At 36.7% G+C, this 72,089-nt stretch overlaps 2 protein-coding genes across 2 annotated transcripts; both read left to right on the top strand.

The window, feature by feature from the left end:
* Positions 1-16,444: 16,444 nt before the first annotated feature.
* Positions 16,445-19,685, top strand: LOC134852801 (zinc finger protein 782-like). The gene is made up of 2 exons (XM_063868588.1): positions 16,445-16,631; positions 18,433-19,685. The coding sequence occupies exons 1-2, from the start codon at positions 16,565-16,567 to the stop codon at positions 19,593-19,595; spliced, it is 1,230 nt and encodes a 409-aa protein (XP_063724658.1). The 5' UTR covers positions 16,445-16,564; the 3' UTR covers positions 19,596-19,685.
* A 1,239-nt stretch (positions 19,686-20,924) lies between these two features.
* LOC134852802 (zinc finger protein ZFP2-like) lies at positions 20,925-25,982 on the top strand. Its single transcript, XM_063868589.1, has 2 exons — positions 20,925-21,113; positions 24,953-25,982. The coding sequence occupies exons 1-2, from the start codon at positions 21,047-21,049 to the stop codon at positions 25,573-25,575; spliced, it is 690 nt and encodes a 229-aa protein (XP_063724659.1). The 5' UTR covers positions 20,925-21,046; the 3' UTR covers positions 25,576-25,982.
* The last annotated feature ends 46,107 nt before the right edge of the window (positions 25,983-72,089 follow it).

Raw genomic sequence — 72,089 nt, 5'->3', positions numbered from 1 at the left:
TTTCAATTGTGGGCTCCACCTGTTTGTCTTTAGCACCTTCTCTCGCCTTGTTCTCGGCACTACTCCTCGTGCTGACCATGCTAACTGAAAAGTTATCTTTTGTTTTCCTTGGGCCCATTGATGTCGTTCCGCGCAGCGACGAGTTATATTTCGTGTTTGATCCACTTGACCTTTTTTCGAGCACCGGTACCCTACTCCGTCTCATTATTTATATTTACAATTGCTCTTATTTACAATATTATTATATACACAATTCTATTCTAAGAATAAAATCTATTATGAAAAAATTCTTAAAAGGAAATATACAACGTGATAAAAACCTTGTTCCCAGTTCTCTTTCACAACCTTTCGAGTAACTTTCTTTATTTGTGGTTTCAACCGTACCGGGTTCCGACTAGTATTGATCTGTCTCAAAACACTTATTGTAATTTTACTTCAATTTTGATACCGTCCCAAGACTTCCAGTTACTGTCCCTACTCTTCTTTGTACCGTCCCAGGCTTTCTTTCTACTGTCCCAAGACTGTTCGGTACTGTCCCAGTACTTTTTGTCAGTGTCCCAAGACCCCTTTCCCAAGCCTAGTGTCCCAAGACTACTGTCCCAAGACTACTGTCCCAAGACTAGTGTCCCAAGGCTAGTGTCCCAAGACTACTGTCCCAAGACTAGTGTCCCAAGGCTACTATCCCAGGACTAGTGTCCCAAGGCCACTGTCCCAAGACTACTGTCCCAAGGCTAGTGTCCCAAGGCTACTATCCCAAGACTAGTGTCCCAAGGCTAGTGTCCCAAGACCACTGTCCCAAGACCACTATCCCAAGACCACTGTCCCAAGACCACTGTCCCAAGACCACTGTCCCAAGACCACTGTCCCAAGACCACTGTCCCAAGACCACTGTCCCAAGACCTGTCCCAAGGCTAGTGTCCCAAGACCACTGTCCCAAGACCACTATCCCAAGACCACTGTCCCAAGACCACTGTCCCAAGACTAGTGTCCCAAGACCACTGTCCCAAGACCACTATCCCAAAACCACTGTCCCAATACCACTGTCCCAAGACCACTGTCCCAAGACTAGTCTCCCAAGACCACTGTCCCAAGACCACTATCCCAAGAACACTGTCCCAAGACCGTAGCGTCCCAAGACTGTATTGTCTCAAGGCTGTACTGTCCCAAGACTGTACCAAGACTGCTCTGGTCCAAGACTATCCCAGGACTGCACTGTCCCAAGACTGTCCCCAGACTGCACTGTCCCAAGACTTCTTTGGCACTGTCCCAAGACTATTAACAAGTGTTTGAGCGGTGGGACCTCTTTCTTCTTCGTTTTAGGGACTTCTTGATTCACTGTACCTTGCACCACCACTCAAGCTCTAGTAAAAATTTTCACAAAAACCCTCTCTTAGTGGCCAAATGCTGACCCCCCTTTTTTAGTTACCTCTTTTTCAATGTTCCAAGCAACTTGAAACCAAAACCTGTGCGCAGGTATCTTGTGATTACCTGTTCATATAAAAACCAAACACAAATCCTTACCAAAATGCAACAAAAATCTAAGCAAGAAAAAATAATAAAAACAAAGAGATGAACCCACCTAAAATTCAAAGGTGACAAATGTCTACCTTCTATCGAAAAAATGTCTGATACTTAATTGCCACGCGTTTTCCTCCCCCCTGCTAGCGATCTTATGGGGTATCACAAAAACTGTCTATGTCCGTTCCCCCCTACCGATCCGACCAGGGTACCTACCCTAACCTGATTCTAATTTTGGATATCCGCTTCCTATAACCAACGCGTGTAAATATCTAATGTAACTAAGTCGACGATGCCGACCAATTAGTTACTCTAATGTGTCCCCCCTTTTTACAAATTATAACCGCCAACCTCTAACATAACCAGCCCCCCTTCTAACCTACCCCTTTTTAGCCCCCCTTCTTAAGCCTAAAATTACCTTAAGCGCCGGGTGCTAAACCTCTCAAGAGAAAACCGTAGACCTGTCTCCAGGCCTGCTCAAGTAAAAACGTTCCTCAAAACCGGGGGATTTCGCTTATCCAATTTTACACTTATCTCCTATAATGTAATGTGGATTTTAACGATACCCGTTCTGCCCAACTTGAGAACTCGAGAACTGCCAAATCCTTCTTGGCTACTTTCCCACTCGACTGGTCACCTCTTCCAGTCCAGTCTCCTATTGGTTCAGCTCAAGTGCTCCTGAACCACTTTCCCACTCGGCTGGTCACCTCTTCCAGTCAAGTCTCCTTGTTGTCCAGCTAAGTTCCAAGCTATCTGAAAACACTCGGGCACTTTATTGAGGTTACTGGGTTAAATTGCTAGGTTGATCGAAACGATCGAACTTGTAAAACAGTATGGGTATACTAATTAATTAATATAAAGGTTTGATCCAACTAATCTGGTGTCAAAGTCACTGTCTTTTTTCGTTTTATGGTTTTTGTTCCTTTTTCTATTCTTTTTTGGTTTTTGTTTTGCTTTTTGTCTTTTTGCTCGTGTTTTTGTCCCCCTAGTTGCCCCCCTTTACTCGGTTAGCTAAGCCTCGTTCGGAGAGCGTGCCAGGAAGTTTTCTCGCGTTTTCTTAAAAAGCTATCACGGTACAACCGGAAGGTTCGCACGTTCCTGCCGAACCGTACCACCGGTACTCTAGAATGGGCATGCAGCCCGAAGCTGTCTCAAGTGGGTTCGACTCCGTAGTCTTGATGTCGTAAACACCCAGGAGCGCCATAAAAACACTATGTAACATTCGTCTACTGTAGTCACACATGAGGCTTAAGAAAAATAGGCCCTATAACCATTGGCTCAAGAGTCAGGGACACTATCTCTTGTGTTTTTCTACCTAAAATCAGTCGGAGCCAATTCGGTTCGCTTGTGACATGAGACTACGACCCGTTACAGCTTAAAGGCTACTACCAAAATATCCCCCCACTCTAGAAATAAGAACGTCCCCATAATTAGGTCTCTAGATACCCAAAATACATGAACGCCGTTAAAAACCGGGTCAGAACAATCCGTTAAGTTACTTTTTTATCAGACAGTGGAACTTTGATCCATTTCAGATGGATCAACCTAAAACTCGCCTTACCTCAACATAACAATCTTAAAACACACTCTAGAAATTTAAATTGAGTACTCACATCGTAGCACGCTCAAGAACTGGGAGTAATTAAGTCGGTAATCAACTCGAGAATTAAACAATGTAACTAAATGAGTTTAATGTTTATCAGTTTCAATAACAGGGACAAGTTTGAACTCTAGAGTATGGTTTCTCGTGAACCATTGGGACACTCAAGCTGTCCACCTTTCCATCGAAGGTTCACTCTAGTCCAGTTTGAATAATAATCCAGTCGAGCAATAATAGTCCAGTTCTCGGGAATACGCTTCCTTCTGTTTCAGATAGGACAGCTCTACTCTAGTTTTATTGTGATGGAAATTGCGAATGGCAATTTCCTACTGCTTTATCTGGCAACTTTCCCGCGATTGTTACTCGATCGTTCTGATTTCTCTTTTTCGGTTTTCAGTTATCGCGAGAAAATCGTGCATGACAGGCTCCATTCGAATTTTTGAAAAATCCAATTTCACTCCAAAATTAAGCGTTCTTGTTTTTCTCAAGGTCAAACTTCCAAATATGACCGACTGGCATAGTTAAATGTAGATTTGCACTGAACCCACACTGACTCATACTTTTCTTTATCAAATAAATTTAAATCAGGCCTCAAATTTGGAGCCAATTTGACTGGTATATATAACAAAACGCCACCGCCTTTCTTTTTTTACCGCTGATTGCCTATCATATCTGAACATCGCATGCGTTCTAGGGTGGAGATTCCATAAATTGTCACTATCATCTTTTTTAAGCCACGTTTCGGAAATTCCTATAATTGTATTTTCGCCCATATCATCAAGAAATTTTTTCAATTGCATCCGTTTTCTAATAATACTTTGAAAATTCAAATGAACAAATTTAAGAGTTGCACAATTTTTTGAGCAGATGCCGTAGACTGTTTCAATGGTTTCAATAGAACCAGGGTTTTTTTCAACATCCCCACTTTGGGTCAGTAACAACGCAAAAAGGAAAAGATGAGTCAGTGTGGTCGCTCTCCGCTCATTTATCCCACATTTCGATGATAATATCTTTTGATGGCAGCTTAGATAGCCCCAGTAAACAATGGTTTTTTCTATATTTTCTATCTGAGCCTTGGAAATTAGAAAAATTGCACAAAACAACCAGAATTTAATATTCAGCATAATAAATTAAATTAAACTAAGCTCGGTAAGAACTTGAGCAAATGTACCCAGGAACCCAGGGAACGTTGTGGAATTTCTTTTATTTTTAGAGCTAAGAGAAAGAAAGCGCGGCTTAGTTTAGGTATCTGATAGACCCGTAGCCTTATATCACGTCAATCTTTAAGAGTTTCTTTCTAAGTTTCTAAATAAATTAGCGGTTTATTCTGGAGGTATTAGTTTTTTCAATTTATTGGCTTGATTCCCAACCATCTGTATTTATTCTAGTTCGTGTCATAGTTTTTCCCCCTAGTTCATAAAATTCCAATGGTGTTTCACTGGGCGAAATGATGTAGGACTTACTTGTGAAGTAACTTCGGTTACTACGATCGTTTCTGACCTGCTGATTTTTAAAAAATCCTCCATGTTAAACTTCAAAAAAATAGGTTCCTTTTAAAAATTAGTAATGTCTTTTCCACTACTTTTCATTTTGAAATTCAAAGATTTTGACAATGAATTGATAAAAAACTAATTTAATAACTTCGGTTTTCATGATAGTTTCTGGTTTTCTTGTGATTATTGGCAAATATCATCAAATCAAAATGAAATAAAGGCTTTTTCGGGTTAACAATGCCTCTAACAGAATCTTGTAACAATGCCTTTAACTTGGTTCATGATGTATTCAAACTTCTATAATGTATTCAAACCGGCAATAATACTCCTGGAACGGCAAAATTTGTTGTTTAAAATCAGACCAGAAACAGTTTTTTTTTTCAAACTGGAAATAATATTTTTCTCCGAAAAAAAATGTCAGGTACAGTTTGTCTGCGCATGTTTTACGTCTCAGTTGCCACATCGTGGAATTGATTTTTTAAACGCAATTTTCAAATTAATTGCTTTTAGTGTTTCAAATTACTCCTGTCATTTTTTTAGCCTTAAGTCCTATATTTTGCCGTTTTTGAATGAAAAAAAAAATTAACTACGTTTTCGCTCATTTGTGCGTAATTAGTTTTTAAAAAAATATACTTTTACAAAAGCATAATCGATCAAAAAATATCCTAAAACTTTTGACTAAACAAAACAATGAAAAAATCAATCAAACACGTTTCCAAATTTGAATTTGGCGTCAAAATTGCACAATGTCAAGTCATAAGTCATTTAACTTGATTTTTTGAGATGTTTTAATAATTACATTTTTTCATTTTATCAGTTTTAACTTTTTTTTTATTCGTCTCATTTTTTGGTTTCGAAACTAGTCATTTTTTAAATTTTGATTTGTATTTACTTCTTTTTGCTTGAGCCGAAATTTCAATTTCAGAAATTTAATCTAGCAGTCAATTCCCTGGTCCTGAACTCATCGCGCGTGTTAATTCTCGGTCTCTCAGTCCAATTGTGAAGGGCCTGTAATCTGAGTAGCTCGACATTGGTGTAAGCTCGGTCTATTACCTCTCATGGCATTCCCGCAATCGCGCCCTCCTTTCCTAACTGCTTTAAATGTTGTTTTACATGGCAGACTTATTTTTGGTGTTCGTCCATTCTAGTGGTTAGATGTCGAACCTTCTGCCCAACATAACTGGAGTGAGATCAGCACAATGATTTCTTGTAAGCCACGTTTGTTTGTAGATCACTCAAAAATCAAGGTTCTACGGATGTTAGGAAGCTTTTCAGGTTTATGGTGTTGATTACACTTGATGCCTTCACAATGTTCCGCCCCTTATTTGCAAATATTAGACTCACATTACCTCGGGACTCCACAACCATTAAGAGTGGTGTGTCTCTAGAATCAATACCCCTTGACGTTGGCCATTGCCATGGCTCCTGTGTAGCTTTTCTTTGCCGATTGACGATTCTGTCGAGGGTCCTCAAGGCAATCTTATCAGCCCATGATTTTGGGTATTGGTTGTCAACCCATTTTTTTTCAGTTCAACTTCTTGGCCTCTTGAAACTTATTCCAATTTGATGCTCTTCTAAAAACTCTTTGAACTGCGCCTTTAATTTGTTTTTCTGATAGTGGAATGGTCAACTCCTAAATTCAAGAAATGTTCCTGTATCAGAAATGTTCCTGTTTTTGATACCATCCTTAGATTACGTTCCTAAGTGAGTCCATGTTAATATTGTTGTCCAGAAAGACTGAATTAGCTTTCTCGATAGAAGTTCCCAAAAAAACTGTGGTCTAGGATATAGTATCTTTACAGCGGTTAACATTTCCTCCGGATCTGCTTTCACAGTTATCACGTTATCATTCACATAGCTCAGGATTTTTTTTCTCAGGATAAGTTTTTTCTTTTTTGTCAACTCACAGCATGACGAGTGAAACCAAACAAAATTAGCAATAATCCTAAATCAATTTATCGAAGATCACTAGATTTTTGATGAAATCAAAAAATACAGTTCCACGTTCAACACTTTTCTGTCCATACGTAACTTTTTTTCTAAATTGTGGAAAGGCGCATTTTAGATCTACCATGGGCTTGAAAATTTTGGAAAGTTCCGTCCTTAAAACGGATTCGAACCCTCTCATCACAAATTTGCCAGACTGCAAGTGTGGCTCCCTTAGCCAAACCATCCTTCTGTAAAAACCACATATCTTTGCACTTAAATTGAAGTTAGCAAACATCAAGGCTAACAATCTCTTCATAGTGTTGCCTGAACGTCCGGAGATTTATTTTGCTGTAAAAGTTTTCTGAGTGCTATGTCGATTGATTCGTCGATTGGAACTTTAGTTTATAAATTTTAAACATCTAAAGAAACTATGTTCTCACCATAGTCCAGCTCAATTTTTCTTTATAATCTCCCGTGTTTCTCGTATTGTTATTTTTATGTCCGCTCCCTCAGTTTTTTAAAATAAAAACACGGCCAATGATTTTGTAAGTAAATATAAATACTTCCTGGTAGAGATTTGACTGGGCCGAGTGCTACGTCCTTCTTACTTTCGTTAAACCGTTCAAACGAGCCGTTTGAATACCTGTTGAACTTCATTTATTTTAAATAAGTTCACTTATATTGTTGCTCTTTTTCAGATTCAATAGCTCCAGGCTGCCCACTTGGCCTCTTTTTTAGAGACTAGTCTTTACTGGTCTCCAATTGGTCTCTATTTGTTCAGAAGTATCTAATGGTCACTGTTTTTTATTTATTGTATATAGTTGTCGTATATAGTGTATAAAAATTATCTTTTCTTTCAGCATTTTTCAAGGTGTCTCAAAATAAAAATTTTCAGATTTGAATGAGATGCCGTGCCGCTACAGTTCTGATCAAAAAAACAAACCTATGCACGGGATCAACAAGTGGGCCGCTTGGCTGTTAGATTTTCTGTCACCTGTTGTTTGAAACTGCTCCTGTGTTTATGTGAAAATGGCTGATTTCAGTGTTACCAATTATTCGGGTTTTTGGCGCTCAACAGTTAAATTCTGCCAAATGCTTGGATGAACTCAGGCTCATCAAAAAAGATACAGAGTTTGTGCAGAAAACCGTCAGTGAGCTATGTCGAGAACGCAAACTGTCCTCAGATTTGGCCAAAGTAGTTCAATGCATTGAAATTATCTTGCCTCACAATATGAAAGTTATATCGAGATTCTCGCGAAAGAAGTCAGTCGAGGACCACCATCAAGCTTTTTTATCAACTGTCACGTACAGTTATCTGCGTTAAGTTCATTTAGTTTCCAAAATCTTTTTTAAATGTCGCTTTTTGTTCAAATAATTTTTCTGAATTTTTTCACAGGCTAGTCCACAATTTTTTCGATCGAAATGCCTTGGAGACTTTTATATCACCAAGCTCACTGCTGAAGTCATTATCCGAGGTCAGTGCAAACTGTAACCAAGATGAAAGAGAAAGACGGCCGCTCAAAGTCTGCTGAAATTTCTCTGAAAGTACGCATTTACAAGCGTCCAACTCAGAATGAACTGGTTAAAGCAGACGCCGAAATTCGTAAAGCTGAAGAGGCATCAAAATTCGCACAGGCGAAAAAACTACGATTGATTGCGGAAATCAGTGCTGAAAGGGCACACAGATGTTCAATCTAGTGCGAATATTGATGCGTTTTCAGTAGCTGACATTTTTCAGCTCCTAATTTTTACTCAGAGTAGCATTTAACGTGTCATCAGTGTTAGTCTCTTAATTTTTTGAACGAAATGGGCAGCCTGAAGAGCTCTTTGTTAAGGTTTTTTTTCAATTTTAAACACCATCGAACCATCAGTGTTATTCATTACTTTCAATTGGTCTTAAAGTAAAAGCTCTAGTAGCTTGGATACGTATTTTTTTATGATACAAAACCCAACCCCTTTATCGAATGGTATTGCTGAAAAAGCGTTGACTTTTATGTATTTTCCAGATTTTTCCAACCCTTTAAGATAATGGTTGTTTCACTCGCTCTGCATAGGCTTTTGCTGCTGCTTCGATCTCACACAACGACTCTTCAGTTACGTTTCGACGTTTCAGTTGGGACAAAAATTATCCACGTCTGCCAAAAAAAATCATTGAGTTTATTCAGAACCGGCTGTTTGCTCCCTTGGAAAGAACTTGGATCCCAAACGTAGTCCTCTCAAGCTATTACTGACCTGTCAGTTTGTTCGCTCAACAATCTGTCTTGTCTTTCTGAGAGTTTATTGATTTTGTTTTCGTGTTCTTCACAGTACCTGTTTTCCTTCTGTTCGCATGTTTTAGGAGCTGCAGAACTGATGGCCGAAACGTTTCATCAGCCCCTCGCTGCACTGCCACTCTTGTTTTTCCTAAAATGTGTCGCTAACGTGTTTCTCGCCAATCTTAGCTTCATTCATTTCAGTTCTGAGCCATTCAAGTTAGCTGAAAACTTTGAATTTTTCTGAACTTTTTCTTAGAAATTTGAATCTATGAAAACAATTAATTGGTTTACGTCATCAAGCCAAATAGTCTAGCACTAGCTTCCTTGATGATTTACTCCTAATTATTTAATGTAAAAAAATACTGGAGGGACAAATGTTGAGTTTAATACTCTGCAGGTCACAAGGAACGAACTTCACGAGTCACAAAGCAAAGAACAAACAAAACATCACTAACTGTTTGATCAAGTACCACTAAGTTTCTCCCTCTCCTTCCTATCTGCTAGTGCCTTACTCATTGTTTGTGATTGTCTGCTCTTTGATGAGCATGTCTTTCCGATCAATTCTAGTAGGTTGCTCTGGTTCTCCACTATCAGCCTGAGCCATTTCTACTCTAACTGTTGTGATGGAGCTCCAGATTTTCTTTCACCAGTTCTGGATCGTGACTTCCCTGCGTCTTCATCAGGAGGTATTTTTTCACCGAAGTGATCAAAATTCCAGTTCGTATTAGCGTTTCTTTGATATCTGACAGGCTTTTTTCTCCTACAATATACTACATCCCTGATTTGCGCACTTTTCGTCTTCGGATAGATAGGAAAATCATCAGGGCTGCCGATGTTGAAATACTCGTCTGTGATTGATCAATTTTCAGACATGGTTGTTTAGAACCAAAAGACTCTAACCGAAACTGTAATTGCTATATTCGAGAAAGGAGTGAAACAATATTGACTTTTGACTTTTAACTTTTTAATGACATCAAAAATAATGCGGTTAAACAAAGGTTGTTGATTTTGACTTAAACTACTTTAATGGAAAATAAATCATAAGAAATTAATTTTATTTTTAAACATCAAGACGTACTATTATAAGAGGTTATGGGCGATTGAAGCTTCCAAGCACCAAAATTTTGATGGATTCAGAACAAAAGAAACTGCTCATTTTCAATGGAAAACCCAAAAATTTTCCTGTATGGTGTGTGAACGATTCCTAGCTTAGATAAAAACCTAAATGTAGAATCTGAAAAAATAGCGAAGCCAAAAGAGATGCTGTTCAGAGGAAGTTGTATTAGGAAATCATTATGCACCTCATTGATGCTACTTTGCAGATGATCGCTGCTCAGAACAACATGAATGGATTCGAAATATTCAAATACTTGCAAAAAAAACTTGGGCAGATTCTAACCAACCAAATCATTGTTTCTGGAACTCAGGAAGAACAGTGGGTCGATGATAGGTTTACTAAACAAAGTGGACAACGTTGTGTTTAAAGTACAATCTGCAGATGAAAAGATCAGCGACATTATGAAAATAGGTATAGTTCTTAAAGCATTGACACAAGAATACGACTCATTTATAGCTGCAATACATTTCCAGCAGATATGGTATCTACAGTTGAGAAAGCGACTGATTGAACGATCACTTGGGGGGAGCTCAAACAAACAAGATACGAGTTCTACGTCCTTTGTGGCTCCAGCGATTTATAGAACTGGCCGAGGACGATGCAATGGAGTAACTTGACAAGGAAACAAGAAAACCTGGTACTGTACAAAGTGTGGAAGTAAAAATCACACTGCTGACAGGTGCTATGCAAAGCAGCTTGTAAACAAGCAAAGTTCGAGCAACCGTCAAGTTGTTTTCTCTGGGTTTGCAGTAACTGCAACTTCAAATGGATCGATGGATATTGTCTGGATGCACGAACCATATCATATCAAACAAATCAATGTGCCAGACGCTTTCTATGCTGGAAGGGGACGGAAGTGCGATATTTTTTACTAATGGGGATGGGACGCAACAGCGAGTACATGGTGTTGGAGAAGTTTGCCTCCCACTCTACGATCGTAAAAAAGCGTAATTGCCTTCCACTCTTTGATCGTAGTTGTATGTGCCGAGCTTCAAATTTCATTTAATATCCGTTTCACTTCTAATTAAGCAAGGAAACACAGTGCTTTTTAACCAAAGTCGGCATTCACGTGTGGGACAACAAAAAGCTTATGGATGGAAAGAGATGGTCTTTTTTTGTTTAAATATAGTGCAGAAGAGCCGAATATGTCGGCGTTGTCTATTGCTGAGTGGCATTCAGGGTTTTTACATGCAAATTGTGAAACATTGAAGAAAACTGCAAATCAAGCAGTAAAAGGCATGGTTATTTCCGGTTCATTGGCAACCAATAAGTGTTATACGTGTTCAGAATGTAAGATATCTACGTCTGACATATCTAAAAACACTCAAGTTAGGGCAACACGAAAATGTGAACTAATCCACAGTGAAAGTTGTGGACCTTTTCCGAAATCATTGCATGGAAACAAATACTACAGATTTTTCTTAAAACGGTGGTCGAACCATGTAATGTAACTGAATTTACACTCGGGTCAGATAATGGTGGGGAATGAATTTCACGCAAATTTCAAAAGTTTTGCAAAAATAACAGCATTGCACAGCAATCTACAAGTTCTTATTCTCCTCATCAAACTGGTATAGCCGTACGCTATTGGCGAACTATTTTTGACAATGCACGGGCTCTTTAATGATTGTCAAAACTACCAGAATCTTTTTGGTAAGGGCATTTGATGCTGTAGTATACACAAGAAATCGTGTACTAACATCTGCTATTAATGATGATATAACAACCTAAGAAATGTTTTTTGGAAAGCAACCCAGTGTTCATCATTTAAAATTTTTGGTTGCTTATTTATATCAAAAATTGAAACCCACCAGCAAAAATTATTACCCAAAGGTAAAAAGGCAGTTTTAACTGGTTCTGACGGTTCAAGGCTTGCATATTCTTTATATGATTTTGTGAAAAATTAATTTTAACGCTCTCGGATTGTGACATTTCACGAAGAACAATTCCCACTCTCGATAACGGATCAAGGCCTGCTATTGTGCTGCCTTTTCTGGGCAATGATCCACTGCGGTACTGGCACAGATTCAGTGGGGGTCAATAAGGCACAAACAAGTGCAACTGATGCAAATGAAGTTTTGCCTACTCTTGAACAGCCGTTATCACCGACAGGGGGAGCTCTTTCTACAAATATTGATAGTTATTAAAGAGTATATTCAGCATCTAGTCCTCATAATGTGCAAATGGAGGTTCAAGATACTTCAATCTACTTCGATACATGTGAAAATTACACAACTCACGATTATTTTGATATATTTGATGCCATTGAGTCTTCTCCTCACACTCCAACTGCAGAAAATCTGCAAAATACTCCATCCCCCACTCCTGACGGTTCGATATTTTTGATGAGAACAATCTGTGAATCTAAATGAAGAGAACAATCTGTGAGTGATGAAGAACATTCTACTGCTTTGAGACTTGACATTCTTACAACTAATAGGACTGGTCGGATGATTCGAAGACCTGCATGGCAGTAAGATTATGATTTTTCTACTGATGAAAACTGTAATTTTGCAAGGGCTGTTGGCGTGAATGGTAATGTTCCGCTTATTTATGAGGAAGCAATTTTGTCAGCTAATGCTGAAAAACGGCAAGCTGCAATGCAAAATGAATTCAAAAATCTTGTAGAAAATAAAACATGGGATCTTGTGGATTTACCTTCCGGAAAATCATTAACGAAAGGCAAATGGGTTTTTGATAAAAAGCGTTAAAGCGATGGTTCAGTTGAACGATATAAGGCAAGTTTTGTGGCTATAGGATTTAGTCAAATTTATGGACAAAGTTATACTGATACTCTTTCTTCTACTATTAGTATGACAGTTATTCGCTCATTATTTGCCATTGCAGCACGACATGGTTTAAAAAAGCGACAAATTGATGTCAAAACAGCTTTTTTGATTTCTACTTTAGAAATTGAAATTTTCATTGAGCAACCTCGTGGTTTTGAGTCTGGTGAACGTGATCTATGCAAGCTCAATAAATGTATTTACTGTTTAAAACAAGCGAGTCGAGCTTGGAATTAGTTTCTAACAAAACGTTCTGTTGGAACTTGGTTACTTTAGAATCTCTGTAGACACCTGTTTGTTTTATCGTCCTAAGAAAATGAGTTTCATTGCTGTGTATGTTGATGACATAATAATTTTTGATGTTGACGAAATTTCAATACAAGAGCTGATTTCCAATCTTGGTAAGCGGATTATTATTGACAATGAGGGCGCTCCCGAATGGTTCTTTAGAATAAAAATTCACGTTGGTGAAAAAGTAATACTTTCTCAAGAAAAATACGTCAAAAATTTAATCGAAAAATGGAATATGCAAAACTGCCTACCGGTTTATGAACCTGTGGTTACATCTAAATATGCAACTGATAATAAAAGTCTAACAGATCGTTCTCTTTTTCAGCAGTTCGTGGTGGCGTTGTTGTATTTAGCTGTAAAAACTAGGCGGAATATTGCTTTTGCAGTCACTTACTCTCAAGCGTGCAAAAGTTCAACAGTGCAAGATTTTATTGCAGCAAAAAGAGTAATACGCTATATAAAGGGCACGAATTATTTCTTTTCTTATTCACGACATGATAATGGTCTAGGTATTTTTGCGTACAGTGATGCCGATTGGGCAAGCGACGTAAAGACCAGAAAATCTGTATCTGGCATGGTTATTAAATTAAATGAGTCAGACTCTCCGGTATTTTGGCGAACTGGTGAACAATTTTCGGTATAAATACCTACAAGTGAATCGGAATATATGGCTCTATCGGCCTTGGCTCAGAAAGTTTTGTTTCTGAAGCATGTATTCGAGAGTGTTAACTATAAAACTACCCTATTTTGTTTAGTGAAAACCAAGGAGCAATCTGTGTAGCTTCTGAAACAGCTTCAAGATCTTTGGCCAAACATATCGACATTGAAGTACACTTTGTTCGAGAAAAAATACGCATTGGTAAGATGACGTTAAAATATCTTCCAACTACAATTATGGTTGCGGATGTTCTGACAAAAGGACTTCCACGTTTTAGTTTGGCGCAGATATGCAAGCTACTATTTGGAAGCTTCTTTTGAGGCGGAGTGTTGAAGTACTTGTCTGTGATTGATCAATTTTCAGACATAGTTGTTTGAAACCAAAAGACTCTGAACGAAACTGTAATTGCTATATCCGAGAAAGGGGTGAAACAATTTTGACTTATGACTTTCAACTTTTTAAATGACATCAAAAATAATGCGGTTAAAAAAAGGTTGTTTTTGGCTTAAACCACTTTAACGGAAAATAAATGATAAGAAATTCTTTCTATTTTTAAACATCGAGACGTACTATTATAGGAGCCTAGTCGATAGTTGTATGATCTGTAGCGCATTGTTGAGTTAAGGATGTCACGACACATCACGTTTTTTTTTACTGCAATGGTACAATGTCCTGAAGAATTGCAAGTTTTTATCCCTTTTGATCGGGTTTGCCTTGAGAGAGTCCGGAAATGGGTGTCACGATTGTGGAAGAAGTCTTCCCATCTTCGGTTTCTAGATCCTTCCAACTGGTGTAGAGAACGCGACAATATAAACACTTCTTGCTCTGACATTTTGAAACACTACATTAACAAGGAGAGAAAACGAGTGAAGAAGATAAAAAAAACTGACAGTATTAAAAAATGAAAATTAAGAGTAGAATTGCTGTTTTTTTTTCGCTGGAGAAGTTTTCTGGATAAAAATGATTTTGTATGATTTTTTATTGGTTTAATGATTTATTTTGAGGTTATTCCGTATGAAGCAGAACTTTTATACACTCATCCTTGGTTGTACGAAAGCTAAATTTTTTAGAATAGATTGAGAATGCGTTAAAATCGTAATTTCAAACAAACGTTTTCGCACATTTTTATGCATCTTCAGGTTCTAAAAATCTAAACTATCTTTACAAAAAGGTCTAAGATCATAAAAAGTGTCATCCACATCACTTCTCAAAAATAAAGTTTTCAACCAGTCACTAATTTTTGAGTTTTCACCTTTTTGTTTTTACAATTTCGTTTTGTCGCTAATGCTATTTTCATGCTAACTGTGCCAGTCGGTCATATTTGGAAGTTTGACCTTGAGCAACGTTTAGCCTTGATTTTGAGGTGAAATGCAATTTTTCAAAAATTCGAATTGAGCCTGTCATGCTCAAGTTTCTCGCGATAACTGAAAATACGAGAGAATAAGATCAGAAGAATCTCGAACGAGAGTAGAGCTGTCTTATTCTTGGCAAAGGATCGAGAGTAACCAAGAACAAATAGAGAAGGAGATCGAGTGGACGAGAGTGAACCTTCTGTGCAAAAGTGGACTGCTGAAGCTGCCCAATGGTCCAAATAGAAAACTTGTGTCTTGAGTTAAAACTTGTTCATTTGAAATTTCTTGAGTTAAACTTGATTACCGGATTAATTTTAGAGTTGCTTTATAATTTAGTTACTCAATTCTAGAGTTCGTGTGGGTATTTTAGTACCCAATTTGAAGCTCTTGAGTGTGTTTTACATTGTTAAGTTGCGTTAGGGAGAGTTTCAGATTGATCCATCTGGAATGGGTCAAAGGTCCACTGTCTAACAAAAAATAACTATACGTAAGGCTCCGACCCTATTTTCGACGGCGTTCGCGTGTTTTAGGTATTTTGAGATCTGAGCATGGGGGCGTTCGTATTTCTAGAGTGGGGGTATTTTGGTAGAAGTCTTTAAGCTGTAACATGGTTTGTAGTCTCATGTCAGAAGTGAACCGAATTGGCTCCGACCGCTTGAGGTAGAAAAACACAAGAGGTAGTGTCCCTGACTCTTGAGCAAATGGATATATGGCCGATTTTTCTTTAACCTCCTATGTGACTTAAGTAGGCGACTGTTACAAACATGTAAGTTATTTCATTATTGTTTGTTTTAGTAAACTTGCATCTGTAAACTTTGCGACAATCCGATCTTCGGGAAATTTCACCTACTCACTAGTTATGCCATACAACCTGGAACGGAACTGGACAAAGTGCTACAGCTCTACTATAACCCTCACATGATACTCCAAACTCAGTGAACTATGTGTGCTCTAATGTCTATTCTATGCATTGCTTTTGCTTTATAGATATGTTTGTTTAATACTGTCTGTCAAGACGTAATTCAATTTCTCTCATTTTTTCTTTTAGTCAGAGTTTTTCGATTCTGGAACTATATCGTTTTCCATGACAACAATTTTGTTTTCGGTTCTAAGGGAATTTATTTAAGCTCCGCTCACTCAGTTGTCGCTTGTTAATTGTTTTGAAAGTTTTCTTTAATTGCCGTCGATTGTGCTTCTGGACCTGTTTTCCGGAAAAAGAACATGATTCCTAGATAATGGTTTCTGAAGTGGTTTTTCTTTTTTTAAACTCATTGCCTTTCTTTACTTGTCTGCTAGCTTGCACTGCTATTATTATCTTGTATCGCAAGTAGTGCGAAGCTCTGCTTCGCCTCTGTGTATCTAATAATACTTATTATTGAAAACTTGATAAAAATCAAATAACACCATTAGAACATCTGCAGCAAGTGGTTGATTGTTTCAGACCATATGAAAATCTAGACGCCTTTTTGTGCTACTTATTTGAAATATCATTTCCGAATAAGTTTACCTGGAAGTTTACCGAGAATAACTACTGTAATCAAATCAATTATTTGTATGAGGTGACAATGGAGTTCGGAGAGTTGGAACGGAACGAGGATTTGGAGCGTGTTGCGTTCGAAAAGGATCTTGAAGGTCAGTATTTCAGATTAAAATCAGTACCATTTAATTTTTGCTTTACAGTTATTGTTTTGCAGCCCAAAAATTTACTCAATATCCGTGAATTTGCTTTAAGAACCTTTTTGCAAAAGGAAAATTAAAAGAACCTCGATGCGGTATAGAGCATGCAAATTGTATTAAAAACTTAAAATTTTTGAGTTATTACCGGCAAGAATTGAACATAGTTCTTTTAAGGAAATATCCTTTTGTTATCATAGTTTCAAAACCTCATTATTAAATCAAAATTTCGAAATAGTAAGATACATTATAGGGTTATAAATATTTAAAAGTTGAACCCTTTGGTTAGAGGCTGCTACACAACCCTCTAAGAGTCAGGATTTCTGTGCAAAAATTACCCTCTTAAACCTTCTAGTTTTCGAGATTACTTTTCTGAGGTAATCATTGTAAGAAACACTTGGAAAAAATACCGAATTTTTTTTCGGTGTTTGTTGTTTTTCTATCTCAACACAATGTAGCCCATTCACCTCAAGTGGGCAATATGTGGGTAATAAGGCTGTGCGATGCAGCCTTTTATTTAAATTGATGCGATGACGATGCGTTGCGGAAAAATTCATCGAAATTCGATGAATTTTCGATGCGACGCAAAATTTGAAACAGGGAAATTTTTTTTTATAGCTGTAGCGCATTTCTTAGAAAAACTAAGTTAGAAGGCTATTTCCAATCACTCAAGTGTTAGCTATTCACTTTAGATAAGTTATTAATGACGTAATTAATGTGTAAACGCGTTATAGCTGTAGCGCATTTCTCAGAAAAACGCAGCTGCCAATCATCAATCATCGAGTAATTTTTGCATCGACGTTCGATTCGATGACGATGAATGCCCTTGCATCGATATTCGATGCAAAATCGATGCATCGCACAGCATTAGTGGGGAACCTGTAATTTGTGTTGTTTCTTCGTGGTTTTTTCAAACTTTGATTTATTGGGTTGAAAAACATTTTTTTTCTTTAATATGTGTTAAATGATATTATTGTGGCAGCTAATTAGTGTGGTCATGCTACGGATTAATAATAATTTTTGTATCTGCTCGTCGATTGATGTTTTGTTTTGTTGTTGCTCTTTGTTAATTTAATCTTTTGTTATTAAAGCTATATTCCCTTACAGTATAAGAGCAGACGCCTGGTGGATCCCATGATCCTGTTGTTTATCTTTTCCAGATTTTGTTGCATGATGTATTATTTGGTTCATTTTTTCAGGAGAAATAAATTCTTTCTTTACTGTATTGCGAGTTCAACTTTGTATTCTGGTGTTTTTTTTTTCCACGCGAAATGAAGTACCATAAATAATCATCGGAATGGGTCGAAAAAAACCGGTTCGAAATTTTTGACTTTTGGTCTAATTTCGAGCTAATAAGGTCAGTGTGCAGGCATAATAAGCTTGAAAAATTAGACTTCTTTTCGAGCAAAGTTAGTTTTAGAACTTTTTAGCGCCATTGTAGGAACAAGAATTTTCAAAAATTCGAAAAAATTGTAAAGAAGATTTTTTTAACGTTTTGTCGTTTTCTACAAAAACTGTTTTCCAATTGGCCTATTTGATTATGAATGTCAATTGTGCCTAATTTCTATTTTTCGTTCAGATTTTTTATCACACAGCACAGAAAAAGTGGGCACCAGTGGACGTAGAGAGGGAAGGGCTGTAATGGTAAAGATCTCAAAATTTAATCTCTTGCGAAAGTCAATATTGCATTGCGTATTGCGTATGGTTGTTGCATTGCGTATGGTCTCAACTCAATTGATTAATTTTTTGTTGCCTCCAGAAATTGGATCTACAAGCAGGAAAGCGCAGATGAATGCTGGTACTAATGAATGCAACGTGTGCGGCAAGTTGTTTAAAAGAATGGCAGAATTGGAAAGACACATGCGAAGTCACACAGGAGAGAAACCATTTAAGTGTGAGATCTGCGAGAAGAAATTTAGCCAAGAAAGTGTTCTTCGATTGCACAGAACAATCCACACCCACAGTGGAGAGCGTCCCCATGTGTGTGATATATGCGGAGAATCATTTAACCTTCTACAATATCTCCAAAGACACAGGGATACCCACATCAGAGAAAAGCAATTCGTATGCGATGATTGTGGTAAAAGATTCTTAAGAAGAAGTGACGTTGAAAGGCATAAGCGAACACACACAGGAGAGAAACCCTTTGCTTGTGTTTTATGCGAGAAGAAATTCAATCAAGAAGGTAGTCTTAGAATGCATTTAAGAGTTCACACTGGCGAGCGACCTTATACGTGTGATATATGCGGGGGAAGATATACATCAAATTCAAGTTTCAGAAAACACAGGAAAGATCTTCACTCGGAAAATCACGGCGGAGAGAAACCAGAGAAATTCGAATGTGATGAATGTGGGCGAAAGTTCGCTCGGAGAAGTTCCGTTGAGAGACATCAGCGCACACACACTGCGGAGAGGCCTTACTCGTGTGAAAAATGTGGCAAGAAGTTCGCACAATCTGGTAATCTTAATGTACACATGAATATACACACTGGATTGAAGCCATACCAATGCCACATCTGCCAGCGAACATTTGGTCAATACTCAACTCTACGAAACCACATGTTAGGCATTCACAAAGAAAGTCTCAAAACCGAGAAGGAATTATTGAAGATGAGTCATCGCGACGGAGCAGGTCTAACACAGGATAAACAGAGCAGCATAACGCAAGTTCCATGCTCCTCGCAGGAGGCGGCGTTGAACGTTGAATCTTTTGACGAAACAGAGTCGTCATTGCACATTCCAAAGGTAGAACCGGGTTTCCAAATCGAATCGATAAGATCAATCGGGCAAAGTGAACTCCAAAACAACCAATCTTGTTCAATAGTTACTACAGAAGCAGAAAATCATCACGATATAGAAGTTGACTCCGTCAATTTGGTTACCGAGAAAGAATATCCAGTGAAATCTGAATTATCGAAGTAATAGCCGAAAGTATTCATTAATTCATTGCGAGCTGTTTGATCTATAAATCTATAAACTAGCATCTTTTTCCAATATAGTTTCAGCAATGGATCTTTTTCCAATAAAGTTTCAGCAACTGCTTCTGGGTTGTGTTTTTGTTGTTAAGTTCGAGATTGAAAACTGAATATCTGACGTTGATAGTTCTGTACTAAGGCAATTTTGCTATCAAGGAAACTTTATTATCAGTCTTTTTACTATCAGGTCTGACATCGAAATGAATATCGAAACATGATCATGAGCGTTTTCACTATATCCAATTTTAGACTTGCAATTGTAAACAATCCTTTTTTTTAGTTTTGCTTATGGGCTATAAAAGAATTGCACATTCTACTTTGCGTCTATTGTTCCGGCCATTGAAAATCGGGAGGAACTTTGTATTCGGATGTGTTAGTTTGTTGTGTTAGCTGAGAAATTTTAGTTCAATATCGAACGAAAAACTCAATCATCGAGGTTCACAAAACTTGATTTTACTATCAAGAAAACTAGGTTTAGATGTTTTTTTCAGCGCTTTTTTGACAATAGAGATTTAAAAAATATATTGTACAATAAGAAACAATTTTAAAAAAGCACGTCCAGCAAAAAAGTTCAAGCTGGACGTGTTCCAAAATTGAACATCATTCGAGGCAAAATAATGAAATTCATGTAAAGGTGGTTCTTTTGATAATTTTTCGACAAATGGCTTTCGTTGAAGCGCATGTGATGAGAATCACCGCTTGGTTTCTAAGTACAATAGACATTTTAATGGCTTTTTTAAAAAAAAAGACAAATGTTTTTTGTTCAGCTATGATCAATGGCTGATTAAGGCAATGTTGGAATTGCGTGAAGTTTTTGAATTCTTCTAGGAAACTAGCAGTCCATTTAGCAATATGTCCAGGATATCCGCAACATTACTTTATTGGATAATTAAATTGCTCTCATAAAAATTATTGACAGCATCAGACCGCGCTTTGTTGCGAGCTTGTAAAAAGAGCTAAACTTTCTGTAAGAAAAAAATACGAGACGAATATCGCGTTGAAGTGCGCTAATCGGCAACCTTAAATCGTAAGTTAACCATAGGAAAGTTTTTGGCAGTTTAAATGATTTTCGTCTAACAGTCGATTCTGTGGCTCGCCACCTTGTCAACAATGATGTGTTGATGCAATTTCAGCTCTCTCAAATTAAAGTTGATTTATTAGAAATGGTTCAATTGTTCGATGACCGTTTTATAGTGAAAATTTCTGGCGAATCTATAAAAATCAACTTACGACTGTCACAAGATCTGAAACGCGAGGGCTTGATTGTTTCAGAACGGATGATGAAGATCTAGATGCCTTTTTGGGCTAACTTCTCGAAAGATCTTCGAAAAAGTTTGGCTCGAGCTTTGCCAAGATTCGCCTCTGATATCAAAAAATACTGTTTTCTATGAGCTGACAATGGAGTTTGAAGAGTTCGAACGGAGCGAAGATCTTGAGTGTATTTGGTCTGAAAGGGAACTTGAAGGTTAGCATTTCAGATTGAAACACTTCAGCTGTTTCCGATTTTATTTGCTAAACTAAAAGAATGACAATTACTCGAAATGCTCAGTTTTGGTCTGCCTTCCTTAGAATAAGTTTATTGAGCTAGAGTAGTTGATTTTACCCATGTTTTCAAAATAATATGATATGTATTTTCTGTCCTCTCACATCTTTTTTGTTCTCTCAATTTTTTCAAAATAATATTTTTTTGTCCAATGTTTTATTTTTGTTCCCACTATTGTAAATGTGGAGGAACTTGGTATTCAGGTGTTTTAGTTTTTTCTTTTTTTTTGTTTTCCACGCAACAGCAGGTACAAATAATCATCGGAAAGTGTCGAGTGATATATCATATTAAAACCATTTTAGTCGTGATTCGAACGACATTTGAATATTTAGAGAAAAACGTTTGAAATTTTTGCATTTGTCTTTTTTCGAGCGAGCAGGCCAAAAATAAGTTTATTTACGCTTAGTTTAAGCCGTGAAAACTTAGTTTTACTGGATTTAAGTTAGCTTTTGTTTGTTTGCGTAATTTTGAGAATCAAATCCTTTCAAATTTTTTATTTAAAATTCCTAAAATCTTCGATTTAAAATTTTTCTAACGATTTTTTTTTTTTCGTTTTTCTTTTTCTACAATAACCTTTTACAATTTTCCTATTTTGTTAGAAAAAACTTTTTTTTTTGTATTTTTAAGCTGTGGTCGTATCATTTTGTGCTACTTGCACAGTAACTGGCTATCCTTGTTCTGCTATATCTTTTGTATTGCAACGAGTTAGGAGACTTTTTTCATATAATTAACTTAGTTCAAAGAATTAGCAAAGTTAGAAATGGGAATTCAAGGTTCAATTCATAATGAAGTTCAAATTTCATCTGTCCCCGGCTCACTTGGTCTGGAGTTAACGAGTAAGCCTGGGACGGCAAAGGTATTGGTTTCGTTTCGAATCTGACAGGACCTGTTTTTTTCATACACGAAATATTCCGTTTAAAAAAAATGCCGAGCTTATGTTTTATCTGCTTACTTGCCACTTTGTAGAATTTTTTTGCACTGCGAAATTTATATTGTAGTTGTTTATAGTGTTTTGATTTACTGTTGCTGTTTGTAATTTTACTAGCCTTGATTTCGTACTTTTTTTTGCTATAAATATTCTGCCCAAATGATTTCTGTCTGTATTTTATCGGCTTAGTAGCCATGTGCTGGTGTGGGTGTGAGACTCGAATATTTTGATTTTTTTTTCTCTTTTTGTGTTTTTTTTCGGCTTGAACGGTTTCTGCTAAGGTACTTATGGCTTTTTTGCCACTAGGAAAGTTTTCTTCCGCTGCCAAGTTCTCGTTCTTTTGTATTGGCACGTTTTTTTCTTCAAAACTAGCGTTGTTAATTTTGATAAATCTAATTTTTTTAAATTATTTTTCTGATTTTTTTTTCTCAATTGTATCGCCAGTGGAGTGACGCTCCTCTTCGCCTGTGTGTTGATAATAACACATGTAATCGGCACTTGGAATTTTTCCCCGTAAAAAACTTTTCTTACAAATATGTAAAAAAAATGAACTTCACTTTAATTATGAACGAATTTTTAGTATGTTACGAATTTTCAATGGCCTTCCCACTTGACCTGGCGGTATGTAGTCATTTTTACTGCCGAAGGTCATTTTTACTGTGTTGATAATAACACTTGTAATCGGGACTTGGAATTGTTCCACGAAAAAAACTTTTCTTATAAATATGTTAAAAAAAATGAACTTCACTTTGATAATGAACGAATTTTTAGTATGTTAAGAATTTTCAATGGCCTTCCCACTTGACCTGGAGGTATGTGGTCATTTTTGCTGCCGAATATTGTCAGCTTTATTATCTGTTGTGGGAGTCCTGGCCGGGCCTTTTTTTTCAGTATGTATGAAGCTGAAATGTTTTTTTTTTCCTGTAAAATTCAATTTGTCGGACATTGATTTGTCTGCTCACGTTGTCGCCTGCGTCGTGACACCGCGGATTTTTTTTGCTGTAAGCAATTTCATTGTAATTGTAAGTGTTGTTCATTGTAATTTCAAGGGGAATTGAAAATTTTTTTAAATCAAATTATTTTCGGCTCAACTGGTGTCTGCTCAAAGATTGGCGGCTTTGTTTGTTTCCTCTTCGTAAGTTGTGTTCTGTTGCCAATTTAATATTCAAATATCTGGCATGTTTGCGTAGAATGAAATTTTATTGGGACAGACGAAATTTTTGGTAGACTTCGTGTTTTTCTATTATTTGATTTTTTTTTTCCGATTTATGTTTTACTACGATTGTGTTTTATCGCAAGTGGTGCAATTTTTCTTATCTCAGCTTCTTCTCGGTAGATTTTTCTCAGCAAATTTTGTTGAAGCAATGAAAAAATAATTGCTCGCATGTTGAAAGTTTTCTGGAAAATGTTTATTTTAATCTTTTTTAGTTTCTTGTCGTTAGAATCATTTTCAACTGAACACAATTTCCAGATTGATTCGTTTGCATATTCAGTAAGTTTTTTTTCCGTTTTTTTAACTTTCTGAGTTTTTCCTATTTTGTCATTCTCCGACACAATTCCTCCTACGGTAATATTGTCGCTAACATCGTTTTTTGTTGCAAGTTATCGTGAGACCTGCATAATGTTGGCAAAGTGAGTAGTCTGGCTAAACCGGTTTCGTATACACATATTTTAAAACTGATTTTTAAGCTTTTCATCGCTGGTGTTATAGTATGAACTTTTTTTTCCAAGCTAAGTCGCAAATATTGTTGCGATGCAATTGTTGCGACAAAATGTGTTAATTTTGATCCAGCTATTAAGTACAGCCAATGCTAAGGATATTAACACAGACTGTTATATTACAAATAGCACGTAAGCTTATAGGTATCATGGATCTGTAGCGTAGAGGTAGGGAAAAGGCCAGCAAAAAAAGAGGGTTCGAACCTGGGCTGGGTCGGATGTTTTTAACGAACTTTTTCGTATACTAGTTCAAATGCGTCCGCTCTGTAAATTGAGGTATGTTTGTTGGTAAATTTTTTTTTCCAAATTGACTTGTACTGCTAATGCGTCTTAATTGACTTGCGTCACTTAGCAATTATGTAGACTCATAATTGGCGTGTGTCACTTAAGAAATTTTGTAAACTCAAAGTTTTACTCATTCGGTTCTTCCCAGTAGCGCTGTCGGTCCTACATAGCGTCATACATAGCGTTTTTCCCAGTAGCGTCATACAGTTGTTCCGACCATTCGAAAAATGGGGAGAAATTTTTTTATGTGGGGGTGTTCGAAATTTTTTTTTAGTTTTCGACGCAAAATCGGGTAGCACAAATAATCATCGGATTGGGTCGAGTGATATACCATATAAAAGCCCTTTCAGTCGTGATTCAAACGGCATAAAAAATTTTAAAATTGTCCAAGTGTCGACAACGCAATTAAGTAGCGTTCGTAATATGAAAATTGAGGCTCAGAAAACTTGATTTTTCAAATTCTCGTCTAAAATTCATTTTGCGCTAGCTTGGCCATAAAATGTTCCATGAAAAAATGTGAAAAAATATTGTGCGAAAAAACAAGATTTTTTTTTGAATTTTTAAGTACATTTTTTTGTTATTCATGTAACGAAGCCAACTGTTCACGATTATGCCCAATTGGCTACCTTTCTACGCGTTTGTGTTTTCTCTCTTCACACTATGCACAGAAAAACTACACTAAAATGAAAAAAAGTGTAAAATGAAAAAAGTTTTTTTTTGTTTTTTTTTTAAATGAATTTGGTCGGAACATTATGTGCTACTTCCACATCAACCGGCTATCCGTGTTTTTGCGTTGCATATAATTTTTTATGTTAGTTCTTGACTGTAGAGGCTGAAATTATCAGAAGCCGGGGGAGTCCAAAGAAGAGATCTTCACAAGCGCAGAGCAGGTGTAATAAAGAATGCAATGTGTGTGGCAAGATGTTTAGGAGTACTTCAGAATTGGTAAGACACATGCGAACCCACACAGGAGAAAGACCATTCAAATGTGAGATCTGTGAGAAGAAGTTCACTCAAGAAGGTGGTCTTCGAATACACTTAAGAGTTCACACTGGTGAGCGGCCTTATACGTGTGATATTTGCGGAGAGAGATATACAATACTTCCTAATCTTAGAAGACACCAGATGAATCACAGCGGAGAAAAACCCTTCGCTTGTGAGTATTGTGGGCAAACATTTGCACGGAGAAGTGATGTTGAAAGACATGAACGTATTCACACTTCAGAAAGGCCTCATTTGTGCAATGTTTGTGGCAGGACTTTCACACAGTCAGGTAATCTTAATGTTCACATGAGGACACACACTGGTTCGAAGCCATACCAATGCCACATCTGCCAGCAACCATTCAGTCATGCAACCAGTCTTAAAAACCACGTTTTTGCGATTCACAAAGAGAATACAAACTCGCTAAATAGTAACAAACGCTTCCCTGTCTCTCCAAAAATGCGGTAGCCCCTGGATCTTCATACGTGGAAGTCTTCATCGTACATTCAAAAGCTGAAGAAGGGTTCCCAAATCGAATCTATCCGATCACATGAAAGAAACAAAAGAAGCCTAGAAAACAACTAAATATCGTGTTGAATAACGAAATAAAAAAGCATCACAGGAAAGAATCTGATTTGATCAGCTCGACTGCAGAAGAATACAGGACGTGTTGAATATGTACGATTTGTATCATCTTTATTCGTCATTTCAATTGACGTTTCAAACTGTTTGATCAATGAACTGTTTGAGCAACTGTTTCAAATATGGTTTCAGCAACTGCGTTTGTTCTGTTTTTTTGTTGTCAAGTTTTTGTTTTAAAACTGAATTTCTGGTGTGGATAATTATTTACCGCCGCAATAAATCGAATTTATTTATTTTTTTAAAAAACTTTTATCAGATATTTTGTCAGGTAGGGCCAAAAATCAAAATCAATGCAGCTGATCGAAAGCAGTTCAGCAATATCCCATTTTAGACTTGCAGTTAGAAATGATCTGATTTTTCAGTCTCGATTTGGCAAATAAATCTAAAGCATATCGGCGAATTTATAAGTTGGTTTTAAAGGAGACACCGGTACTTGTTCTGTAGGGTGGAATTGTTGTTGATATCAGATCTGACATATACATCTTTAACGAATGCAGCTAGCTTGAATTTGTTTAACTGTTTTTGAAGACGCTGTGACGCTGAGATCTAAAATTTTACTGGATCTCCTCGAGTAGCTGGATTCGGATCACTCACTGTTGAATATTCAGCATTATGAAAGTCCTAGGAAACAAACGTCGAATTTGAGGTTGGCTTGTAATTTTTTCAATATGAAGATTTTTCAAGCTAGTGTCTATCGGAGCTGTTTTTTTCCGCTTTGTTTGCTGTTCGCATCGTCTGAACTTTTTTTTTGCAGTTTATTGCTGATATTGTTGTGCGAGTCCTCAGATTTTTAATGCGTTTTTTTTTCTAATTTGCTCTAGCATTCTTGCTCGCAGAATCGGCTCTTGTTTTAGTGCCAGAGTTATCTGGACTTTGTTTACAGTACAAACTAGTTAGACCGAACATGAAGAATATTTACTACCCTATTTTTTCTAATGAATCTTTTCAACAACACAGCATCTTTTCTTGTACATAACTGAAAATGACTTCTCAAAGCTTTCTCAGTTGCTGTACTTTGGCCGAAAAGTCTTGTTTTGGCTTCAGTTTTGGCAAGTTCTTGTAGTTCCACCGGGTCTAATTGTCCCTTTTTATCAGGTGCTTCCGCATTAACCTTTAATCATTCTATCAAGTTTCAACAGACATCACAAGTAATCTTTATTTATCTTATCGAATTACAAATTCTGAGCGAATGAAAGTTGGTAAAGGGACTGACGGTATTTATCTGGGACTGGCCAAACTTCATAAATGTTTTTTGAGACAACCGTTTATATTTTTCTACTATAGGCAGTTTTGGCTGTGTGCGATTTAGACTTGGCTTTCACATTCACTGTTACTACTTTGTACTTACTGTACTTTGTCACTGTACTTTGTCATTAAGCAGACAAATACTATATTAACTAATCAGAATCGAGATGAGAAAGCAAACCGACATTCGAAATGAGTAATTTGAGTTTTTTAAATTTTGTTTGCATAACGAAAGAATTTTTGCACGTTTAAGCTGTATCGCATATTGCAATGCTGAAGAATTTTTTCGATTCTCTGTTTATGAAAGCTCGGCTTTTTGAAAGACCCAATAGTAATGCTGCGGCAAAGCATGGGAGGGGAGGAGAGCAGTGCAGTGTAGTGTAGTGTAATGAAAAGATTGGATTCATTCATCTACACATGTAACGGGCGTTTTTTAGTGCTAGCGATTATTTCAGCAAGCTTGAACTTAGTTACTTAATGATGCGGTGTTGTCCCAGGGCCGCAAAATTGGCCTACAAATATGAATTTCCTAATCTTTTAAGTTTCCGAACTATGCCGTTATTTCTGATTTTTCTCAAAAATTTTCAAAAATGTTGATTTCAAAAGCTTCTTAAAAATGAAAATCCTAACCCTATAGTCGGGTGCTGTCAGGGTATTCTCAACAGTTGGAATTTTGGCCTCTAAATATGCCTGCTTCTATCCTTTAAATTCCCGAGATATGACGTCTTCTCAGTTTTCTTACGCTTGCGATTAGCAAGCGTTATCAAACAGGAGTATCGACTTTTTTGTTTGGGTTAACAATTACTTTAACAGAATCACTTGAATAGGCAATTGAACCCTGAATAGTCACTTGAACCAGAATCCTTTGCACCTTTGATTTATATTAAATCTAAAGACATGTTGAATCGCGCATGTGGCGAAGATGTAACGCCCCTGCCTATGAAGACAAAAGTCAATGGTTTGAATCCGGCCAGGACTTGTTTTTTTTGTAAGCGCAAAAGTGTCTGCGCGTCAAAAAAATTTTGTCGGACTTGTTGGTCTGCATTTTGTGTGGTTAGTGAAGTGGGCACAACCATGCTTGAGACGACAAATCCCAGAAGTTCGGTCGCAGCCGGGACCTGCTGTTTTTGTCGCAAACAGAAAATTTTCGAATATACTGTACTTTCGTGTCTGCTACTCTGTCGGTTTAGATCCCGCAGAAAGCTTAGGCTTCAAACTAGCGGTTTTATGTTCTTTGAAAATTTTCTAATGATGCAGGTAATTTTGTTACAGGATTCTTCAATCCGTTTTTGTAATTTATATACTTTTTTGGCAAAAAATGATGTGTTTGAATTTTTTTCAAATTTTGATCTGACTTTACATTTGATGGTAATCATAGTCATACATTTTTGTTTCTCAAAGGATGCGAAGCTATGCTTTGCCTGTGTTTGAATTTTTTTAAATTCTTATATTTAAAATATCTGACAAAATTTGAGATTCCGAACCCTATAGTGGTGTTCTGTCAAAGTAATATCAGGGGTTGCAAATCTTGCCTCCAAATATGTCCGATTGAATTCTTTAAATTTCCGAGTTTTGAAGTTTTTTTTTTAATTTTTTTTCAATATTTTTAAAACTTTTGCTTTAAAACACTTGACAAAGTTTGAAATGCTGAATCTTTTTGTGAAGCTTTGTAAGGGTACTCTCAGGGGTTGGAAGTCTTGCCTCCAAATTTGAATGCTCAAAAAATAATGCTAAAAAATCCGAGTTATAACGTTTTCTATAATTTAAATGAAAAGTTTTCGCAAGAATCATATAGTTGAGGCTGTCAAGGTAGTGTCAGAGGGTGGCAAGTTTTGCCTCCATAATTGACCGCTCAGCCTTTTATATTCCGCACTCATGGCGTTTTCTATGTTTTTACACAAGCAAAGCTTGTGTGTTATTACGAACTCACTTTTTTCCAACCTAAGTCGCAAATATTAGTGCTCTTTGAAAGTGCTCTTTTGTTGCTCTTTTTGAAAGTGCTCTTTTGTTACAGTATATGCATAAGATCAATAACCAGCGATTAAGTACAGCAAATGCTAAGGATATTAACACAAGTTATTGTATTACAAATAGCACTTTAGCTTCAAGGTGTTATAGTTCTGTAGCGTAGAGGTAGGGAAGGAGACCAGCAGCAAAATCAGAGGATTCGAATCTCAGTACGGTCGCATGTTTTTAATGAACTTTTTCGTAAACTGGTTAAAATGCGTTCGCTCTATAAATTGAGGCATGTTAGTTGGTAAATATCTTTTCAAATTGACTAGTACTGCTAATGCGTCATAATTGGCTGGCGTTTACTTTCCATTATATAGACACCTAATTGACGTGTGCCACTTAAGAAATTTTATAGACTTCAAGTTTAACTCATTCAATTTTTCCCAGTAGCGTTGTCGGTCATATTTTTGATTGTGCATGCGAAGTGCAACTTCGGCTCTGTGTTGTCAATTTGTTCCTTGTCTCGATTCTGATAGGTTAATATAGTTTTTATCTGCTTACCGACGAGTATGAATACGCGGTTGTCAAAATACTGCTACGTAACCCTATTTCAGCAAATAGTCATTTTTTGTGAGAATGACAATGATTCAACGAAATCAATTATATTTTAGGAAGATTTCACGTGTTGTGGCAGTTGACTGTAGACATATTGTGAAGGTAAGGATTTGATCCTAATGAGAATGTTTTTGTGGCTGCTGTGGCTGACTAATTGGATGTTTTTTAAACAGACTTGCAACTCGAAAAAACTTTAAATAAATAAGTGTTTTTGAAAGAGTCGAAATGTAAAATTTGTCGAGCTAATGTTCTCTACTCGTCGCAAAATATGTCACATAGAGTTAGTACATTCAAATAATTTTTGAGACCTGTTTTTCTAGCTGTTTTGTCAAATATGGAGACATTGACTGCCTGGAATACAGGTGTCTATTTGGTTTTTGAGCAAAAAAATTAATTTGGAAAAAAGCTAGACAGACCTATTAGCTACAGCATTTAGCGTCTATTCAGAATTTTTTAAGAAGATTTCACTAAAAAAAGATATATTCCTTTTACTTGGTTGCGTATTGGTTAATGTTTCCATCGAAACAAAAACTGACAATTTTTTCATGAATTGAAAATGCGCCCATACTCAATCATTATTAGCCCCTTTTTCTATATATACAGCTGTTGTCTTGTAACTGAATGTCCGAATCACAGTGGAATGAAGTCAACATTGTATTGCGTGTCATGGTAAGTGGGTAAAAAGTGCTCGTAGCTAGTCACATTTTGAGTTGGCGCCTGTAAGCAAGGAGATGAGACATAATCAAGCTTCTGATTTTTTCCGAACCCACCCACCCCCGCCAACATTTGAGTTCAATTATAATAAAAATCTCAAACTTTTCAAAAAGCTATGAAATTTTGCATGGTGAACAAATCCAAAAAACAACTTGAAAATTTCCAATAAATTTCCAATAAAATTTCCTTGAAAATCTGATTTGACGTTTTCGCAGACAATAACTTTTTTCAATTTCAAGGAAATGCATACGATGCAGCAGGGAGTCATTAAGCAAATTATTATTTTGATTAAAGCCTCTAGATTTGGCAGTGTGGTTTTTGAACAAAGTCAAAAAACGGTCAAAATATCAAAAAAATATGACTTTTTCGCGAGATATATTTTTTTCAAATATCTGGGCAAGCTGGTTTACGACGGGAGGATTCACACAACCCTTTCTCTCAATGAACTTTAAATCCTACATTTGGGAGCGTAGTTTTTGAGAAAAGTTATAAAAAACGGTCAAAAAATCAAAAATTTCCTTTTGTGAGAACCTTAATTTTTTGTGTAAAAAATTTGCTGGTAGCCTTTTAAGCAAAGGAGATTGCCATAACCCATTCATTAGATTGAACCCAATATCTTAGATCTGACAGGATTTAGAAGGAACTTTGCAGGAAAAAGTAAAATAAACAAAAAAAAGTTCAACAACCGCAGGCAAATTTCATTACAAATCCGTGGTCGGAACAAACAAATTTTTATTATTTACTAGTGGAGTGACGTTATAATTCATCGTGAAGTCCTCCTGCGGTGTTGCATTTGGGTCGAAGTCGGGCAAAATTGGAGAAGGGGCCTGGAACTGATACCCGGCTGGTCTGTTCTGCTGGAGATTCCCCCCAGACCCTGGATTTGTTGCTAAAGGAGTAGATTGGTGAAGTGCATCTATCACGTCCTGTCTGGGTTCAACTGGGTCTATATCTACGTCCAGCAAATTAGCCAATGCCTCTTTGGGTTCAAATGCGGGGGGTGTCTCAATACCGTCATCTATTAGTTTAGCCCATTCTGCTTCCAAATCGTAAGCAGGCATTGCACTCAAATTTGGCGGAGGTGGAAAAGGAAGTCCTAATAGGTTTAGCCTTTGTGGTTGTTGATTTGAACTTGAACTTTGCTGAGTAGGTCTGCGCATTATATCGGCCATTGCCATGAATTCAGTTATTGACATATTTTTCAATGATTTTTCGTGACGTTCGTTATCAGGCAGATGTTGTGAGTGATGTCCTTGCGATTCAGTTCCAGTCTCATTTTGTGCAGTTCCTTAATTTTTTTCAGACGTTTTTTCCTTTTACTTTTAATGTGAAGATTTTCTAGTGTTCTCCTGAGGAAAAAATCTGGTATTGATCTGGGGTTTTCTCAAGGCGGTAGCATTTTAAAAATTTGGAAAGAATTCTCGACTTTCTTTTTTAGATAGCTAACACAAAATACAATAGACCGAATTGAGACAAACTCTACGCTGAGTGCGGGTGAATGATTTAAAAAGAAACCAAAGTATCATTTTAAAAAAAGTCAAATAATCTCATTTTTATGAACTTCAATTTTATACAACTGGAATTTTCTGGTTAATGAAAAATGATATATTAAGAGTTTAGTGATTTGTAGAAAGGAAAAAGTATCTTTCTTCCCACTGGACTTGAAAGAACCTGACCTCTCTGTTGATATGGAAGAGTTGTCTGGCTATAACTGGTCGATGGCAAGTTTGATGTGATCGCTGTTTCTTGTTGGTTAGGTGACGATCTGAGATTGTAAATACAAAATGATCGCAATTACAAAGTCTAGATTGAAATTAAATTTTTGCATTAAAAAAAGTCAAATCATAGTTTTTGTTTCAATAAAAATACCTCCTTTTTCATATAAAATTTTTGCGAATGGCCATCTTGTCAATTAAGAAAAAAAGAACTATCAAGAGTAAAAAAGCAGGAGCTGCAACGACTTGCTCAAATACTAGTAGATTGATTAACAGATACACAAAACGACCGGTGTTAGCAGGTCACTTATGTTTAATTTGAGACGGTGATTCCAATCTAATCAGATTTTGGCATGGGGTAGAGCAAGACGGCTTCTTTTCTGGCTGACAACTAGACCGCCAGAAACCACGCATTTGCTCTACCATTTGAACCAGCCGTTAAAAACACAAACTTATCTTCAGTGACAACAAATTGGCACTCATTTTGCAGAAGATCAATGTGAAACTAAATGGTCGAATTTCAATATCAAGTCAAACTCGAGAACGGGTGAAAAAAAACATCGTCTAAAAGGGAATGCAATTTAGTGACCCTTTTAACATCGCTCTTCTTCTACAAAAGCAACACAATCTTTTTTATCAATTGGTGCGTAAACTTTTATAAATAACTCTGTAACTAGATGTTGTTTGGAAACAATTTTATTATTATTATGATTATTATTATTATGATTATTATTATTATTATTATTATTATTATTATTATTATTATTATGATTATTATTATTATTATTATTATTATTATTATTATTATTATTACCTCGTGTAAGTCTGCAGCATACTAGGAGCGTACTGTGTTTGTCTGGCAGGTGCGTGAGTGATTGAGTCCTTCAGTTGGGCGAAGAAGTCGTCATCAAACCCAAGGTCATCATCAATTTCACCAAGTCCTATGCATTGACATGCTCTTTTACACTTTCCATGTAACTCAATTTTGCCCTCTAACTTCACCAGAAATCGTCTTGTCAGCGAAAAGTTACTATGCCGGTATAAAAGTAATCAAGTTGAAAACAGTGAATAAGAAAATTAGATTAGAAGACCAACAAAAACGTTCAACAAATTGTGAAGAACCGTTTATTCCAAACTCGAATCTAATTTGAAATCTGAATCCAAACCTAATATTTCTGACTGAAAATTTTTTATCCCATTTTTCATTTTTGAACGCAAAGTATGGGCCGTAATCGGGCAATTTGGTTTCAAATATTTTCCTGCTCCTTTTGAAATTTCATCAAAAAAGCCATGTGTATGGTTTCATTCAATACTTCCTAACATCCAAAAAAAAACAAAAACATTTTTTGGACATGGGACAACAAGAAAGTGGAAAAGAGCTTCTTTCCTGTATTTGATTGGGTAGGGGGGTTTCCGGTTGGTCGATATACAGCCCCTGAGAGTCCCTGCAATGCTCCCCCTTCAGGGCGTGGTCTGAGTCTCGGGTCATTTGGGGGAGAAACAGGGACAGGATGGGCAGCCGTCTCAGCCCCCGAACCTGTAAATGTCAAGTTGAGATAATAAATTAATTTTTAATCTAACATTAGGGGGGCAAGCTGTACCTTATGTGAATTGCAAACAGATACCGTGCCCAATTAAAAAATTATAAATCGTATCAATTTAATAAATAATAGTTATCATAGTAAATTGTTCCCAATCTAATCTAGATTTAATGTAATTTGAACTAAATAACGCTAAAATTGTGACTAAAAATAGATTCGATGAACGCTAGAGGACTTGAAGTTGTGCTTTCAAGCGTCCCAACTATTAAAAATTGTAACTGACGTTTTTTTAGATGAACCACATAAATTGAGTTTCCGAGCTAGTCCAAAACACTATATTGGCCGTTTTTATTTTGGCAAAATCAGCTACGCTGAGAGCGGGTGAATGAGTATAAAAGAAACAAAACTATCATATTCAAGCAATCTAAATTCTTATGAAATTTAGTTTTATACCGCGGGAAATGTCTGCTTAATGAAAAATGACAAATTAAAGTTTTGGTGATGTGTGAAAAGGAAAAAATATCTTTCTTTCTACTGGACTTTAAAGAGTCTGACCTCTCGGTAGATATGGAGAAATTGTCTGGCTACAGCTGGTCGATGGCACGTTTGATGAGATCGCTGTGCCTTGTTGGTTAGGTGACGATCTGAGATAGAACCAATTATTTTCTGATCGCATTTACAAAATCTAATTTTAATTTCAGTTTTTGCTTTTAAAAAAAATTGCATCATATTTTTTGTTTCATTTAAAATATGTCATTTTTCATTTAAAATTTTTGCGAATGATCAAACTGTCTTCTAAATGCCAAAGCAATCATTTTTTTCAGTGGTTCTGACCTCATGTAAGTCTGCATCATACTAGGGCTGTACTGTTTTTGTCTGGCAGGTGCGTGAGTGATTGAGTCCTTCAGTTGTGCGAAGAAGTCGTCATCAAACCCAAGGTCATCATCAATTTCACCAAATCCTATGCATTGACATGCTCTTTTACACTTTCCATGTAACCCAATTATGCCGTCTAACTTCACCAGAAATTGTCTTGTCAACAAAAAGATACTATGCCGGTATAAAAGTAATCAAGTTGAAAACAGTGATTAATAAAATTTGATTGAAAGATCAAAGAAATCAAATTTCAAAAGCAAAATGCGGGCTGTAATCTGACAACTTGATTTCAATTATTTTCAAACTCATTTTCAAATTTCATCGGAAAATTCAATGTGTATTCTTTCATTCAATATTTGCGAACATCCAAAAGATAATAAAAAACTTTTTTTGGACATGGGGCAACAAATACGTGAAAAAGTGCTATTTTTCCTGTATTTGCTTCTGACGGGGGGTTCCCGGTTGGTTGATATACAGCCCCTGAGAGTCCCTGCAGCGCTCCCCCCTCTGAGCGTGGTCTGAGTCTCAGGTCTTTTGGGGGCGAAACAGGTACAGGATGGCCAGCCGTCTCAGCCCCCGAACCTGTAAGTGTCAGTTTGTGGTATTATAATAATTTTTAATCTAACATTAGGGGGCCAAACTGTACCTTATGTGAATTTCAAGCTGATACTGTCGCCATTTAAAATTTAAAAAATCATATCAGTTTTTTGAATATTTGTCATCACAATAAACTTCCCAATTCAACCTAGAATTATTATAATTTAAATTAAATAACGCTAAATTTTGATCAAAAAAAAATTCGATGAATGCTATTAGACTTGCACGTCTGCTTTCAAGCGTCTCCTCAGCTACTTAAAAATTGTAACTGATGTTTTTTTACATCGACCACATAAAGTGAGTTTTCGAGCTATCACAAAACACTATATTGACCGTATTTATTTTGGCAATTTCTACTACGCTGAGAGCGGGCGAATGAGTAGAAAAGGAACAAAATTATCATTTCCAAACAATCTCATTCTTATGAAATTTAGTTTTATACCGCCGGAAATGTCTGCTTAGTGAAAAATGACAAATTAAGATTTTGGTCGTGTGAAAAGGGAAAAGTATCTTTCGTCCCACTGGACTTAAAAAAGTCTGACCTCTCGGTGGATGTGGAAAAGTTGTCTGACTATGACTGGTCGATGGCAAGTTTGATCTGATTGCTGTGCCTTGTTGGTTAGGTGACGATCTGAGATAGAACCAACTATTTTCTGATTGCATTTACGAAGTCTAAATTTAAATTCATTTTTGCATTAAAAAAACCCAGCATATTTTTTGTTTCAATTAAAATACCTCATTTTTCATATTAAAAATTTGCGAATGACCAAACTGTCTTTTAAACGCCAAAACAATCTTTTTTTAGTCGTTCCAACCTCATGTTAATCTGCTGCATACTAGGGCTGTACTGTCTTTGTTTAGCAGGTGCGTGAGTGATTGAGTTGTTCAGTTGTGCGAAGAGCTCGTCATCAAACCCAAGGTCATCATCAATTTCACCAAAACCTATGTTTTGACTTGCTCTTTTACATTATCCACGTAAGGTAATAATTCCCACTAAATTCACTAGTTAACCAGAAATTAGGTGTCAACGAAACGAACGCTCCTCGCCAGTATAAAAAATTTGATCTGAAAAAAATGAATAAGATTAGATAATAGAACTAAGAACAGTCAGCGAAAACTTTCGAGAAATCGTGAAGAACCCCGAATTTGTTTTTATTCGAAGTGAAGAAAATTTGCAATCAGAATCCAATTGTTATGTTTTCTGACTGATTTTTTTTAATCCCATTTTTCTTTTTCAATCGCAATGTATGGGCCGTAATCAGGCAAATTGGTTTAAAATGTTTCCTAGTTTTCAAAGTTCATCGAAAAGTATTAATGGTTATGTGTTCAAAATTTTCAATTAATGAAAAAAAGTTTGTTGGACATGGGGACCAAGTAACTGGAAAAGAGCTTCTTTCCTGTATTTGATTGTGTAGGGGGGCTTCCGGTTGGCTGATATACAGCCCCTGAGAGTCCCTGCAACGCTCCTCCTTCTGAGCGTGGTCTGAGTCTCGGGTCAGTTGGGGGAGAAACAGGGACAGGATGGGCAGCCGTCTCAGCCCCTGAACCTGTAAGTGCCAGTTTGTGACAATAAGTTTTTTTTGATTTAGCATTTGCAGGACAAACAGTAACTTGCTTTGATTTGTAAAAAGATGCTGCAGTAAAAAAAAACTGAAAATCTTATCAACTTATTAAAGAATAGTCGTCATAGTAAAAAAAAAGCAAATACAAGTTTGGAAAAAAATAATGAACGAAAGTGAAATTAAAAAATCCTCGACTTTGTTGAAAAAATCTCAACTTTTGAATTTCAAATAAACAAATAGATGCCCTTTAAGCTCTTGGATTTTTTAGAACAAAACATGATTGGCACATTAAAATAACTTGAGAAAACATATTTGGAGAATGGTGCTTACGTCACTTTCAGCAAATGAGTTTCAATTGAACTCAAAGAGTGCATACATACCTAAGTACATTCATAAATGCATCAATATGTATGAAGGCACATCTGTAGTTATTTGAGACTTTTATGCACATTTTACGACTTTTTCCTAAGAAAAACAAAAAAGTCAGCTATAAACCTATATAAGAGTCTTCACTACGTTCATTACTCTTAATAAGTACTGTTCCTTCGTTTTGTTTGATTGTTCCGACAAATGTTTAACATATTTCATGACTTGTTTCTGGATTCCAGAGACCTATATACAAAAAATTGTGCGCTTATCTAGTGCACAGTTTGACCTCATTATTTACTCATTTTTTTGGTATAATTTGCTAATCACAGCACGCACTAAAAACGCCAATAACTAAAAAATTCTTTTTTTTCCATCAATGTGGTCGGAACGTTTTGTGCTACTTTCACAGCAACCGGCTATCAATGCTTCATTTTCCTTTTTCTTTCATGGTGACCTTCTTAATCTTTTTTGTACCCTTTCTGTGTTTTCATCGTTCAGTCTTGATTCATAGGTCACTTTTTCCATAAAAACGGTGCAGTTGTAATAAAAAGACCTTCCTAAAAAAGGTTTGATTTATCGAGAAAATGAACAGATTTTTCGGAAGGCATTGAAAAAAAGTGATGAAAGTTGTGATACAGATAAAAGCGAAAAGTATTATACTTCCCTCCATTTGTTGAGTCAGACGGGAACGATAGACGTCTCTTCAAAGACGGGATTTTGAAGTCGTTTTTGAAGTAGGGGTTGTATTTTTTGAACCGCTCCTCCCGTTGAGTGGCAGGCGAGAGGCTGTCATAGTCAGGGAAAATCTCCTTCGGGTGTTCCGCATGCTCAGGTAGCTTGTATAAGGATCTAAAACATAGTAAAAGTGTTTTGTTTGATTATCAGAAAAATCAAAAGTTTCATAAAAAATTGTTATCAAAATATCAGCTAAATCACAAGTTTCATTTAAAAAATTGTTATCAATTTATTTACAGTACAATACTAAATTTAAATGAACAATTTGAAACCTTTTTTTATAGCGATTCTGAAATAAATGCTTTGTTTTAAAATATGCTGACCTGTAAAACAAGAGCATCGTGAGGACCAAATTATGGTTTTGACGATAGACGCTTGTTTCTCAAAATTTTAAGATGTTTTGTGCCTCTTCAGTTTAGGCTTTTGCCAATTTAGGTTTATTGTCAAAATTTAAGAGCCCCAATTAGAGAAAAAAGGAAACGGTTAAATTATCAGTTTATCCTAAAATTTTTAACATTAACAAGTTTTCGAAATCATTGTTTGAAGACTTTGTTCAGAACTTTGAACCACGGGGTTGAAAAAATCTTTAAAAACAGATGTTCTGTTAAAATGCTTTTTTCTATGAGAGAAAAATATTGCATATCAATCAGTCTGACAAAATTTTAATCAAGCTCTTCCTGAATCATAAATTTAAACGCAATAAAGGAATATTTTTTGAGTTGAATGATCTTCTATGATTTATGAAGAGTTTGCATCAAATAGTGAAAGGAAAAATTTAAAAAACTATCCAATCCCCGGAAAGTTTTTTAAAATAATCTAATCCCACGAAAGCAAATTTTAATTTGCATTCGTTTTTTGCAAGTAAATAAAGCAGGTGTAAAACTAATTTTTTCAATTACCAAATAGTGGTTTTCTCAACTATCAAATTGATTGAAATAGGTTACTTAACATACTGAAGTTAATCGATTTGATCATTATCAAAAAATTTTAAACGTAAAATTTACAAGTTATTCCGGGTTGAATACCAAAAATGCTAATCATACAATTCCATAAACTAAGTCTATGAAAAAATACTAGTCATACCAATTTCATACATTTTGCTAAAATGGTGTCATCGAAATTTCGAAGAACTTTTTTTTCTTGTTTTGGCACAAAATTCGGTGTATCGTACTAAAAAAAACTTTTTGTAAAAAAAATGCTTATCATACAGTTTCTATATATGGAAGTTGTATGACTAGCATTTTTTTGATGATGACCAAAAAAAATATTTCAAAGAATTTTTAAAATTGCCCATAGATGTTTTTTTCAACCGCAATATTGGATTTTTTTTCCTTTTCGCTTTTTTCAAAAACGCTTAAAACTCCTCTTTTTTGCATAGCATGTTTATGTTTGCCTTGATCAATGTCTGGTAATTTCAAAACTCAAACTTTAAAAAAAATCATCTTTGAAAATGTTTGCCAAAATGTAAAAGTTGCTTACTTTCGTCATTTTATTTGTGCGAGACAAAAATAAAACAATTCCGGCCGTTTCCAATGCATTCATAATGACAGAGGGTTAAGCATTTGGTCATTCTACGTTTGAGTAACCAAGGGTTTTTTCACTTGTGTTCGGTTACGAACACAACCAAAAAATTTTGAGAAATTAAAATTAAAAAAAATCAATATTTTTGGTTTAGGCAATAAAACTAGTCAAACAATTCCATATATGAAAATTTTTTTAGGCATAGACCTTTCATGCAATTTTCTGTACTTATTGAATTGCATGAAAAGTGTATGACAAGCATTTTTTTGATATATGAAAACTGTATGAGTAGCCTTTTTGGTCAACCCGAGAATGCAAGTTTATATACACATTTAATACAAATTACAAATAGACTAATAAACAGATCTAATAAACATTACAAACAGATTACATTCAGATTATATACGGATACAACTAATAAATAGATTATGTTCAGATAACGCAGAATTGATACTTATTATATGCAGATTGTAAGCCAATTTACTGCAGACAATAAACATAAAATTTACAGGGAAGATACTATTGTGCGCTCAATCTCTGAAAAAACTGTATTAAACAAATTGTCCAAGCAAAAAATGGTTTGGGGACACACTCACGTGAATCAGTACTAACGGGAGTGATTGGCCTCGAGTTCAAAGTCTGCTCTACTAAGCAGAGTGTTGTGCCTAACACCTCTTCGGTGACTCGCCTACTGCCTAGGATATCGTACAGCACGCGCTTCACGCTTCGGACGAGGCGTTCCCAGGAGCCGCCGTGATGGGGTGCGCCTGGCGGGTTAAATTTCCAAGTAACACCTTTGTGTGCAAAAAAGTTCGGAGCCATGCCATTCCAGCTCTTGATGCAGGCAAGTAATTCCTTTTCCGCACCAACGAAGTTCGTGCCGTTATCCGACCAGATTGTGCTTGGCGTACCACGACGCGCAATGAACCGTTCAATGCCCATGACACAAGAACTGGTGTCCAGAGATGGTACAATCTCAAGGTGTACAGCCCTGGTGGTGAGGCAAGTAAAAAGAAATCCCCATCTTTTTTCAGTGCTTCTGCGAACCGGAACGTAAAGCGGTCCAAAGTAATCCACACCCGTATGATTGAAGGGGTTGCTTATATCCGAGACGTTCGACAAGTAAATCGGACATAATTGGCTGGATGGTGCTTGCTTTGCGTTTACGGCATGTTACACATTGATTTTCGATAGACCGAAGTAGTCGACACAACCAAGTATTGCATATTTCATATTTAAAACGGAGCGCATGTAATCTAGTCCTTGATGAAAATGCTTATGGTGGAGGCTGCGGGCCAACAAACGAACTAGGGTATGTCGGGCGTCGAGAAAGGTTGGGTGCTTAGTATCAGACTCGGTATTCACCAAGCACACGATCCGTCCGGTGGAACGAATGATAACAGCGGGACCGATAAATGGCGAGTGTGGCAATTTTACTACTATTCTTAATAGGTTTGCCAGCGGTGAGTGTTTTTAACTCAACGGGGAAAGACTCCATCTGAGCAAGATGAATCAGTTTGCTTTCTGCAATATCAAGTTCAATGGGGTCGGTGATTCGTTAGTCCTTGAAAATGCTTATGTGAAGGCAGCATCCTCAACATAAAAGCAACTACTCGTTTATATCTCGTAAAGGAACTGAACCTTTCCCAATTGAACCCGTGTTCGGGATGTTTGATTGATGTGACATCGGTGACGAAGGAAGATGATGTCTCCAAGCAATTATCAACATCACAAGAAGGACCCTTCAAACGATTTTTATTGATTACACGTTCGTAGGGTATAAACGGCCAATCAGTAGTCCTTAGAATGCTCGGACCAATAACCCAACTGCTATCCTTGAGGGCTTCCAAAAAAATCCCCCGCGTACCGGTATCAACTGGATTATCGCCGCTCAGAACATGGTGCCACTCATCAATAGTGGTTGATTCGAGGATTTCGCCGACACGATTAGCGACGAAAACACAGGTAATTTTTCAGTGGAGTTTAGCCACTGCAAAAATATTGTACTATCTGTCCACATGTAGACATGGTTAATGCTGACAGTAAGGGCGGTCAGTATATCATCTTTCAGTCGTGTGGCGAGCAGAGCAGCTTGAAGCTCTAGCTTTGGTATAGATAGCGCTTTCATGGGCGCAACGCGCGCTTTACCAAATATGAAGTATATTTGAGTTTTGTGCGAACTCGAGAGTCGCGCACGCAAAAACCCAACCGCACAGAAAACGTCCTGCGAGCTATCACCAAATATGTGGAGCTCAATGTGATCCACAGGCTCTGTGAAGTAACAGCGGGGAGTAGTCAATTGCCCTAAGAGAGAAAGACCGGAGTGCCACTCCAGAAACTTATCTCTTATGTCTTTCGGCAATTCGTCGTGCCAACTTTGGCCACTGATTTTCCAAATATCTTTAAGCAAAAGACGGGCCCTAACTGTGTATGGAGCTACCAACCCAACAGGGTCAAACACAGAAGAGACGAAACTCAAGACGGTTTGTTGAGTTATTGCTTTATCGATAGGACGATCCACGCATCTGCTAACAACCAATGGTCCCACTTAAGAACTAAGACGTGCGATGATTGTTCGGCACCGTTTCATATTTCCTTGATAGGTGAAGACGAGGTTTCGCAATCCTCGGGGTTCATTGCTGAAGTGATTTGATCAGCATTACTGACAAATTTAGTCAAACAAAATCCTCCCAACTTTAGTAAGGAAACCAAATCGCGACTAATTTTAATTGCATGGGTAACGTTCTCGAATGAATCCAAGTAGTCGTCCATGTGAAATTTTTCATTTTTGACTGAGGCGGCCTCAGGGTATGTGGACATATTATCAGTTGCTGTTTTTGGCAACGCGAAATTGGCGCACGTAGGCGAATCCCGTGCGCCGAATATATGGCGAGTGTACCGATGAACTACCACATCGGAAGCGGTATCCTCCCGCCACAAAAAACGGAGCGAAATTTGATCGCGGGCAAGGACTCCTACCTGGAGGAACATACCCTCTATATCCGCGGAGACGGCGTACTTGATTGTTTCTGCGTATCTTTTGCGCAGCTCAGGGTCTTTACTTAACCTTCTCTTCAATGTTTTAAATTGGGCGAGTGACGAGTGATAGTTGTTTGGTAGACTGACATTACTATCAATCCAAAGCATAGGCACAATGTATCTTTCGCCATTGAGAACGGTTTCAGAATTTAGGATGGATAAAGCATGTTTATCCGCGGCGGAACGGGCATTGCCTTGTTTGAAAGCACCATAAGATTCCAACTTGTACCAGGATTTTATCTGGTCGGTCAGAGAAGAATCTTCAACATCACACTTGAAACACGAAGAAGTAGAATTAACGGACGGCGGCAGCGGACCTTTTATGAAGCAACCTATCGGTAGGCGAACGGAACACGGTGAGTTTTTATCATCTCCCAAGATGATTTCAATGGGTCTAACGGCGTGGTAGTAGTCTTGTCCGATAATAACTTCAACGTCCTCATAAGTATATTGAGTGGGCTTAAAAGGTGCTAATTGTGGATATTTATTCTGCAAATCAGCAATATTGATTAATTCGAATATTGTCTTTAACATATGCACAGTGAGAAAATAAGAAATCACTATTATTCGGCTCGGAGAAAACTGTAAACTTGACCCTCTGAGTCTCAACAACGGTGGTTGAATTGAAACCACTAATTGACAAGTTAACGGGCTCACCTACTAAGCCGAGACGGTTAACGAGTGACGAAGACAACCAGGAGTGAGTCGATGCACTATCACAAAGAACCAACGTCAGGAGACTGGTTACATCCCAGGATACACCAAGAGTTGCAATTGGCAACAACCCTTTAGATGATTCAATGTCATGTACACCACTGACAGCGGCATGGCTGGAAGTGTTTGTATTCTCCTTGGCTTTGTTAGTTCCAGCCTTTTTTGACACATTTGAATTTTCTCTGCGAGGAAATTTTTTCTCGGCTCCATGGAGCAAGACATTATGTGTGCTATCACACTCTGGATTTGGGCACTTTTTAGCTCTAGAACATTGCCGGAAACTATGATTGCCATTGAGGCAGGCGAAGCAAAGTTTCTGTTCAGCTACGTATTTTGCTCGCTGAGTAGCATTCTTTTCCTTGAAAACGGCACAGTTCCACAATGCGTGACTACCCTTACACAAAACGCACGGCGGAAACTTAGACTTATCCCGAGCCTTACTAGTTACCTGGCTATTGGCTGCAAAAACTTTGGTTGTTTTTGGTTTGACTGGCTCCTCGTTTTTTGCCTTAGAGTTGAGTACACGTAATCTTATATGTCCCTCGGCCTTTTCTTTCAACCACTTATTAAAGTCTCAGAGTGTTGGTCGCTGCCAATTATGCCTAACATCATGCATTGACCAAGCTTCCTTGAGGTTAGGCGGAACTTTACTAACAGCTTGGCTTAACAAGTTAACACTCTTTAGATCATCGTTGAATGACAATGATTTGAAAACTGCTACGAGGCCAGATATGGCAGAGGTGAAACTAATGACACTTTCTGATTTGTGCGTCTTAAGTGGAGGAAAAGTATTCAGCCTATCAAGACGCGCACCAGCAATGGCTTGTCGTTGCCCAAACTTCCGTTGCAAGGTGGCCAGTGCATCCTTGTACATAACGTCACTATAACTAAACTCCGCATTTGCGGTTTTTGCTTTGCATGTGACGAGCGTTTTTAAGTATGTCAGTTTCGTATCATCGGTGAGAACAGCGGAATCAACGGTGGACTTAAACTGACCAAACCATTCGTGCCATTTTAACGGGTTGCCGTCAAACTGGGCTAACTTCCATTCAGGAAGATGATCTTTGCTGCTATGCATCAATAATTCCGCCAATTCACGAGCGGAGAGAGGTCGATCCGATGAACAACCTTTGTTTGGATAAGCAGAAGGCGGTGCATAGTCTTCGTTGACTGGCTGATAACCAGTATCAGAATGATTGACAAAATGCGGAACATGTTGTGGATGAACTGGGGGAGTATTAAAAAACACAGTCCCACCACTAGTATACGGAGCGGCGTTGTTACACGATGGGACAACAGTTGTCACATTAGAAAAAATGTTTCCAGCATTACAGCACTGAGCATGCGTGACGATTGGCGTTGTAGCTGCCAATCGCCATAAGTTTGCATCACTTGTGTAGTAATCGTTGATATTAGGTGACACAGTATGCGGAACAAAGGGAAGGTTATGTTGCGTCTGGACTGGCGCTGCATGGCAATTAGGTGCCGAAAAGAAAACCAGCGTTGGGTTTACTCCACAAGATGAGAAGCCACCACCAGCAAATGCAGGTGACAAAGAAACAAAACCAGAACCGGGTTGTGCCGGTAACATTGGGACAGGTAATGCTTCTGGTTGCGCGATGGGAAAACTACCATTAGTTATGTTTGAACTCATGGTCTGTAAAGGAACAGCAGACGGTGGTGGTAACACGTGTGCACTAGAATGCATATTGTTAACTGGGACTGAAACAGATGGAAAAAAAGCTTGCAATGGCAAAAAAGCTTGCACTGCCCAATTGAGGCATAGCCCGATATCCATGACTATGGATTGCAGGGTCACTAAAGGCAGTGAGCTCATGGTTATGACTATAACTTGTGTTTGTTGCATGAGCGAGGTGTGCGGAAGTTGTCGGTTTTGACGAAATTGGTACAGGAGTGAAGGCCAGCAAACCTGGCGCACTAGCAACGTCAGGAGGTGCTTGTGAACTAACAGAGTCTCCCAATCGTTAGTCAGATCAGTTGCTACTTTTGAAATAGGTTGACTTACTCCTGTCGAGTTACTTTCCGCTATCTTCTCGCTAACCTCAGATGAAATGTCCTCAAGTTCAAACGCTTTCAGTTCCATTTCAATTTGTTGCTTTTTATGACTTTCAGCCAATTGCTCTAGTTCAAGCTGACTTTGTTCGAACTTAAGACGGTTCTCTTGCTCTTTAAGTCTTAAAGATACTTGATACTGCCTTTCCAGCTCCTCATGGCGTCGTTTTACCAAAGCTAACTCATGCCGTTTCTCACTTGACATATTGTGAACAATCGAGGTATGACGAGTGGAAGCAGATTTATCAGACTTATGTGACTCACGTTTTCTACTTTCCTTAGACTTATTAGAGACCTTAGACCTGTTTTCTGATACTCATGCCTCCGAATCTCTTGTTTTGTGCGAGCGTGAGGATGTCTCAGACCTAGTTTGTTGTAAAGATCCCTTGCTCCCTGTAATGCGGGCTGCTGGAAATGACGAAGGTTCAAGGCTCATCTTGTAACTCTGAGCTTCATGGATTACTTTATCGTTCATTTCGGTTACTTTCTTGAGCCAAAGGTCTTGCTGAGCAATAATTTTTTCAGGGTTTTCCGTTTTTGCCGCTAACTTAATTGATTGCTCATTGACGTCAACAGCTTTTTCCAAAGCAATTTTACATTTGTGAACAGCATTATCAATTTTTGCGGTGCGACCAATGTTCTCAATGTACTCAAGTAATAATGAGTGACCTTTAAGCAGCTCATTTTCTAAATTTAGACGGGTATCTTACGTCAGAGTTTTTTGTCCATGTTTTTCACAAATTGACAGTATTCTACGGATGCTCACTTATAGAAAATAATCAATAAAATGAGATACTGTTTTGGTACGTAATTAAATTTGCATTAATAAATCAACATTAGCTTACAAGATGGGGGAACTTGACGTCTCAAAGCTTCTGCCTGAAGCCTGTTTTTCAATGCTTTCCGAACTTTGAGTGGTAAGCGGTTCCGCTTCTTACGAGTGTTAAGGATGTTAAGATTAGCGCTATAACGCCTTAGAAGGAGGAGAGTCTTTAACTCAATGGAAGGAAGCTGGTGAAGCTCTTTGTACTTCTCAATTAGTAACTGGTCCTTAGCCTTACGCTTAGAGATAAAGTCTTTAACGACGTTCAGAACAAGAATACCTGTTGAACCTAAACTTTCCCCTATATCCTCGGTTCCGTTCCGTTTACAGTATACGATCGCACAAATGTTTGTCCTATACCTTAATAACAAATTGACAAGTTGCTCACTACTCAGCTTGCGGTTATTCTTACTGCGGAGCCTACTTATTGAGTTATTAATGGCGTCGTGCCAAATTACAAGGTCGTTACGGTCAGACAAGTAGTGATGAAGGTAGTACTGTATTTTTTTCTGAGAGTCCCTAGCGTTAAAGTTCAAACTTAAACCTGGCTTTGTAAAGCAAGTATCTTTGACGCGATTCTGGGACGGAGCGGGAAGTTTTCGGAGCGCGTGATCCAAGGAACTAGCTCATAGAATGAATACCATATACTTAAGGGACCTATGCGACGGCTACGTTACGCTTAAGTATCAATGGGGTTGGAAAAATTAAAAAGGTCGGTTGAACTCCAACAACACACACGGAGTAAACCTGAGGATGAAAGAAATCAACTTAACTCACTTAATAACACCGTACCTGACCACTTAACTTTACTGTCACGCAACGAAGTCAATAATCGGACGGGCTGAAACGGCCTTGATTTACTTGAAGCGAACTGGTTTTCAGTTTCACCAATGGTGGGTAGGGGATCAGGCAAATTGGTTAAGTTTCAACAACACATGCGGAAAAAACCCGAGGATGAAAAAACTCAACTTAATTTGCCTGATATTTTGCTACCAGACCACTTACCATAAGGTTGGTGTCATGTTACAGCACAGTTTCGCTGAATTATGGGGACGTTTTGAGGATTTTTTGGCAATTTTTTTTTACTTTTTTCACAAAATTTTTCGGAAAATTTTGGTCAGCAAGTTCGAGGCATAAACCAATCCAAAAAACTAGTCCAGTACCTCTTGTCTATGTTCCGATTTCACGGATTAATATTCTGTTCACATATATTCAAAAAATTTTGGTATCGAGAAAAAATTTCAACTCAGTTCGTGTATGTAGCGACTGTAAGATATTTCAGTTCAACGGAACTGTCCAAAAATTTTGGGTATTGAGAAAAATTACCGGGTGCTAGCTTGCGGGAAAAATTCTAGCATATAGTACGTCGTATATAAAACTATAGCACAAATGGAAAATTTTAAAAATTTTGGAAACTTCTAATAGTTTTTAATTGGAGATTGGCGTCACCGGGAAAAAAATCCAAACACTTCGGGCGTCGAGAAAAACACAGCTGCACTTGAACCAAAAGTTAACAATCCGGACACCTGAACAGGTCTCTCTTCTGCCAGTCTGTTCTTTCGTCTGTCTGCTTTGTCGTCTGTCGGCTTACAGACAACTTTCGGCTATTTGGACACTCGACCAACTGGACACTCGGCCAACTGGACAATCGGCCAACTGGATAATCGGCAATCGGCCAACTAGACACTCGGCCAACTGGACAATCGGCCAATTAGACACTCGGGCACTCTGTTTCGGTCTTCGGTCCTTTGTGCAAATGCGTAAAAACTGTCCGATAAGTCGTGAATAATTTTGTCGACCGACTTCGTGAAAAATAGACTAGGTGTCACTCGTTAATAGAACAATCGGTCCCTTGTGGTGCGCCAAAATGTGCGCTCAATCTCTGAAAAAACTGTATTAAATAAATTTAATTATGGGCATTTTTCGGTAAACACACCACACATAACAAGAAATAAGCAACTGTAAACGGTTTGCATAATCACGATCACAAAATCAACTTCGGTACAATTTTATACTTCTAAAAGTCACTCTTTGACCTTTTTACAACGACTTTTGTAAGATCATTTGGCGCAAGCTAGCCACAAGAGCCGGTCGGTGTGCTTATTTTTTATGCACTGTGCTTATTTTATATGCACCGTGCTTATTTTATATGCATTTATACTCTTGTTTTATATGCATCTATACTCTACATTTGCATTGCAACAACTATTTTTCTCAGCCTTTGCCTATAAACTAAAATGAGTAGTTTGAAACTGAGTTTATTAAGTTCACAAGTTTTCTGTTCATTTTTTGTGGCTGCACTTTGGCTTGAAAAGGAACAATTGAGTTCAGTTATATAGCAATATCTTGCATCAAAAAAAAATGTTTCAAATTGCATTTTCTCATCTTTTGTTAATTGTTACCGCAATTTTCTCAAAATTAATCTTATAAATGGTTTACAAACAAATTGGATCTAGTTAACAATCTTCCCCCTTTCAAGAAAGGGGGGGGATTGTTAGATAACTTGCAGCAAATTCTCGACCAATCAGAATGCAGCAAAATTTGAAATTACATACATCGTTCTAGTGCGAATTTACTGTTTTAATTTACAGGGATGGGGTTTTTCAGTAGATACATTAGTGGGGGGGATTGTTAAATACATCCAACAAATTTCACGCAATCGTATTTTTTTCTCGCTTTGAGGTTGCAAAATTTAGTTGAGTGACCTTATGTAATGTATGTTTTGCGCTAAGCAAATTTCTTCAGGTGTCGGCAGCTCACTGTTTGTCTGGTGAAATGACTCAACGAGACTGATTAGGTAGATTTTTTCTTGACTACAAATTTTACGTTAAATTTTCTGAAACAAGCCATTAGTTTTTGAAATTTTAGACTTTCGTTTCGGCTTTTCAACACGCATGTCTTATGAAGCAGAGAGAAATCCGTTTCACGGGCAAAATAATAAACTTCATAGACGAAAAGGATAATTTGAAACAGATTTTGTGGGGTTTGTGTATATTGCATACAGATTCTATGCAGAAAAAAATCCATTTTTTTTTGAAATTTTACTTGAAATCTTTAGATTAAAAAAAATGATTTTTTTTATGATTTAAATAAAATCCATTTATTACTAGTTTAAATGTCTACTTGGATTACAATGACAACTTCCAAAAAATTGACAGCCTCAAAATCTAATATAGTTTTTCCCCAATATGATTTTTTTTGATAATTGATGTACGCTTTCAAATGATAATTCACAAAAAAAATGCAGATATAGGGAGACAGTTCTTTCTTTGGCTCTTTTCACCCACATTTTAATTATAATTGGGAAAAACTGCCACAATTATTTTGCATGTACTCCAACGCTGCCACAATGCAATGAAGCTCGACAAGTTGAACAGACGATCTGTTGTGAATGAACTTTTTTCTTCTTTCTTTGTATAGTAACTTTACGCGTTTGATCATGATAGCACGTAAAATAGAATTGATAGCACTCTCAATAGGAATAAATTAAATTTGATTTTTTTTGGAGTAGGGGTTGAAAAAAAGCTGAAGATCGCTCTTTTTGTACATTGATCGGATACCTCAGCCCGCCCGAGTAACCATGTTGGCTGTTTTCCAGTTTCCAATTCCCCTCAGAAAATTGAAAAAAAGTCTGTTCAAAAATTGCTCACACTGCATTTTGCATGTACGAATCGATGTAGAATATTGCTCGCCTGTTCACGCTGACACGTTTTAATGCAGTTGATAACATAAAATAATTTTAAATTGACTCATATCTGATTTCGGGAAAAATCAAAGGGGGAGAACAGGAAAAGATCCATCATATCTTTGGCTTACATTAGAAAAAAATCAGAATTTTCAGCAACCTTTGGGACTTGAAGCGACTATGAACCACCGGTACTTGATATCGATACATCACTCCCGCATCGTCTTGATAGCCTCTGGCAGCAGGCATCACATACTGTTGGCCTTGAACCGTAACAACTTCAGTTGGCTGACCGTCTGGTATATGGTTATAACCAGCAGGCGGAATAATTATAGGTTGCGTTTGTTGTTGCTGCTGCTGTTGCTGCTGCTGTTGTTGTTGTTGTTGTTGTTGTTGTTGTTGTTGTTGTTGTTGTTGTTGTTGCTGTTGCTGTTGTTGTTGTTGTTGTTGTTGTTGTTGTTGTTGTTGTTGTTGTTGTTCCAACATTCTCTTTCTAAGCCGGGGATCTCTTAGTCGTGGGTCTCTCAGTTTCATTTTTGGTTGCTGTTTTTGGGCTCCTTACCTTTATATTGCTGGGACCAAAATATCAATTTTCTTTTAAAATTAGCCGTTTGTACTCAGATAATATTAAAAAATGCGGTTTATATGTCAGTAAGGCTCTTTAACATTCCACCCGAATTTTGAAATTCAATTTTGGAGAATCGCTTGAACTTTGTTATAGAGCAAGGAAACTCGGCATTGCGAACAAAGTAATTATTGGGCTCATTTCCAGTTCCCTCCCCTTTCAAATTCAATTTTGAAAAGCTTATTCAACATTGTCATAATGCAATGAAATTTGGAGTGGTGAACAAATCGACAACTGTGAACAGATTTGTTCTCCATACTTTACAGCGTAACATCACAAATTTAGCCGTAATAACACGTAAAACAAACATAAAACTCGGTATTTTGAAAGGGGGAAACTGGAAACGAGCCAATTTTCGTCAACAGGATTGGTCTGCATACTTTATATTGTAACTATACGGGTCAGCAATTATTACACACAAACCAAATATTTTTCTGGACAAACTAAATTTAAAAAAAGCATAACAAACCACAGTAAGATTGAGTTCTATTGAGTTTTGCTCTTTTGGCGTACAACAAAAACAAGACTGCTCGTATCAGGGCGAAGCCCTGAATGTTTTGACTGCCTTTTAAGGTTTATGGAGCAGTAATAACATAGAAAAAATTGAATGTAATAAAACAAAATAAATTTCTTTTTCTGAAAATTGAAGTTTTTTTTCTGAAAATCATCCCCCCACACATCATATAAAGTACAAAAGAATAGATTTTGGTGCTAGTAACAATCAATTATGGCAAATAAGCTTATTTCAACCAATTTGGAACGATTTCTAGAACGGATTAAATCTCCGCGTTAATTGTGAAATACATCGCGCGTTAATTGTCCCAAATTAACCAAAATGGCAATCTTTAAACCCTCATAAACATACAACAAATGATCACAGGTGAAATATGTTTTTAAATTCAAGCTCAAAATAAAAAAAATTCCGTCAAAAATGGCTAGTTAAAAATTCGAAATTTGTCTAAAAAAAACCGACCCCGAGCAGAAATATTCCGTTACTTTCGTATCGAAAGTCAGAACAAAAAGAAGCTAGAAAGCCACAAAACTATCTAGCTCTGGGATAATGATTCTGAGAAAGAAAAATAATTCTGAGACGCGTTTATAGTTTTACTATGAACTACAGAGTATTCCCAAAATATTCAAAAAAGACACTATAAAGTCACGAGACAAAACTTGTCTCTAACAACAACTATAAAATTCATGTTTATGTGAAGTGGGGGGAAAAGGAAAAAGAGACAAAACTTCATTAAGCAAAAAAAAATACTCGAAATTGACAGAGATCAAAGATAAGAAAAAGTTGAGGAACAAATTAATACGTCAAACCACAAAAGCTTAGAGACTGACGTACAAAAAGAAATTCGCAAATGTCAAATGATAAAAGCAAAACCTTGTATATTTTGGTGCTCTTTTTCATTTTCCCCCACCTCATTTTTATGGTCAAACGAGTGGTTGATTATGAAGATTAAACATGTTTGCCATGGCCTAAATAGACTTCATGTCAATTTTCAAGACCATCGGATAATGTGAACAGTAATTTTAATTATAAAATATTGCAGGTGTGAGAGAAAAGGAAAAGAGCCTGTTTTGGTTGACAAACTCAAATGCAACAATTTGAGAATTTCACAGCGTGAAATCGGTGCTGACATTTTAACCATTAATTTTTTGAAGCATTGGAAAAAATATAGCATCTAAGTGTTCGAGGATCATGAATCTCACTCATGTCAGCTAATTAGAAAGGACGATAGTGCAGTGAAACAAGTGTATGAGATACTGCAATCATTAAGAAGGTAGTTTTTACATTTTTACGAGGGCTAGCCTTTTTTTCGAAAAGTTTTGCCTTCTTGGAAAAAAAGATCGAAAGAAAAACGCACAAACAATAAACCTTTCTTGAGGTTTCATGTTTTGTCAAAATTTATCAAAAAATATTGAGCAGAAAAAAGTTTGGTTTTTAGCAAAAATCACAGTTATATTAAAAAAAACAATTTGGTTCTTTTCCAGTTTCCCCCTTCTTATTTAATTTTAAAAAGTTTATTTAACGGGCTCTTTTCCAGTTCCCCCTTTGATTTTTTCTGAAAATCAATATATTGAAATCAATTTAAAATGATTTTTCTTAATATAAACTGCATTGAAACGTGTCAGCGTGAACAAGTGAACAAATTTCTACAGCATTTTTTACATGCAAAATGCCGTGTGAACCATTTGTTTTTAAACAGCTTAATTTTGTAATTTTCCGAGGGGGGTGGGAAATTGGAATAGAGCCTTACAGCGTAACATCACGCATTTAGCCGTAATAACACGTAAAACAAGCATAAAACTTGGTATTTTGAAGGAGGGGAACTGAAAAAATGCCAGCAATTTGGCTATCAGAGCAATTAATGATGTTAATATATGATGACGTGGCTCTTTTCCAGTTCCCCCCTTTCAAATTCAATTTTGAAAAGACTATATAACGTTGTCATAATGCACAAAAAATTTGGCGTGGTGAACAAATCGACAATTCTGAACAGATTTGTTCTTCATACTTTACAGCGTAACATCACGCATTTAGCCGTAATAACACATAAAACAAACATATAACTCGGTATTTTGAAAGGGGGGGACTGGAAAAGAGCCGATGAGGTTTTTGTGGATCTGTTGAAAGCTTTCGATACAGTTTCCCACAGATTTCTAACAAAAAAAAGTTCAAGACATGGTTTGAGAGGTCTCATAAACATTCTGCTTAAATCGCTTTTTTTAGTTTTCCCTCAGTGTGTTTGTAACAGAAAACACACTTCCAAAATTCAGACAATGGGGTAGGGAGTCTTACATGAACATCCCTTACATGCACATCATTTTTATGGTGCAAAGAGAAGTTAAAAATGAAGACCAAACATGTTTGCCATGGTCTACCCGGGTTGACCTCCATACACCGAAAATGCTTATCATACAACTCCATACATCAATTGTGTGGAAAAATGGTTGTCATACAGTTTTCAAACAATTTCAAAAAAAATTGAAAAAAATATTAACTAGTTTCTGCGGCTGTTTGATTCTAATAAAACAGTCTTGTGATAAAAAACCGAGGTTTTCGTTTTTTGAAAAAAACACTTATCATACAAGTCCAATATATGGAAATTGTATGACTGGCATTTTTTTGATGACGACACAAATATTTTTCCAACTAACTTTGAAAATTTGCCCCATAAGTTGTGTTTTTTCAACCGCAAATCGAATTTCGCAATCAAACAAAAATTTTCCAAAAAAAAGAAATTCTGCATGCAAAATTGAATTTTTTGTGTGCATAGCGTAGTCCTGGATACAATAATGTTGGTTTTTTTTCCTTTTCAATTAATTTTTTTTTCCAAAACGCTGAAAATTCTTACTTCTTTTGTATGGCGTGTCTATGTATGCCTTGATCAATGTCTGATAATTTAAAAGTTCAAAGTTTTAAGATTATCATCGTTGAAATTTTTTTTTTACTTTTGTTATATCATTTGTGAAATACAGGTTTGAAACAATTCAGGTCGTTTTCTATGCATTGTTAAGACAAGGCCGTCCAATTTTTAGTGCTTTGAGTAAACCAAGGTCTTTGTCACTTGTGTTCGGTTACAAAGACAACCCAAAGTTTTTCAGAAAAAAAATTAGGAACAAAAAAATCAACTTTCTGGTTTATGGAAAAACAGCTATTACTCAATTTTTATATATGTAAAAATGCTTATCATAGAGATTTCATACAATTTTCTGTACGTTTCGAATTGTTTGAAATTGTATGACAAGAAATTTTTCATATATGGAAATTGGCTTCTTTCCAGTCCCCCCTTTCAAATTCAGTTTTGAAAAGTCTAATTAACGTTGCCATAATGCAATTAAATTTGGCGTGCTGAACAACTCAACAATTCTGAACATATTTGCTCCTCATACTTTACAGCGTAACACCATGCATTTAGCCTTAATAACACGTAAAACAAACATAAAACTCGGTATTTTGAAAGGGGGAACTGGAAAAGTGCCTGGAATTTGAATGATAAGAAGTTTTGGTCAACCCGGATAATTAATTCGCATGCCAATTTTTGTAACATTCGGATTATGTGAACAAAATTTCACTAGTAAAATTTTGCAGGCGTGGGGGTGGGGGAGGAAAAAGTGTTTGCTCAAGTAGTGAAGTTGTAATATGGCAACTCCAGTCCATTACAAAACGTTTGAAGAGTTGACTAGCTATTTGAAAACAGTTTCAGGCTCTTTTTCCTCCCCCCCCCACCTAACTCAAACATGAACTTTATGGTCTAATGAGTGGTTTTACAAGGTAAATTAGGAAGACCAAATATGTTTGTCATGGCCTAATTAGTCTGCCTGTCAATTTTTATAACAATCGAACAAAGTGAACGGAAACTTCAACTATGAAAATTTGAAGGTGGGGGGGAAAAGGAAAAAGAGCCCAGTTTCAGTGTGGCTTGATAAAAAGTAAAGAAACATGAAGCAAAAAAAACTGAAGTAAAATTTTCAACAAAAACCCATTATGGATTATGAAAACCTTGAGCTAGTTTTTAAAACTTCAAGTTCAAATGCGGGAAAAGGGCTTTTATTTGCAAAAAAATTATCTCAAGCATTATTGGTCCTTTTTATTTTTGATGGTTTGATTAATGTGCTTTCTTTCTATCGTATTAAGTTTACAACAGAACGCGTGAAGGATGTTTTAAGAGACATAACCCGACAGGCAAAATACCTTTTAGATATTCTAATGAATAAATTCAATGATCTGTGATAATAATATCCACTGAATCACTCTGACGACAAATATTTGATTGTTTGGCTCTTTTTCCTTCCCCCCCCCCACCTCACTTAAACATGAATTTTATGGTCTAATGAGTGGTTTTACAAGGTAAATTATGAAGACCAAATATGTTTGTCATGGCCTAATTAGTCTGCCTGATTTTTATAACAATCGAACAAAGTGAACAGTAACTTCAAATATAAAAATTTGCAGGTGGGGGGGGGGGGGGGGGAAAGGAAAAAGAGCCGATTGTTTTAATTAAAAAAAGAGATTTTTGAATGGGGGTAGTGGGAAAAGGCCGTCAATAATCAATAACAATATAAAGAAGGTCAAAAGTATCATAGTAACCGAGGTTACAGTCATGAGTCCCTTCATCATGTATTCCAGTCAAAGTCCTTGGAATTTTCTAGATATGGAAGTGATAATGATAAAAGAAGATGACAAGTGTTTAAGTCCTTTTCAATTAAAATCGATACGGGTTACGTTTCTTCAATAAGAACACGCAACTCGACACGAGATAATATAATATACAAGTGTTACAAGTAAAAAATTTCGTCGAAAGTTATTTTGTCATTTATTGTTCCGAGTACGCAAGCGGCGTTCGCAATCTGTATTGCCAGGGAGATTCTCTGTTTTAAAAAGCTGCCTGCTCTGGGTTCCTCAGTGCATATGCTTAGGTTCTTAAAAAGCTTGCTCAAAAAAAAATCTGTGCTGGGGCCGGCCGCGCCCTGAATTTCAAAAGCTAGCGGTTGAAAAAGATATCTATCATTTACAAGATCTTTATACTTGTCAACTTTTCGCTCATCCGCTTCAGCGGCAGCCGTACCAGGGTTACAAACAGACCCGGCATTAATCCTACAAGGAGCTAAGGAGTCTACTACCGTTACATCCCACAAGAGCTGCTTACCATCAGCCCATGGAACGAGCGTCAAACCGTCTGGTCGCTTCTGATCGGTCCTGTAGAGGTGTCGTGGTTCTAAAACAGACGGAATGTGAGTAGATGATAGACTCTGCTTTATAAGGGCATTCAGGTTTGAATGCCTAGAGAATCTCCCTGCACTTTTGAGGCAAGAAAGACCATGCCAACCATCCTCGGTAACGTCTTTTCCGCACACGCATTTATGCCGTTCGCATATTTTTGATCATAATCGAAGTCCTATCGCAATTCTGAGTTGTTGGTTCGACAGTTTTAACCTTAAATTTTTGCACGGGATGACGTTCAACCATTGGGAGCCAAATCTATCTTGGAACGCATTGAATTTTTTTACGTCCGTTGGTTCGAGTCGTAAAATCAAGTCTGCATTTTCGCTGTCAAAAATTGGCTCCGTCCAATTTTTTTGGATTTCATTTTCCGGAGCCATTTCAATTTTTCCAAGGTCAAACCACCGTTTAACCGCATCATCATAGGTTCCATCCACATGCTCTAAACCAAAGATTTCGCTCAAGGCATCTTTTGCTCCTACTGCTGAGGCTAAGAAAGCGGGTAAAGCGAGTAGACGAGCTGAAGAAACGCCCAAGCCACCTTTGGCTGCCGGGAGAACTGCTTGTAAAAACTGGTTATCATCCATTTTCACGTTAGTGACCTTGCATAACGATTTTCTTAGTAATTTATCGTAGCGTTCCAAAAAATCATTTTGCAAAAAACAAGGGCTCGTACGCAAAAAATATAGGAGTTTTGGCATGCTAAAGCAATTTTTCAGGAGGTAAAAACCATAATGGGCGTCTAGTTTGTCAATGACATCCGAGGTTTTTTCAAGCTCCCTATTTTTTTCGTCGAGCAATTCTTTTCGGCAAAGTTCGCCGATTGGAGATCCTAAAATGAGGAGTTCTTCTTTTGTTTTTATTTTTATTTTGGGGCATATTTTTCAAAATTTTGTTGAAATTGAATAATACTGTGTACTAGTAGTCGGTCCCAAAAAACAAAGTTCACACTTCTCAGTGTTTAAGCTCAGGCCGTAAATTTGTTCCGATTTCAGAATGTTTTTAAGGTACGGGAGTACTACCTTATAGTCGTCGGCTAAATTCCCATCATCTAAATACCAGATGTTAAATTTCGACTCCAACTGTTTGACTAGTGTATGAATTGTTTCCGCAAAAAGGGGTTGAAAAAACATGATTCAGCATTGTTTCTCTGTTTAAAGAGTTAAAGGCATTCTTAAAATCTAGTTCTAAAAGAACAGTGCATTTTGGATTGTCGTCGCGTTCAATTAGGTTTCGAAACGAGTGCGCAGCTATTTCTGCTCCTCGTTTGGTACCGCATCCTACCTGTACGTTTCCGAAAAAATTTTGTCGCTCGGAGAGGGCCTTGCTTCCAGCGCATTAAGACGCGATACGTCTCAGCGTGTTGCCTATGGCAATCGGTCTCAACCCTCCGTCTATCTTTATGAGGGCGATAAGCTTTGCGCCAAAAAAAAGGTCTTAGTGGTTCGGGTATTTTGCCATCTCCAATGAGGTTTATCAGCTTATTAAGCAATTTCAGAAAATTAAGTCCTGCTATGCCATTCGACTTACTAACGAGATCTTTAAAAAATTGAGGAACTATTTTATCAGGACCTGCTGCTGATCCGTTTTGAAAGGACATTATCGCTTTGTATAGGTCGAAATTGGTTACGAAAAAACTATCCAACTTTTCTGGATTTGGAGCTGCAAATTTGGCTCGCTGCGGGTGCTTAGACAACAATTTTTGATAGTTATCAGTTGAAAAAGGAGCTATTTTGTCATCCGAAGCAGCAAGCCTTATTCCTCCCTTTACATTTCCTTCATCGAGCTTACTACTTATTAACTTTATTCTCTGCTCGAGGTCTCTCAGAGGCGGGCTTGAAACTTGGGGATGGGGTTTTGGAAGTGACACGTCATTTGCTCGAATTTTTTTATTTATTAAAGATCTCATGCTTGTGGTCTGTTTGCGTCCACTTCTTTTCGGTTGCTCCAAAAAAAACAAGAACGACGTTAAAAAAAATTAGCCATTTTATAACATCTAGTACATTGTAGACGATGTCATTTATTTTGTCCGACAGACTTTCCGCCAAGGGAACACGCGAGTCTTTTGGTACTCGCTTGAGTACTCGGACATTTGAGATGGCTGTATTAACATAATTGTCTAGCACTAAATCATTACCTATTGTTGCTTTATTAACAGATTTTACATCAACGCATAAAGGACACTGAAACCATTGGGTTTTCTTAGAGTCGCTAAGAGAAATATTTACACAACTGATATGATACCAACTAGAACAACAATCACACCAAATCCAATTTATCAGTCCTGAAGGTTTTAAGCAAACTTTGCTTGTACACTCTTTGTTGTTTTTCCTCATCTTGACGCAGCATAAAGGTTAAAAAAAAAAGGATTTTGATTGGACTTTAGGGGACTGAACTAACCCATGATAAGCGGTTAGTGGGAATTTTACAAATCAGCAAATAAAAAAAAGACAACTAAATTAATTTAAATTTTAAAATCGAATTATAAAAATCAAAAACAAGGAACAATCTCACCCGAGCTCAGTAGGTCCAGCGGCGCACCACCAGACTCCTCAAGCCAGTTCCAGCTCCCCACCTCCCCACAGAAAGCCACTTGACAGACCTGTCTCTAAAATCCCTCAGAGGGCGCTCCACACACAGGCACAAACATTAAACATAACAAATCTATTTAATAAGTTTATCACAACAATTAGGTAAAATTTATATTACATAACAATATAAATGGTAAGAAGCCTGTTGGTATTGTTCTGGTGGTTGATGCAGCTGCTGTTGCGGATAATACTGTTGTTCTAGGCTTTGTTGATGATGTTGCTCCAAGAAAACTCTTTTCCTTGGAGGTTCATCTTGATGTTGATGTTGATGTTGGTTCTGAGCTAAAATTCTTTTCCTTTGTCTGTCAGTTAAAAAAGGGTTTCTGAGTCTAGGGTCTTGCTGTGTTTGATGTTCGTTGTTACTTGGTTCCATTGTAGCTTAAGAGTTTGATTTAATTCTAGTTCTGCTCAGAATTATTGAAAGAAATCATTGAAATTTTTCCGAACAACTTTTTTTGAAAAAATCTAGACTCTTCTTGCTCCCTCCTCCCACCTTCATATGCATCAATTTTATGTGGTAATGAGGTGTTTTACAAGACCAAATATGTTTGTCATGGCCTAATTAGTTCGCATGCCAATTTTTGTAACAAGCTGATAATGTGAACAAAAAATTTTACTAGTAAAATTTCGTTGGTTGTGTGAAGGAAAATGAGCCAAATCTAACATTATTTTCCCTATTTTGAAATTTCACTCACAATTTGGGCTCTTTCTCCCACCTGCAAAATGTTACTTGTGAAATTTTGTTCAAGTTATCCGAATCTAACAAAATTAGAATGCGAACTAATTAGGCAATGAGTAGGCTCTTTTTCCTTTTCCCCCACCTGCAATTTTTTAATGTAAAGTTACTGTTCACATTGTCCGATCATTGTGAAAAATGACATGCGGACTAATTAGAATATTTTTATATTTAGTTTGGTTTTATATTTAACCTTGTAAAACCACTGGTTACACCATAAAATTGATGGTCGTGGAATGTGGGGGCAAAATGAAAAAAAGCCCATGAAAAACATATTTGGTCTTCATCTTTAACCTTGTAAAACCCCTCGTTACACCATAAAATTGATGCTGATTGATAAGGTGGGGTGGGGAAGGAAAAGAGCCAGGAAAATAAAACATGAAACCCGTTAGTTTGTATTGTTAAAAATGTTTTTGCATGTGGAGCAGTTGCCCCTCGGTCTCTTGACCTTGAACCCCGTAGTCTCTTGATTTGTAAGGGCGGGTACAACTGCCATTCCTACATGGGGGCTTGCAAATACAGTAATTATCGTATCCCTGGCCCGAAGCGCAAGCACAGCATTTGGTTACAGTCATACACCTCAGTCTCTTGACCTTGAACCCCGTAGTCTTTTGATTTGTAAGGGTGGGTATGACTGAGCTCTTCATGCCGCAAATAGGAAGCTGTTAGGATTTAGGCACGCAGAGGGTCACTTGGACGTTTCAAGGGCAGGGCTTCAACTAATCCACACCAATCAGCCCTATCGATAGCTATGAGATTCGAACCCACAATCTTTCGATCGTAGACTCTCAGACGTTAACTTATTGCTACAATTCCCCGAAGTATCTTCCATATGAAAAATATTTAAAGCAGTTGGTGCGTAAATCATTAGATTAGGTTCTCTTTCTCTCTTCACAATAAGAAGACAATTTCTTGTTTCTACATCACCTAAGCATCAATTTTTTTTTCTCGAATATCCAAGTTTGGAACTCTTCTCCCCCCCCCCCCCTCCTCGCACCTCGCACCTCGCATCTCCCCCCTCGCTTTTTCCTTCTTCCCACCATCATGGTGTAACGAGAGCATCATGGTGTTACGAGAAGTTTTAACCAGAATAAATATGAGGACTAAAAAATGTTTTTCATGGGCTCTTTTCAACACCCCCCCCCCATTTTTTTCACATTTTCCGATTGTTACAAAAATGTGCATGTAGGATAATTAGGCCCTGACAAACATAATTGGTCTCCATACTTAACCTTGTAAAACCACTTGTTACACTATAAAACTGAAGTTTATGTGAGGTGGGGTAGGGTTGGGGAAAGAAGAGCCAAAACGTGTCAGCGTGAACAAGCGAGCAAAATTTTACAGCAATAAGCGAGCAAAATTTTTGCAGGCAAGTTGACTTATGAACAATTGGTTCTTTTTCCTTTTCCCCCCACCTGCAATTTTTTACAAGTAAATTTATTGACCACATTGTCCGATTGTTATGAAATTTTACATACCGACTAATAAGGCCACGACAAACATATTTGGTCTTCATACTCAACCTCGTAAAACCACTCGTTACACTAATAAGTTGAAACTGGCGTGTGGTGGGGGGGGGGGGGGGGTGTGGGGGGGGGGGAAGGAAAAAGAGCCGAACAATTTCAGGACTTTATGTTGTAATTTTACGAGGGCTGGGAAACTCAAACGAGCCATTTTATATTGGATAACTTCGGAAACTGAACTTCGGAAGCTCTAAAGGAGTAATATCAGTAAATGGGCAGTTACTGGGCGTAAATGTAGAGAAAACTCTATAAAATTGAGCAGAACTTTTAAAGTAATTTTTCTATAGTTTTTCTTGGTTTTTTTGATTCTCTGAATTTTGAGATCGTTAATCATAAATGATTTTCATCAAACCCACGTGAGAAATTTTGATAGGATTCTTAGAACTTTTTATATCGGTAGAATTAGTAAATTCTGGCTTTTTCCTTTCCCCCCACCAGCAAATTATAATTATTAAAATTACCGTTGTACTTTCACAAAGTATGTGATTTGATTGGAGTTCTGAAGTATCGCTGGTCTCAATTCTTGGTGTGTCAGTTGTTTGAAAACATTGCCTGCGGCGCAAGAAAATTTTTGACAAAATACGGTCCTTCTAGTAATTTCGGAGAGCTCGGAAAATCAACTTGATCGATACCTATAAGAAAGGTCAATAAAGTATTCATAACTTTTTTTCGAAAAACCGCCCACCCTAGAAAAATTTTTGTGCACGACACTGATTGTGGTCTTGTGTTTAGTCACGTATTTTGCCTTAAAAGTTAGCATAGTTTTCCGCCATGTTTCTGTGAGCCATTTGACAAAATATAACTGCCGCAGTCGCACTTATCTTACCGTCTCCCCACTGCTGCGTGTGTATCTCTTTAACAAAGAAGGGAACTAGGACGAATGTGGCTGTAGAATTGAGGTTGGGGTCTATGTCAACTGCATTGGGCTTCCATGAAACCAAATGCACACTATCTGTGTACTCGTCTACAAGCAAACGAAATTAAAGTTTAACAAGAATTGAAAGGAAGAAAGTTGACGCAAGTTGCAATATTTTATGAAGAACTAGAGAAATGATCTGCCCCAGGCACAGATCCAGAATTTTCTCGAGATGAAGGAGTAGGTAAGGTTTTTTTGAAAAGTTCGAAAATTTTTCGACCTTTCTATCGGTTGAGAATTGATTTGTGAGTTGGGGGTATGAGTTAGGTCCTTGAGGTTAACTCATAGAGTAATTTCGGATAGGGTACACCGTCTGCTCGTCACGCTATCTTATTTTCGGCCGGATAGATTCGTGCAACTTCTTAGTCTAATACCGATCCTAATCTTACTCTTATATCTACTAGTCTCAGGGTGTTTAAATAGTCTCTGCTAGGCTCAATAGATCTAGAGTATACTGGCTTATTGCAACTGCTGAAGTTCTCTTGGAGAGGTAACTAATTTCTAAGTTAAATTCAAATCTCTCTGGTGCTGAAATTACAAGTAATTTCAGCACTTACAAATAAGTGGGTTGTTAGTTAGATGGATTATGATTGGTTAATATTAAACATTTTACGGTGGTAAAATATCTAATTTATCCAATAATAAAATGTAGTTTAGATCAGGTTGCACCCATCCGGGGTTTACAGAGTTTTTAGAACTATCTTTCTTCTCTGCAATTGAAGGATGGATGATGAACGTTGGTATTTGGCGAACACCATTTTCTTATCCGGTTCTTCTTGAAGAAGAACGTTCCAGGACGCTGGAATCAGGAATAGGAAGTTGTTATTACGTCATTCGACAACAACTGTGATCCCCAATGAAATCAATCCGATTTCAAAATGGTTTGCTATGTCAGGTTTTTCTGTATTAGTAGAGAACTGTTTTGTGTGCAGCCTCGTCTGGGAATGGCGTGAAGATCGTGCTCGGAAGGGATGCCTTGTAACTCGGATCTGTACGTATACTTGAGCATCGATGTGTTCATTGGTCTAGTTCAATGAAGTCCTTTTCTGCGAAGTCAAGTTGTACTCTAAATCCTTTGAGTCGTGATTGTGGACGGCATGTCGGTTGTGTTTAGCCATTCTTTTGTTCGAGTGTGATGGGATCATCTAGTCTTTGGATGTTCGTTTTTGTTGTTGTGTATGATCTATATACTGCAAAGTATGATTTACATTTTATAAGTTTTTGTTAATTTGGTTTGTTAATCATGAACTTAGTTAGTCGTTTTCACAAAAGTGTTTTGTTTTAGTTGAGTTATTTTGAAGAGTTACTCACCCTTGAGTACCTCTTATTAAAAATTGAAGTGTGGTCACAAAGCGTGGGTGAAGCGCGGTGGGTTAGGCCGGCTATAAGCATGCTCAGGACGTCCTTCTCTAGTGGGTTAGGCCAGGAGTGGGAGTATGATTGCATGCTGTTCCTTTGAGAGGTCCTGTTATGTGATAACGTTTTATGTTGGTTTTTTCTTGTCTTTCTTTTGTTACTTTGGTTGTGTCCTTTTTTTCAAAAATCAAATTGTTTGTGGTTTGGGTTTGTCTTGCGACTTTTTGTGTTTTATGATTTCTTTCTTAGACTTTATAATAGTCTTCAAAAGAATAATTTATCCAGTTTTAAACTGGGTTAATCCGGTTTGGGTACCGTTGGTTTTCTTTTCTTATTCATGCTGTTATTTTATGATTTGTGGTGTTTAGTAAGCTGCGTTGGTTATTTTGGTTTAGTATATAATTCTTTTCCAACCGGGTTAAAGAAAAGTTTGAAACTTGTTATGGTGTTAGAGTTGTTGATAGTGAAAGCTTGAAACTAAAAAGCATTATTTAAACAATTCTTCGTAGGCGAGCTGTGCGAGTTTGGAGAGAATTCTTGTGCGAATGAATGAAAATATTGAAAAGGTTCTCATTTTGTCAATTTTTTGCATAGAATTTGAATTTTACTGCGTTTTGGGGAAGCTTAAAATTATAAATTTTCATCGTATTTCAATTTTACTGCTTCATGGGGAAATAATTTATAATTAGAATTACTACATTTGTTATGAATTTTACTACATTATTTAGTGCAAGAAATTTATGAGTCTTAATATAATTTAACAAGTTTGTATTTTTATTTGTCTTTTCTGTTTTGTAGATGATTGTGGTGTGAAGACTAAAAGAATAAATCAAACATTGATAGAAAATGGTTAGTACAAATCTGAATTTATTAGTTAAAAGTATTTTAACCTATAGTTACCTTAGTCTTCTGGGAAAAAGCAGTGAGGGAAGATGTCGTGAATCATGTCTGATATTGTTAGTAACTTGGCTAGTATGCGTATGATATTTTTAGTTTGTAGCAGTGGCCAAAGCAATTGAAGTTCCTTGATGGTGTTTAGTTCTTCTGTGCCTACTGCGAACTCGTAAGGTGTGTTTTGGATGAGGTTATATATTTTATGATTATATTTAGTATTGTGAATGAATTCTAATATGGGTATTTCAATAGGCTAGATAAATTCATGCGGGATAAGGAAGGGTCTTGATTCTTCAGCATTGAAGGTCTTTGTGATGGGACAAAATATATACATTTGGGTTATGGGATCATAATTGCGGAGGATGCCGTGAAGGTTATTATCTTTAATGCAATATGTAAAATTAAGAAAAAATGGTGACGTGTATTTTGAGTTAAGAAACTGAAAACGCTGGTGAGGTTGTCTTGATGGAGTGTGTAAATCAAAATGATTTTGTATAAAACGATAATATGTATATGTGTGCGTTTGTTTAGTGCGTAACATAATATCGTGGGAACAATGCAAATCGCGTTCTTGTGGTGAAAAAAAGTGAAAGGTTAGTGAAAATAACTGAAATTTATCGTAGAAATTTTCATATGCTTGAATATCAACTAGTGATTCTGAAATAATATGATCATGCTTTCTATCAAAAATATTAAGTGTAAATACGTATGATTTTTTTTAATGAAAAACTTTTCTGTTAGTTGCGGGTTTGCGAAGCGGTCTTCATCTAAAACATCTAAAAATTGATCTTGATTAGAGCGGATGATATTATGATCGTAGTACTCTATCGCAAAATCGTTAGCTCGGGGTGCTTTAAATCTTTTAATAATTTTTTATATCCGACGTAAGTAAATTGTCGAGGTGTTAGTGTTGTGGTGAGTCTTTATAACATGTTTTTGTTTTTCTCGATACTTTCAGTAGTATTATTTAATGGTAGGCAGAGGGGGCTAGTATAATTATAATAAGCTGTCCATTGAAGTGTTGGCATTAGAACGTGCTCATCAACAAAATTGCGTGTGTCGTTAGCAATGGTAGGTGTATTTAATGTATATTGCGGAAATGAGGGTAAGGTGATTTCAAGAAAATTTTTCGTGTTTGTGTGTTCCGGATGATTAATATATTTGCGGGCTGTTCCGCTGTTCCGGGTTTGGTTGGGAACGGCTGATTTGGAAATTTTCGTTTAAAAGGGCGATAAGCTCGGTTAGTACTGGTAGGGGTTTCGGTGGATGTGGATGATTGTGCTAATGATGGAGTGTGAGCTGAGGAGGGTGTGGGGTAGGTTGATTTGAGGATGTGGTTGATAGTTGATGTATTGTAAGGGTGTTGGGGTGTATTAAGTGTTGTTGTAAGTAATAAAATTATCAAGTTTTTCGGAAATTTGGGGGGTATCTAGAGAATTATCATATGATCTGTCGGAATGAAGTGGAGAATAGGTTGGTGTTACTTGGTAAGCATAGGAAGGAGTGGAAACGGATGGGAGTGAATGACTAGATGGGATGGGTTGAAAAGGGGGTTTTGAAAAAAACTGAGGAGTTTGTCTGGGTATGGGTAGAGGGAGATGGTTCGGAGTCTGCAAATTCATCGGGGGTTTCTATATTAGAGTTATTAAATTGTGAGATAGTATGAAAAACTGAAATATCTGAGTTAGTATCAGAATTCGTGCTTGATGGTATATTATTAATTGGAAAATCGGGTGGTGGGAAAGCAAAAGGTGGGACTATTGGGATTTGAGTTTGGAGGTTGGCTGGGTGGGAATTTGAGCGATGGAGGGATCCAAGTTGTCGGCTCATCGTGGGCTAAAAAAATGATTATTTTGAGATTGAAAAGTGGTGGTGTGAGGTTTTTCGATAATTTGTTCATATGTTTTTCATTTTGTGAATGATGTGTCATTATGTGTTGGATGGGACTTTGTGTTGTATTTGGTCTAGAATTTGGATTGTTTGTGATTGCTAGGTTTCGAAAATTACGGGGAACTAAATGGGTGGTTTTGTGGTAAGGACGGCAACTGTGGTGCAGTAGGTGTTTTTTCTAGATTATTATGTTCTTCGTCGTATGTGTTTTGTCTTGTGGATATTTTTGTGTTATATTCTTTTATTTGTGCATCTAGAAGTATTTTGTTAATTGATGATGAAAAAATTCCAAAAAATCCTGCAAATAGTATACGTGCTACACTTGCTTGTCGGTTTACTTGTGTGTGTATAGCGCATGTGTTATAGATTCCTTTTAGCAGTGAGAAAACAAATCCTATAAAATTAAACATGGCGTATCAGATAGTTAATTTTTCTAAGATGTAATAGGGCCATCCTAGAAAAGCTAGAATTTCATTTTTTAAGGTGACAAAACTGAAAATATTTATTGGTGAAATGTCTTGTGGTTTGTATTTTTCACCGTTTAAAAATATGTAGTCTTTGATATCTTTAAAATATCCGCTATAGTCTTGTGTATAAATGTCTGCAAATCCTGCGGTTTCGGTAAGTTTTCTTAAATTCTGGTCAATTGATTGTCGTTGTATTGTGTCCATTTGTGTTAATAATTCCTGAAACTGTTGTGTTCTAATGTGATGTTGGATATCAGATTTAGAATAAATTCCAATTGATTGTAAATCAATATTTGGGTTACGAGCGATAGCTCTGATACTTTCAGGTGAAAATTTTTTGAGTGGTTGCATTAATGTTGGGTAACTGTGTAAGTAGGTAGTAATTATCTTCATCAGGGTTCAATTGTACTACATTGTGGCTATTTTCTGATCCACATGGGACTGCGGTATCCCAAATTATGTTCGTCTTGAAAGTGTGTCGACAAAATGTAGTTTATTTTTATAGAATATGGGGATTCTTTTATAACAACGTTTGTCTTCAAAAACAAATAATGGTGATACTTTTTTGGTGCAAGTATAGAACCATAAAATGTTTCCTTCATCGTCAAGAAAATTTGATCTGTTTCTTGATAATAAGTATCCTGCATAAGGTGTTTTTAGTACTGCTAGTGCGAGTGATTGTAGGATTTGTGTTCTTCCCAATTCGCATAGTTGATGAAGTGTTAATAATTCAGAAAAAGAAATTTCTTGAAAAATTCTACTAATTGTGTAGTCTAATTTCATGTGTAAGTGGATATCATAATGAATTTTACCAAAATAGGTGCTATTCATTAGTGACAGTTCTTGTAAACGTGTGCTTTTACTGTCATATGGTTTTAGTTTTCCACTAGGTTGACCTTTGCTTTTCAGAAATTTAACTGGGACGTATGATGTTCCTTCATTTACAGGATGGCTTGTGGCATAAAGGTCAAATTTTATTTTTCCAGTGGTCATGTCGAAACCTTTTTCATATTCGACAAGTATTTCAGACTATTGTGTCTTATAAAATGGATTTCTGTATCTACATGCAAATTCTGTTTCTTGATATATTTGGAAACGTGTTAATTTCTTTTCTATATCTTGAATATTTCTAAAATCATTGCTTTGTTTACGAGATGGGTTTACTTGTTCGCATGGAATTGATTCTATAAAATATTTTTCATGAAATTTCATCATTCGAGGGTGTGTATTTTTGCTACTTGAAATGTTGTGCATGTATCTTCGGGAAACCAAACAATTGTTGCTTGGGTCCTTGTTGTGTGGTCACAATGACCTTGATCATTTTTGCAAGGTAAGCTAATTCCTTGATAGATCATGGTGTTATCAGTTAAATCTCTTGTGGGTTGTATTTTTTCAAGTTGTTTTTTCCAATCAAAAACATTATTTCTTGACATCCTTTATTTTTTGTGTCTGCTTTGCAGTTTGAAGAGTCATTTATTTCAATGTGTGGTATCCAGTGTTTATCGTGTATGTCATAAGTTAATCTTCCGTGTGCGCCGTTTTATGGGTATTTTTCGTCTAATTTAATATGTCCTTGATATTGTTCAAGTTCTGCTTGATGTACAGAATCGGCAAAGACCTGGAAATTTACTATTTTTCTCTCTGTGCTTGTATTTCTTGTGATATTCAGTCTGAGTAATTCATTTTTACAATCATCGGGATTTAGATGTAAAAGTCGTTCTATATTACTTTGGTAAAATGATTCGTGATCAAGTCGGTTTTTATTTCCGTTGGAAACTTGTGAACAGTGTACTTTCTTTTCGGAAAATGTTGCTGTAAATTTATATCCTGTGACTGTTGTTGCTCGTGCTTTTGAATATAATGTTGCCATTACATTTGTAGTTTCTATAGCCTGTGGTTCTGTTTCGCATTGTGATACTTGATTTATTGCATATTTGTGTAGTGTTTTTTGTTCGTTTTCTTCACAATCATAGTGTGTTACTAATAAATCCTGGGGTCCTGTGCGAGGAGAAGGATTTGTGTTTTGGTCGGAAAATATTAGAAAAAAGATGTGTTGAATTGTTATTATTTTTAGAATATACATGTGCATGATAATCCTGAGTATGGATTATAAACTGTTATGTAACCAATTGTGTTTTTTGTATATCTATCGTATTTATATATTACTTCAGTTGTTATAAAGGGTGGTGGTAGCGATTGAGTTGTTATATTTGGTGGATTTAATGGGTTGGGATGTTGAACAATTTTAATAAGTTTGATCGTGATTTCAAATTTTAATTGGAGACTATTTTGTTGAAGTATTTGAATATTGTAGTCTCGAATATCTTCGTGGATATCTTGTCTATATTGTAATCTATTGAGTGCCCACTTTTGGAGTCGGTTACTATTTTGATGTTGTCCAAATAATGGGGGAGGTGCTACGAATGTGTTCCAATCTAGTCATAAAGGGGTATTTGATGATGATTGTTCTCGATATCTAGCGTCGAGTTTATTTGGGAAATTTAAAGGGAAAAGCGTCGGTGAAATTTGACTTAATGATGGTGTTGAGGGGAGTGATAATGTTTCTGGTAACGATGATGGTGTTGTATCTGTAGAAATATCTATTGGTTCAATTACTATGTTTGGTTCACCTTGTGTATATGAGTGTGTTGCCCAAGATGGTAGTCATGCGGTGGGATTGGGGGGGGGGATTAAAGAGATTTTCAGGTATTTGTTCAGATGTCGGTGTTGAACCTAAGTAATCTGAGGGTATACTTGAGGTGCTATGTTGTGAAAGGTGTGTGGGAGTTTCTGGCAAGGTACTACTTGAATTTTCTGAAGAAGTTGGTGTTGGTGATTGGGGTATATCAAAATGAACTCTAGGGGTTTGAAAATTTTTATTTCTTCGTGGATGTATAATCTGTCTATTTATTTCAACTGTTTTTTGATTTTGACTAATGTGTCTTATTCTATTTAAGTCTTGTGATAATGGGGGGTATAAATTATATGTTGGTTCACTTAGGGATACCTGTCGCTGAACTGGTTCTAGTGGTTCGGATAAGCGAGCGTGTCGTTCTTCAAAAGACTATGGGTTATCATGAAAAGAAATTCGTGTGGATGATTGGGGGTTTTGGGTAGTTGTGGGTATGGCTGGGTTTTCTTGGGATGATGTCGGTGAAGACTGATTTTGTGAGTGTTGGTTAGCAATTTTGGAAACGTGTCCGATTGATATTTTCTAGTGGGAAGATATATGTTTATTGTAATATTCTTTGATGAAAAGAATTAAAAGGATTGTTGCTAAGGCGAATGTGACTATTGCCTTTTTTACACATTTGCCCATTGTTATTATTAGGGATGATAAAAATGTGATGAAAACTACGAATAGTAAAAAAATATCTGTTCTACTAAAAATTGTTCGTATCATTTGAATAGACTTTGAATTATCGTACCTGTGAATATGGTCAATGATTTGGGAAAAATGGAGATATATTTCAAATAGGGAGTAGAAAATTAAAAAAATATTGCAACAAATTATTAAAAGGATGATTAAAGCTTCAAAAGTATCAATAAAAAATATGAGCAAAAGTTTAAATAGAATGAAAAAGTTTATGAGAAGATTTAGGATTGTATTTTTTAAGATTTCGACTGTCTGAAAGAAAAACATTTAAGAAATGATTCCTTCGTTGAATATTTTTTGTTGTTTGGGGCGAGATTCAAGTGTGGTCGGATTATTTATTGGTTTTTTGACAAGTGGGTTGAGTTTTGTGAAAAATTGTTGGTGCCTAATTTTATGGTGTTCGTGAGGTCTTCTTTGCTTTATTTTTATCTGTTGGGTGATCTGGGGTACTTTTGAATTATTTGTACTTTAGGCCAAATGATTATGGTCCTTTTCTTTTTAGGCTAATTCGCCATTTTTGGTTGGAGGGTTTTTGAGGTCTGAGTTGGGAAAATCTTGTTGATCTTTGCGTTATTAGATAGGGGAGGGTTGTAATATTATGGTGGTATTTATTTTAGTTGTCAAATTTTAGTGAGTTGCTTATTTTTGACCTGGAGGTTGTAAAGTTATAGTTATAGATAGGCCTGGAGTTTAATATCTATCGGCTAATAGGTTGGTGTTAGAGATATAGAAGGTGACGGATTTGAGTGAATCCTATTGGCTGAATCTGAACTAGAATTGTTGCGTATGTTTCAGCATGTTATCTTCAAAATATGAAAGTTCAAAATGATTTAGAGGTGTAAAAATTATTAATTTTAAAATCAAAGTTGTTTTGAAATTCAACTTTTTTAAATATTTTAGATTGTGGGATGAATGTTTTGTAATTTTTACGTGATTGATTTCTAAGTCGTGATAATTCTCTATGTTCTGATTTTTCTACTTGTTCTTGTGGTAATTTTTTTTTGTCATTTTCCTGTTTTTTTTTTGAGGTATTTTTATGTCTGGCGTTTTTGGATTGTTTTGAGCTGTGGTTTGTTTTTGATTTTGTTTTTCATGATGAATGTTGTCCTGTACATTTATTTCTTTTTCTGCATGTGTATGATTTTGAATAACTTTTAAACCTGTAAAAGAATATAATTGAGTTAATTCGCGTAATGCGTATTCTTTTGGGTAGTATGGCAATAGATTGTTACGATGTTGAATAATTTTTTAAGTTGATTCTGTGAGTTTATACGTTACGTCAGTGGGTTTGGCAAATATTTGGTGTGGCCTTTTTTGAAGAGGTTGTAATTTTGTAGAGATTCCTTTTTCGTATTAAAGTAAGGTATTAAGACAAATGTTCCAATTTTTGAATCTGTGGTTGGCGTAAAGCGTGAATTAATTTGGTGGTTAACTTTTTGCCTTTGTAACAACTTCTTTGTTGGTTTTTGGTAAATTTCATTGTGTTTTTCATCTCTATTTAAAATCCATTCGGTATGTGTGCTGGAGGCTAATTTAAGAATTTGTGAATGATGAAAATGATAAAGGTAGGTGTAAAGGTAGGTTATAACAAATTGAATCTTTATTTGGTTGGCAATAAACTTTTGCATTTTTATGGGCATTTGCTATAAACATAATTGGTTTTAGTATCTTTTGATTAAAAAAATTTTCGTATGGTGACATTCCTAAGATTGTCGTATTGTGAATTATATGATAAGGGAAATAGTTTTACATCTGCTGACCATTCTATGTATCTTGTATCATTTCCATTATTGATACATCTGAGATATTCTTGTAGTGAACGGTTCATACCTTCGACTAAACCGTTTGTCCAAGGTGCATGAGATGTACGTGGTTTATGTTTGATGTTATATAAGTGGCATAGTGTGATGATTTCATTATTTATAAATTCTGTACCGTTGTCTGTAACTAGGATTTCGGGTAATCCGAATTTAGCTATCCAGTGTTCATAAAGTGTTTTGTAAGCATAATAAGCGTTACAATGTGGTACTGGGTTGAGTGCTACATAATGTGTAAATGCATCAACAATTACCATAAGATAGGAGTTTCCTTCAGAGGATGGTGAAATTGGTCTTTTTGTGTCGAATGAAATGCGATAGTTAAAATATAAACTTTTTCCTTTAAAATCTTGTTTCTGTGCAATTTGTTTTGGATTTGGATAGGTTTTGTTCAATTGACATATTATACAATCATTGCATAATACTTTTATCCAAATTAGGTCATTTGGGAAATAAAAAGTTTGTGTAAAGTTCAAGAATGTTTTTTCTGATCCGGAGTGTCTTTTTGTATTTTTTGCATGTTAAAAGCTATTAGTATCATACTTAAAGGTAGGCAGGGAACTTTAGAATCATTTAATTGATATTCTAAAAGACTGTATTTTCCTTTATTGTTGTTTTATTAAATTTTCTGAAATACCGGAGGA

The sequence above is a fragment of the Symsagittifera roscoffensis genome, chromosome 8 (genome assembly GCF_963678635.1).
Source record: "Symsagittifera roscoffensis chromosome 8, txSymRosc1.1, whole genome shotgun sequence".
In the NCBI taxonomy this organism is placed as follows: domain Eukaryota; kingdom Metazoa; phylum Xenacoelomorpha; order Acoela; family Convolutidae; genus Symsagittifera; species Symsagittifera roscoffensis.
Note: the sequence above shows the minus strand (reverse complement) of the source record. Positions and strands in the feature narration are given on the sequence as shown.

What these genes read in the sequence shown, in the direction of transcription:
- LOC134852801 (XM_063868588.1), top strand. Translation starts at nt 16,565, where the DNA reads ATGGAGTTCGGAGAGTTGGAACGGAACGAGGATTTGGAGCGTGTTGCG. An exon ending in GTTCGAAAAGGATCTTGAAG is followed by an intron (nt 16,632 to 18,432) that starts GTCAGTATTTCA and finishes TGTTGCCTCCAG; the next exon opens with AAATTGGATCTACAAGCAGG.
- LOC134852802 (XM_063868589.1), top strand. Translation starts at nt 21,047, where the DNA reads ATGGAGTTTGAAGAGTTCGAACGGAGCGAAGATCTTGAGTGTATTTGG. An exon ending in GTCTGAAAGGGAACTTGAAG is followed by an intron (nt 21,114 to 24,952) that starts GTTAGCATTTCA and finishes TCTTGACTGTAG; the next exon opens with AGGCTGAAATTATCAGAAGC.